The sequence below is a fragment of the Pelodiscus sinensis genome, chromosome 2 (assembly GCF_052426305.1).
Source record: "Pelodiscus sinensis isolate ZL-2025 chromosome 2, ASM5242630v1, whole genome shotgun sequence".
NCBI classification, from domain to species: domain Eukaryota; kingdom Metazoa; phylum Chordata; order Testudines; family Trionychidae; genus Pelodiscus; species Pelodiscus sinensis.
The window spans coordinates 47875444-47947532 of record NC_143053.1 but is presented as its reverse complement, the minus strand read 5'-3'; the positions used below and the strand labels follow the sequence as shown (position 1 = coordinate 47947532).

The 72089-nt window shown below is 42.4% G+C and overlaps 2 protein-coding genes across 3 annotated transcripts in view; both read left to right on the top strand.

The window, feature by feature from the left end:
- The first annotated feature begins 19859 nt into the window (after positions 1–19859).
- Positions 19860–45128, top strand: LOC102453552 (carbonic anhydrase 3). The gene is made up of 7 exons (XM_014581744.4): positions 19860–20290; positions 20832–21029; positions 26999–27117; positions 31550–31642; positions 32599–32664; positions 37485–37640; positions 42764–45128. The coding sequence occupies exons 1-7, from the start codon at positions 20248–20250 to the stop codon at positions 42881–42883; spliced, it is 795 nt and encodes a 264-aa protein (XP_014437230.2). The 5' UTR covers positions 19860–20247; the 3' UTR covers positions 42884–45128.
- A 15528-nt stretch (positions 45129–60656) lies between these two features.
- Positions 60657–72089, top strand: part of LOC102453298 (carbonic anhydrase 2) — a 25765-nt gene continuing 14332 nt past the window's right edge. Inside the window, exons 1-2 of one of the 2 annotated variants that reach the window (XM_075920441.1) lie at positions 60657–60923; positions 61817–62014. In XM_075920441.1, the coding sequence (XP_075776556.1) occupies positions 60890–60923; positions 61817–62014 (232 nt within the window). In that variant the 5' untranslated portion in view covers positions 60657–60889. Of the gene's footprint in view, positions 60924–61097; positions 61253–61816; positions 62015–72089 lie in introns of those variants that run through there. The other variant, XM_014581658.4, reaches the window with a different exon arrangement.

The window sequence follows — 72089 nt, the reverse complement described above, 5'->3', positions numbered from 1 at the left end:
ATAAGGAAATCAAATTTTGTGGGGTTCAGCATACCAGTCACTTTTTTATAGTACCAAACTTCGCTTGTTGAGGTTAACTTAAAAGTGCTCAACCTAGAATTTCCTTCTTCCCTGAAGTATAGTATCTCTTTTGTCATTTGGAAAGCTTTACTCTGCAGTATGTTTGCAATGCTCACAGTAGGACTTACCAATTACCAACATTTTTACTTGCACCTAAACACAGTCAAACTGAGACTGACTGTAAGCTTGTGACAAACTCTTGCAAGAAAGTAATCAAATTCATAGCAACAAGATCCACATCTGGATTTTGAAGCGGTACACTAGTTCATGTAACCTTTGTAGTGTCAAATTCCATACAATACTTTTCAATGTAAGCATAGGTGCTGGAATTAGGTATGCAGGGGGTGCTGTCGTGCCCCCAGCTGGAAGTGCTTTTCATTATGTACAGGGTTTACAGTTTGTTTCAAAGGCTCACTGCAACCCCACTATGCAAATTGTTGCAGCACCCCTGAATGTAGTTTCCATTCAGAACATCTTCTTGAACAACGATTATGACCATCGGAGTGTGCCAAGAACAAAAGCTTATGTACAGTTTTCAATATATTCAGTGTAGAGGAGGAAGGAGAGAATAGTTCACCGTAACATACATATAGATTTATCTTAAATACATATAAGCTAAATAATTTTGGGATAACACATCATCAACAAAAGCACTTTTTTAGAAAACGTGACTTTTTTATGTCACAGTAGAGCTAGACCTAGCCATCAGTAAGCACAGCATTTCTGAGTTTATAGCTAAACAAATGCTTCTGGCTCTAAAATAAATGGAGGATAATTGTTGATTTATTGCCCAACAGTGTGTGTAAGATCTATAATTGAAACACTGACTTCACAGCAGCTGTAGGAAAAGAAACAGAGAAGTGAATTCAGAAAGAATACTTTCCATACCTAATGTCTCAGCATACTTTGCTATAATATCTGCTGAGTAGCTATTAAAAAAGGCATTCAGTTAGGGTATGTCTACACTACAGAGTTAGTTCGAACTAACTTAGTTCGAATTAGTTAATTCGAACTAAGCTAATTCGAACTAACGCGTATAGAACTAAAAACTAGTTCGAATTAGCGTTTTGCTAATTCGAACTAGCATGTCCACATTAAGTGGACCCTGAACAGGGCTTAAGGATGACCGGAAGCAGTGCCGGCAGGGCATCAGAGGAGGACTTAGAGAGTGGAGATGCTGTCTCAGGCTAGCCGAGGGCTGCGCTTAAAGGGTCCCGACCCCCACCCCGGACAGACAGTTCTCAGGGGTGCCCCGCTTGCAAAGCAGTCCTGGCTTGGAGTGCCTTGAGTGCCCACACTGGGCACATCACAGCACTCAGCCATCAGACCGGCTGCACTTGCCGCAGGCTGCCATCTGGGGAGAGGGGGCAATTGGGGGGCTGCAGGAGAGCTTCCACCCCCAGAAGCCCGCAGAGCCAGCCCAGTCCTCCCCATCGGGGGCTCATACCCCATTCCTCCCTCACCTCCTTCCACTTAACCTTCCCTAGCCCCTTTTCTTGATGTACAAAATAAAGGACAATTGTGTTCAAAAATGGAATCTGTCTTTATTGAACAAAACTGGGGGAGACTGGGAAAAGGAGGTGGGAGAAGGGAAGAGAGAGGCTGGGAGAGGGGAGGGCAACTAAAATGATCAGGGGTTGGGAACAGGTCCCATATGAAGAGAGGCTAAAGAGACTGGGACTTCTCAGCTTAGAAAAGAGGAGACGGAGGGGGGACAGGATAGAGGTCTCTAAAAGCAGGAGTTGGGTGGAGAGGGTGCATACAGAAAAGTTCTTCATTAGTTCCCATAAAGAAGGACTAGAGGACACCAAAGGAAAGGAATGGGTAGCAGGCTTCAAACTAGTAACAGAAAGTTGTTCTTCACAAAGCAAAGAGTCAACCTGTGGAACTCCTTGCTGCAGGAGGCTATGAAGGCTAGAACTAGAACAGAGTTTAAAGGGAAGTGAGATCAAGTCATGGAGGCTGGGTCCATGGAGTGGTATTAGCCAAGAGGTAGGAGTGGTGTCTCTGCCCAAAGTTTGTGGAAGGCTGGAGAGGGATGGCACGAGACAAATGGCTTGGTCACTGTCTTCGGTCCATCCCCTCCAGGGTCCCTAGGGTTGGCCGCTGTCGGCAGACAGGCTACTGGGCTAGATGGACCTTTGGTCTGACCCAGTATGGCCATTGTAAGCTCAGGGCTCAGGGTCGGGGGTCTCAGTGGACCCCCTTGATTTTCATGCACACCTGCTCCTGGGTAGCCAGGCTGGCAGCTCTCCTGCCCAAGCCGGCCACTTTCCTGTGCCTAGTGCGGAGATTGTGGACAAGGTCCACGATGTCCGCACTAGCCCAGGCGGGTGCCCGCCTCTTGCGGTCCTGGGCAAGCTCCCGGGAGCCGCCATCCTGGTCCCGGGAAGAGGGGGAGGGCTGGGGGGCATCAGGTGGGTGGCTCGATCTGTGCCAGGTGCAGGGTCTGCTGGCTGGGTGCTGGCAGGCTTGCAGCTGGCACGGGCACCATAGCCAGCCCATGCCCCTTTAACGGGTCCGGGGCCGGGAGGGGGGCATAGAGTTTCCCTGGTGTTGGCCAGAGTGGCCACCAGGGAAACCTGGGGAGGGCTAGCCTCCCATTAATTCGAATTAAGGGTCTACACAGCCCTTAATTCGAACTAGCTAGTTCGAACTAGGCTTAATCCTCGTAAAATGAGGTTTACCTAGTTCGAACTAAGCGCTCCGCTAGTTCGAATTAAATTCGAACTAGTGGAGCGCTAGTGTAGCGCCTATTAAAGTTAGTTCGAACTAACGTCCGTTAGTTCGAACTAACTCTGTAGTGTAGACATACCCTTAGAGCCTATTCTGTATAAAACTGGGAGTATAGAAAATGCCCAATTAGAAGTGCCCAAATTAAAAATGCATGGTGAAGATAACTATGCAAAATCAAAGTCTAAGAAAGAAGACGTACCAGCATATATTTCAAAGGTTTCTGTAACATACAGCTTGTAAGTACAACATACAGCTTTTAACTACAAAAGTTTCCCCCTTGCTCTCACAAATAACTATTTTAAAATAAAGCATCCACACTACAAGGCACCATTGAAATAGTGCAGAATTACATCAAAACAGAGCATCCACACTGATTGGAGGCTGAATTGCATTTAAAGCCCCCTGGAAGCACTCTGGGCAGGGCATTGGGACAGCAGTCACTTCCTGTAGCTGCCTCCTGAGGCTATCTGAGATTCATGCTTAAAGGGGCTCCTCTCTACAGCCATGTCTCACACTCCTCTTCTTCAGAGCCTACCTCTTCAAGGGACAGAAAACTCACACCGCATGCTCTGGTTGCCCTCGTGGATGCCACAGCACTTCCACCCTGGAACCGGAGCTCCAGTTTATGCAGACCTGCCCACATGGTGCTGCAGGAGGATGACGACCAGCCTGGAATAGGGCACCTCCTCACCCAAGCCCAGGCTCTCCTCCTGCACCACATTCCCTTCCCTCCTCCCCTGCACACCGTTCCCATGCGCCAGTTCTGACTGGTGGGATAGCATTGTCATGCAGTGGTGAGATGATCAGCAGTGACTCCAGAACTTCTGCATGCAGAAGACCACCTTCCTGAGGCTCTGTGAGTGGCTCGGACCTGCTCTCCAGTGATGGGACACCTGCACGAGACCCACCATCTCCCTCAAGAAGCACTTTGGAAGCTTGCCATGCCGGACAGCTACTGCTCCGTTGGAAACCAGTTTGGTGTGCAGAGATTGACTGTCGTGGCTGTGCTCATACAGGTATGACTCTTTTACTATGTTACTAGGAAAGTGGTGAAGCACTGGAATGGGTTCCCTAGTGGGTGGGAGGTGGAATCTCCGTCCGTAGAGGTTTTTCAGTCCCAGCTTCACAAAGACCTGCTGGGGATGGTTTAGTTGAGGTTGGTCCTGCTTTGGGAAGGGGCTTGGACTCAGAGACCTCCTGAGGGCTTTTGTCACCCTATGATTCTATATTTTTATGATTCTGTAGGTGGTGAAGGCCATCAACACCATCCTGCTGTGGAGGATCATCACCCTGGGCGATGTCAACCCCATCATTGCTAGCTTTGCCACCGCGAGCTTTCCCAGCTGTGGGGGGGGGAGGCATTGATGGCACCCACATCCCCTCCATGGAGTCTGGAGTAAGGCAGGCCTGTGCAGGAGCCTTTTGAGAAGGAGCGAGGGGTTCCTTTGGGAGAGTGTCATGGGGCTGAGTGCTCCGGACTGGTGCTCCATGTGCACCCACATGCACAGGCTGCTGTGCAACCCCCAGGCCAAGAAGGCTGAGCGAGGGGCGTGCAGCCGCTCACCACCTGCCGCCAGGTGTGAGTAGGGAAAGTGATAGAACACATCTGAACTACCTTCCCCACTTCGTCCAAACCCTGGGAGACATTCTGGGAGCGGGGGTAGGGGACCAACTCCAGGCAGTTGACGACCTCCTGGCTTGTGGGCATCGTGTCCAGGCTGGCCTGCTCCTCCTTTTCCCCCTCATCGTCGTTGTCCTCCTCCTCCACAGCCCCACCCTTGTGGAGGAGGAAAACCAATTGAGAGTCACTGTCTGGGAAATATGTCAGGTCAAGTGGAACTAGTGCTGAAACTGTGGAGGATGCAGAAATTTAACACACTCCAGGGATCTAGAGCGTAGAGGCCTGGCTTCCCTTTCCAGCAGATATAATGGGTGGCCAGGACAGAGTGCTTGCTAGGATCTGTGACATGAGGATTTGAAGGTTTTCATTTTCATGTATTTTTTTGTTTCCCCTCTCCTATTTCTTGGTACATTATTCACTGCTGGTGGTTGGGCTTTTGAGAAGGCATGGGGTTATGCAACCAATCTCCTTATACTGCTGAAGTTTGCTTCCAAACTTCAGGTTATCTTTTTTGGTATAAGAGAGACAGTTGTTTTTCTCAGCTACAGTTTCATACTGGATGATACCCTAGCCTCATTTAAAGACAACAACAAAACTTCCAAACTTCAGTGGAGCTAAGATTTCAACATGTGACATTTAGGCTATATCTACACTGCAGTGCTCTTTGGGGCTATTTTGCATCTTTTGAGTGTGCCCATTATTTTGAAATATAACAAGCTCGATATTCCAACATTCGTGTAAACCTCATTCCATTAGGAGTAAGGGATGTTTCAGAATAGCAATTTATTTCGAAATAAGTGCTGTGTAGACTGCACCAAATTTCGCAATCAGGTATTTTGAAATTGACTCTAAATAAGCTAGGCAATTTACGTAACTCAAATTGTGAAGCTTATTTCAAGCTACAGGTACAGTGCAGATGCACCATAGTGTCTTCTCCATGTTCTTCTCGTCATTCTCAAGTAGTCTGCTTTTTAAAAAAGATGTGTCTGGTCACATTTATATTCTGAATGTTGAAAAAGGGAGTAGAATTAATATGCTCTTACTATTCTCACCTAATTTAGAGGGTTTTCCCCTTGCATTTACATTATCTCAGTCCAGTTGAAGCTTTAGCTATGTTTCAGGGAACAAATGCCCTTTTTATAGCAGAGGAAACCCAGGGGACCTCTCTGGTTCCTTATGAACTAAATAGTAGTGAATGTACCAAAATGGAATGTTCTTGGAAAAGGGCTTAATTTCACATGTGAGCTCATGATGATATGTCTCAAAAGTGGTGGATTTATAGTGGATGGTTTTCTCAAACGGGGCTTACAAACTGTCTGGATAATTCAAAGGAGGAGAATTTCTGGAGCTCCATTAAGGGCAAATATCTCAAGTGCATGCCTGGGGTGTCAGGAGCTGCATGGGGAAGAGACATCTCATAGACTGGAGGAATGTACGGCATGGAAGATTCTTATGGGGTGCTCATTGCAGGGCATTTGTCTCAGAGGGAGAATGTACTGGGAATGTATCTCCTAGAAGGAGCGGTTAGGAGATCATCACTGACTTGATTCTAGAGTGAATGGGAAGTCAGTCACCATCAGCCTCTCCTAAATTTCTTAAGCTGGTAGTTTGCATCACTTACTTGTTTCTTGTTTGGTTTGGGTTGTGATACACTGTGTAATTTACCTGGAGTTCATTTACCATCCTTTCACTAAGTTGTTTGGAAAAGGCAAAAGTTTCTAAACTCCTGTATGCTGCAAAGTAAGACTTTTCCCATATTTCAGTTTGCGTAATGTTATCCTCCGAGTGTTTTGATGGAAACTCTGATTCCGTATTTTTCCATTTTTCTGGCTTCACCTGAACGTTTTTATTGTTTGGTTTGAACTGTTCTCAGATATTAGTATACTCATGTCAGACTATAATAGTCAAGGTCAATGTAAGACATAACATTTTTCGTTAGTGGGAAAGAGCTGCCAATCTGCTGGAATTTCAGAACAGACACGTTAGGAGTTTATTACAGCAAACAGCTTAAGTCAGATTTTCATTCTTGGATTATTTGGAGTCAGGCTGTTCCAAACTGCACATGTAGATAGCTCAGCTTGGATTTTCATTCTTGAATGGCGATTTGGATTTCAGCACAAATATCATTCATTCAAATCCCTATGCAAAAACTATAGTAACATACTGCAGACTATGCAGCTCACTGCATCAAAACAGAAAGCTAACTTTAAATGGAGAAAAAGCTTTTACTGTAGAAGTCTCATGCATTAATTGTTTATTGATTCAATATATGCATTGATTCAGATCTACTTTATGTTCACCTTGTTAAGTTTCCACAGAGAAACTGCTTTATTTTGCCTCTTAGAGTATGTCTACACTGCAGAGAGTATCTACCTTCTGTTCTCATGAATGTGAATCTGTGCTTGCTTGCATGCTTGAGAATGTCCACACTGGCACTATTCTGACACACGTATAGTACTAGGATTTCTGGGGGTGTATCCCAAAGACCATAGTGCCTCAATTCCTGGCGTTGCTATAGGGCTTGGTTCATGGTACACTGTGGGAGAATGTATCTGTAATTTCCAAATCCTGTGCAGAAGCATTCTTAACCAACAAACTTACATGCAGGAGTCACTTCCTGCTAAGCACACTCCTTGTTTTTGTTTGTTGCAGCTAGTTTCAAGCCATGAATTTAACCAAGGTGGAAGGGCTTTTCTATCTTGCAGCTGCACTGTTAATGCAGGATATAGACAGGCTTAGTGAAGTGGAGCAGTGTGAGGAGCTTGCCTGAATTCTCCAGTCCTGAGACATGCATGAGACATGCAAAACCAGTCTAGAAGCAGGTTACTATTGCTTCAGGTCTGTGGCTGACCAGTTTGGTGTTGGCAAGTTAACTGTCAGAGTTCAACTCTGGTACTGGAGTTTTTAGGCATAGCTTGTCCCTGGGTGGCAACCATCATGAATGTGTCTGACATAATAGCTGGTTTGGAGAGGATAATCTTCTCAAACTGCACTGGGGCCATCGATGGCACTCTTGTGCCAGTAATTTGCCCACTGCAAAAAGCACATGAGTATATCAACCACAGGTTACTGCTATATCATTATGCAGGCCTCGGTCAACCGCTGAAGCAGGTTCATAATATATTAGCATGGGATATAGGAGAAAGGTGCACATTACCAGAGTTCTGAGTAAATCTGGCACTTACCTTTGTGGACAAACACTTTCCCTCCAAATGGCATGGTTTCAATAGGATAATCTGGGCCCACTGCTATTTTAAAGAACCGTCTCCTATCCTGGCTCATGAAACCATACTAGAAACCTCAGAGGGCGTGGCAAAAGAAGGTTTGATTACATGCTTAGCAGTTGCAAGAAAGTGGCAGAGTGCATTTGGTGTGCTTAAGGCAGGATGATGAAGCCAACAAGGCCAATGTGGTCGCTATTATTGTGTGCCTTCTACAATGTCTGTGAAGCTAAGGACAAGTAATTTCGCATGGAGTGGACACTGCTGGTTTGCAGGCTGGTATGGGCAACTAGAAAGTGCACCTGTTATCACTGGGGCTCAGCCCAGGCAAACAAGAGAAATCAGATGTTCATGTGTTCACATCCTAATTTTGTAGGGTAAATGGAGAATACTTGCCATTAATAATGGTGCTTTGACCAAGCAAAAGTTATGCAAAGTAGCTACATTCCTGGAAAACTTGGAAAATTTTAGCTCTACTCCTCCAAAGGGAGGGAGAAGAGGAGAGCAGTGGAAAGTTACCCAAACTCCAGAAAAAAAGGATGCCAGAGGCATTTAAATAGTGAGCCACACAGGAGCAGAAGGACAAGAAGTTGTTGTACTGGACCTTTTGAATTATCAGGACCATATCAGGTGGTGGAGTGGGCTTACCACTTGGTGCTTCTGCCCTTGATGGCCAACTACTCCATCACAATGCTTTTCTTATGGACAAATGAGAGGCAATTTAATCCTTTCCACAGTCATCTATTCCATTAATTTCAGACTATCTACTGTCATTAAAACAACTGGTCCTGTCATGTAGCTCAATTAAATAAAAGTCTGATACCTAGAAGTTGAGAATGGAAGATTAAACATCCTGAAGGATTTGCAGTGACTTACTAACCTGCATTTGAGGAAAGTGAAAGGTAAAGAATCGCTCAAGAGTGATATGCTGGTAACCTCTCTTCTCTAGGTAATTGACACGTTGGGTTTATGGAAATGTACTACATGAGTAGAGAATTGCATGTGTGTATTTTTAGATGCATGTTATCTGCTGATAGATAGATAGATAGATAGATAGATAGATAGATAGATAGATAGATAGATAGATAGATAGATAGATAGATAGATAGATAGATAGATGAGTTAATTTGTTTTTCTTTAATGGAATAATGTAGAGCAGTGTTTCTCAAAGTGATACATGAAACCACTTTGAGAAACATGCTAACTGGCGGCACCAATTTGTTTACCTACCAGCAACGTGGACACCAACCTTCACAGCCCCATTGGCTCCAGTTGGCCATTTGCAGCCAAGGGGAGCTGTGGGAAGCGGCATGGGCCAAGACACCACTTCCTGCTACGCCTCTTGACTGCAAACTGTGAACTGGAGCCAATGGGAGCCACGAGGCTCCGTGGCTGCGGCACCAGTAAGTAAACAAACCAGGGCGGCCAGTTAATATGTTTCTCAAAGTGGTTTCACGGGCCACTTTGAGAAACACTGATGTACAGCCATGTTTGTAGAAGATTATAATTTAGAGACGCTCCCTCATACAGAACAGTATTATAAATACAGAAACGTGCCCTCAAGGCAGGAGTTGGGAACACTGTACTATGTAGCAGCTCGCTATAGAAGCTCTCCAGTTTGTTTTATTAAATTTGTGTTCCTTTTTTCTTCACTGGTTTGTTATTTAATGAGCTCCAAGATCATGCAGATTCCATCCCCATAGCTCAGAGACTCTTCATGGGAGTCTGGACAGTGAAGAAACTGAGCAGTGAGTAGCAGCATATCACTGTGCTGTTTATTACTTTGGAGGAAAATGTGAGGGTCTGAAAGGCCCTACTGGGCACTATTGATAGAACTTCCAAACTCCTGTGCAGAGGAGGGTGAGTGCACCTCCAGTGGGATCCACACTCACAGGACTTCTTGAACAGTTACTATAAGGTAAACAGCTGTTCTTTTCCTATGTCATGTCACCTGTATTTGGAGAATTTTGCTGAATTCAGTCTTTACCTAAAAAATGAAGTGCAAATGTATTGACTTGTTAACTCATGTTTTCATTTAGTCATCAGTATGCTGACAAATCTACTGTAATTTTGCAACAATGGGTTATAAGACGTGAAATATTCAGCATACAGTTTATTGACTGTGTTCAGTGGACACTCTGGGTTTTTTTTATCTAACCAACATTCTTTATATGTAAACAGCAACAATGCTGATGAAATTTGTTCTTCTTGGCTCAGTTTGATTACTTTTATGCATTTCCTCTTCTAGTTCCACTTCCCTGCTTGCTGCCAATTCTGCAATCTTTGCAAATTTGATCTTTCTGATGAAACAAATGTTTATCTGTTATCAAAGTCCATCTGTTACAGTGCTATTATTCAATGTACTGCATGCAGATATGTTCCTAGGGGAGTGAGCACAGCTTTCTGATTTAGACACTACCCTGGGACTCAGGAGATTTGAGATTGGTGGGGGTTCTAGAACAATGTGTATAGTGGGGGATGCTGAAAGCCATTGAAGTGAACTACAAACCCTGTGTATGCTGGAAACCATTTCAAGACAGGGAGTGCAGAAGCACCCCTCATACTCCTAGTTCCAGCTCCTTAGGGGATTAATTCCCATTTCTACATAGGCCCCTGCGTAACCATGGGCAAATCATGGAAAGTGGGATTTTCAAAAGCATGCAGATCCCATTAGATGCATCTGAAAATCTTACTCTTAAACTTGCTGATAGATTCCCAAAGGACTTCTGGGGTGGCGATGCTCATTATTATTATGCCTTGCTTTTGATGCCAATAACATCATGGGAGTCACAACGCCCAAATTAGACACTTAGGCTCGCTATACAGTGAATGAAAAGAGAAAGACACTAATGGTTGGGGTGTGCTCAGAAACTGCCCTATAGGTTGGGAGAAGAAGTTCAAATATGCAAATACAGTAAAAGCTTTTTTTATCTTTCATGTTGGGAGAAAGGAACGTGATAGTAAATCAAACATTCCAGTTAACTAAGAGGGAGGGAGTTTGGGTGGGGGTGGGTTGCAGGTCTAGGATTGGGGCATAGGAGGGATGTCAGGGTGCCAGATTTGGGATGTGCTCATCATAGGGACCTGCTGTTTCGAGGCAGAGGTGCAGTTAGGTGGCTCTGAATACAAACCCTACCCCATCCCATTCTAAGTGCTGCCTCCACAACTCCCATTGACCAGGAGCTGCAGCCAATGAGAGCTGTGGGGGTCGCGCCTGCAGGTGGAGTGAAGCATCTAACAGCACCTCTGCCTAGGAACAACAGGACCAGGTCACTACTTGTGGGGAGCCATGAGAGGTAAGACCCCTGAATCTGACATCCCAAAACCCTTCATGCACCCCAATCCGTGCTTCAAGCCAACTCCTGCACCCAAACTATTTTTATACCACCTTCCACATCTCAATCCCCAGTCCTACACCCCAAATCCCTCATGGCTGTTCATCCATCTAAGAGCAACAGGGATATGTCGGGATGCCACCTCCAAGGAGTCATAGAGAGCTAGGTAGGGAGCCTGCTAGCCCCATGCCAACTGAACTATAAACCAGACTTTCAATGAAAATTAGAAATGTCAGTTTATATAGCTTTCCAGGTGGTACAGTGCCACATAACACTGCTTTTAGTGTACTTCGACATTTTTAAGTCACTGGACAATGAGCCAAACTGAATTTGTTATGCTGTTTTTCTCTCTTCTGGAAACTGCCCTGTTGGATAGTGCATTGAATTAAATATCAGAGAGGTTTAACACAATAAATAATTTGCAACACAGCTGCAAATTGTGAGGTATTTATCCTCTGCTTAATCTTTCATATTTGGTCACTTCTTAAACAATCAATAATAACTGCTGGAGTAGCTTAATTTCTTGACTTGGAGCAAATGTTTGCCCCATGAAAAAATGGAAGTAGACATGTTAGTTCTTCGGTGAACAAATAAGCCATAACAAGTTTCTGGGTTGAAAAAGTCCTTTACTGACAACATTTGAAGAAGGGATTTTAGGAATACAGCCAAAAACGTTTTATGATTATTTTTCAGTTCAGTTAAAGGTATTGAATCTTTTACTTTTCCATGTAATTTCATGATGAAAAGGAAAGGCACCAGCTGGGGCTCGTCTAGACTACATCCCTCTTTCGAAAAAAGGGATGTAAATGAGCCCAATCGAAAGTGCAAATGAAGCGGGGATTTAAATATCCTGCACTTCATTTGCATAATCGCGTCCCAGCGGTCTTTCGAAAAAGGGTATTTCAAAAGTGAAACTGCAGCCTAGACGCGGTTCTTTAAAAAAAAACCCTTTTTCGAAAGATCCCGTACTCCTCATTTTTTCAGGAAAGACCGCTGGGACATGATTATGCAAATAAAGAACAGGATATTTAAATCCTTGCTTCATTTGCACTTTCGAAGTGCTTTATTTACATCCCTCTTTCGAAAGAGGGATGTAATGTAGACACAGAACAGGGTGCTTAAAATGAGAGCCATATAAAGCAAGATAGCTTGTTGATTTGTGACTGAATCCACATAATACTTTTACTGATCCAACATTTGTCACTTAGCTGTGATCCTACTTTGTTCAATGAAATCAGGTGTAGTTCATTGGAAAGCTAAAATCTTGAAAGTTCTCCTGTGGAATAGTTCTTAATGGAATAGATTGCTCAAACCTTCATCTTAAAAAATATAATGAAAGAAAATCAATGGGTTTTTTTATTTCAGTGAAAAAAATCCTTTACTTAAATAAATGGTTCAATAAGGGTTCTTTTTCTGTATGAAGCATATTAAAAGTCCCGTTAAGCTTCTGCTAAGCAAGACGATTAAAGATGTCTGTTTATAATAACTAAAAAACAATGAGCAGCTCCAAATGGAATTTGATCTCATCAATATTGCTGTCTCTCAGAAGGTAAAGAAGAAACTATTTCTGAGAGATTAATGTCTGTGCTAAGATTTATGAATTAGAATTTCAACAGGTCAATTTTATACGCAAGTGCTAAAAAACAAAAATGAGAATGCATTAAATGCTGGCATGTAATAAAGGGTAAGCTGATATGAGTGATTCTCCTTTCTCAAACAGAAAAGATGTATTTCTCAGTTTTAGTGCTGAGTTTTTGACATCATTGCCTTATTTCTTCTTAATCTTATTCTGCTGAAGGAACACAAGAGGACTGAGATTCTTCAGGCCATGTCTACACTACAGAGAGGATCGAAGCAGCCGCAGTTGATCTTCTGGGGTTCGAATTAGTGGGTCTAGTGAAGTCATGCTAATTCGAACTGGGAGGGGCACTCTGGTTAATGCTGGTAGTCCTGCTTCCACGAGGAATAAGGGAAGTCAAAGAGAGAGTGCCAAAGGTCAAATTAAGATACTTCGGCTTAAGCTAACCAATTAGAATAGCTAAAGTTGCATATCTTAATTAAAATGTATCCTCTAGAGTAGACCATGGACCAGAAAACACTCTTAGGGTATGTCTACACTAGCCCCCTAGTTCAAACTAGGGAGGCTAATGTAGGCATTCGAACTTGCAAATGAAGCCTGGGATTTAAATATCCCAGGCTTTATTTGCATGTTCCCGTCCAGCCACCGTTTTTAAATGCCACTAGTCTGGACTAACTGCCCATGGCTACACGCAGCAGTTAAACGGTAATTTGAACTAAGTCCTTAGTGGAATGAGGTGTAACAGGTAATTCGAACTAAGGACTTAGTTTGAATTACTGTTTAACCGCCACGTGTAGCCGCGGGCAGTTAGTCCAGACTAGTGGCATTTAAAAATTGTGGCCAGATGGGAACATTCAAATAAAGCCCAGGATATTTAAATCCCAGGCTTCATTTGCAAGTTTGAATGCCTACATTAGCCTCCCTAGTTCGAACTGAAAGTGAGTGAAACTTTCTAGCAGTCAGTGGTGCCTTGAGCTGAGGCTTCTTAAATTTGTGCCTAAATCATATGACATTTTTATAATAGGAATCATGAAAACAATATAAAATCTGAGAAAACAATCAAACCCAATAATGTGAAATGTATAATGTCATGGTAATAATTAATTTATATAGAAAGACATTTATCCTTTACTTTTGAATAAAATATGAGGACTCCAAGGTTTTTGCATATGCATAATCTGTGTGAGAACTGGGATGAATTTTATACAGTTATGCTATTTTATGTTAAAAATCTCCACAGGATGCAATTTGACCCTCAAACCTGGCTGAACAATGGTTTTTATAGTCTCTTACTCATGGTCTCAGTCAAGCATTTTGTGTGGGAAGCTTCTGAGGCCAGAGATGAAAGGGTCTGAGCAACTGTTCTGCTAGGGCTCATGTCTGATCCCTGTGAAGAATTGTAACTTGGACTATTAGATGCATCTTTGTGCTCTGTAAGTTCAACATAACTTCCATATACTGCATTGTTTGTTTTGGCAGATGTGTGACAGATCTGACTATGAATAGGGCTTCCATGTCTATGCTGCTGCCAAATATAATCATTGTTAAACTCATACTTGTGAACATATGTGGGTTTCCAATTAGACATTTGAATGTCTCCCCTGTATCTTGCTTTAGCTGGCCAATCCAGGATGAGCTTCCTGGCTCTTTTCTTCATTGGTTCTAACATAGTCCTCAGATGAACAGTAGTTAGCATTACACAAGGTTTAAGAAAGATAACTGTCCAAAACTCTAGAGTCCAAACAGTCTATGTCTGAGAAGGAAACTGGCCTTTCCTAGCTGACATTATGCCTTGCCCTTTTGCATTGAAAGTGTTATTGTATTATTAGATTGCTGTCTCCTAGGTTAGGAAACTTGTCATTTATATGTCTGTAAAATGAGGTGTTATTTATGGTAATGATGTTAGGATATTTGAATAATGGAGAGTGAGAAAATACAAAAGTCTGCTAATCAATCAATGACTTAGTGTTAATTCCTAGCCCCCAGAACAAAGTCTGAGCTAAGGGATTTATCCAAAGGAGCTATGTAAGAGGTGATAGGAATAGGACACTCCTTCTATTCTCTGTTTGTGGTCTGTGAAATATAAGCACACTCACCAGCGGCTGTATGGATTATATCAGTCACCATCCCCACTGATGCCATCACCAATAACAACAACACAGAGGTTTTGGCCAGTGGATCCTCAGAGTTTCAATTCCACTCTCCTGGGAGTGGATTCCCTCAGTGTAGCTTCTTTACAAACTGTCCTTTCACTCCCTGTTCAGCAGAACCATGTCAGCTGCTCTCATACATTTTGGTTACTATGCACCTACAAAAGATAGGCAGGGAGCAGGATTTGGTCTATAGTACTGAAAGAACATGAATAAAAAATATATTTGCATACAAGCAGCTATTCCCACAATCCATTCTAGTAAAAAGATGTCATTCCTCAAATGCTTAAGCACACTCATCACAACAAAAATTAAGAGATTGAAATATTGTGAGTTGTGACCCTTATTAAGATTTACAAAGGGAGGTTTTTTTCATTAGTTTCAGCTTTCACATGTATGTATTTTGGTATTTAGCATTTTGGCAAATCCATTAGCACTAATGAGCAGTAAAGAATACTTACTTTTTTATAATCTGAAGCCTTTTTCCAATCTTCTCAGAGCCCCTGTACTTTTTTGTTCCCAGATGACTGACTGTGCACCTAAGATTGTACAATTCAAGGTCAGCCTGAGACTTAAATGTGTACCTTCATAGAGAAGAGGTGCCAATCTGTTGGAATTTTAAAGCAGACATGTCCACAGTTTATAAAAGCAAACAGCTTAGGTCAGATTTTCATTCTTGGATTATGCTAAATCAGACTCTGCCAAAGTGTATAAAGGCAGATAGCTCATATTTTCATTCTTGAATTGAGACATGGATTTAACTGTGCATGCCATGAGAGTGAATCCCAATGACAAAACTGTAACAGTCATCTAGTTAGTAAGATTAAGGTGTTCTTTGTGTCATATTTCCATGTTGTTGTGTTAGAAGGACGGAACTTGTCCTGTAATGTTTTTGAACTGATGGTATGACTGCTTGAACTTCATACTTTAATTCTGTTAAGTGAAATATTTAAACTTTGCATACCAAATCCTGATGTTTTGTATTGTCTCCTCACATCCTCAGTTTCTGCTACTATCTACAGCTGGGGTAGGCAATAATTGTTGGTGGAGGAGATGTCAGGTCCAGCATGGGTACACAGAAGAGTGCACGGGCTAAGGGACTGGGATGCAGGAGACTGTGTGAGGTCTGTTTGTGAAGGAGGGGGTTGTGATACAGGGTCTGGGAGGGAGTGCAGGAGAGGATTCTGGCCTGGCGGGAGAGGTGTAGGAGGGGGTACAGGGTCTGGGAGGGAGTTGAGACCTGGAGTAGGGAGGTACAAAGGGTTTGGATGGTGACCTGGGGGTGGGAGTTCGTGTGTGAGAGGGGCAGTGGTGCCAGAGACAGGCTCTGGCTGAGAGGTGCTCAACTAAGCATCTTCTGGACAGCAGCACCCCCAAGGCAGGCTGGGCTCCCTGCCTGCTGCAGCCCCATATCACTTAGGGTATGTCTACACTAGCCCCCTAGTTCAAACTAGGGAGGCTAATGTAGGCATTCGAACTTGCAAATGAAGCCCAGGATTTAAATATCCCAGGCTTTATTTGCATGTTCCCGTCCAGTCACCATGTTTAAATGCCACTAGTCCGGACTAACTGCCCGCGGCTACACGCCAGGAGGAGTAACAGGTAATTCAAACTAAGGACTTAGTTCAAATTACTGTTTAACTGCCGCATGTAGCCGCGGGCAGTTAATCCGGACTAGTGGCATTTAAAAATGGCGACTGGACAGGAACATGCAAATAAAGCCTGGGATATTTAAATCCTGGGCTTCATTTGCAAGTTCGAATGCCTACATTAGCCCCCTAGTTCGAACTAGGGGGCTAGTGTAGACATACCCTTAGAGCTGCAGGTTTGTTCTCTCCATGTGGCTCTCAGCCCTGGGAGGGGAAAGAGGCTTGTGCTGCCTCTATCCCCCAGGCCAATCTCTTGGCTCCTATTGGCTGGTTGTTTCCATCCCCCCCAGGCCAATTGCTCAGCTCCTATGGGCTGGAAGCAACCAGCCAGAGCAGACCAGAGAGCTGTTTGACTGAACTTTAAAGCCACAGGAGCTGGAAGCCTGAGGGTCCCAGCAGGGTGGTCCACGGGCTGGAGCCGATGGGTTGGCAGGCCGGATCTGGCCCCCCGGGCCGTATTTTGCCCAGCCCTGACCTACAGTAGAAAGAGAAAGTTGAGTGTTTATAGCAAAGGGCTAGGAACCACCAAGCAAGACTGGAACTAATCTCTTAACTTCTCTATCCCATCAGGAAAGTGGGATAATAACATTTATCCACTTTTGTGATGCTGTTTGGAAAGGCAATGTGGTCCAGTGATAAAGGGGTAGTAAACTGAAGATCTGAATTGTATTCCCAGATGGCCCAACCACTTTATAACCTTGGATAAGTCCCGTGTCTTTGATTCCCCTCTAATTCTTTGTCAATCTTGTCTATTTAGAATTTAAGTCTTTGGGGAAGGGATTGTTTCTTAGTATGTGTTTGTGTCTGGCATAATTGGATCTGATTTTATTTGGAGTCTTTAAGTCCTACTGAAACACAAAATAAATAATTCTGGAAAGAAACATGCCATTCAAGTATAAGATGTTGATGTTTTGTTTTATAAAAATACATAATTCTTTAATCAAACATAGTCTCATACAATATGGCTCTTACATGTCCCTATTGTATAGTTCATGGGGTTAAAATGAATTGATTTAAATCAAGGCAATTGAAATCACTAAGTGGAAAGTGTTGATTTAAATAACTGATTTTAATCTACTTTTCCATTTGGACTTCAGTTCCTTTCTAAAGACAAGTACACTCTCATGGGTTGATATAGGCATTAAAACATGAGTCCGAATTTAGAGGGGAGCAAAGTCGTAGGCAAGCATTCTTCTCCTTCTCTTCCTCTCTTTTCTCTACTCAAGGAGCAGCAACTACCAGAAGCAGCATCCTACAACCCACCACCATTACTCTAATCCTGGACTGGTGCGGAAGGGAGATAAATCCTGGGGCCAAATCTGAGTGCTATGTCTATGTGCCTCAGGTCACGGCTCCAGGAATGGGGAGCCAGGCACTGCCCAGTGGTACAGGAGCCACCACTAGGGGGTAAATGTGGATTGGGCTCACATTCCTACCCCACTCTGCCCATCTAATACCTTCCAACAACTCATGGATGGCCACAACCTATCATTTGGGAGACTGTTCTAGGCCACTCAGATAGTCTTGAAAAAATTACCTGATGTCTCTTTCTGTTGTTCTCTACTCTTACCTTATTTCTTGCTGCAACTTATGGTTTCCTGAGTATTCATGTCAAGTTCCCTTTCCATTCCTTAACAAATGGGAAACCTCACCTGTTCTGTGAAGCTTTCTGGCTGTAAAAACCATCCATCACTTTTTGTTTCTCTCCCCCCCCCCCTTGTGTTAGTGGTTTTTGATTGGAAAATCTTTGAGGAAATGTTTTGATCATTAAGTAAGCATCATTCCTCTGTCATAAAGCACAGTGGAACTGCACACTATTGCATAAATATGCTTTGAATTTGACATACCTAGCTCTTTCTGAGATGTACATACTCTGCCCCATATGTAACTCTATGTAAAATAACAGTCATGCACAGATAGAGAGCATATGTGAAATACTATCAATAAGACATTGTTCCAGTGCTCATTGTCAGGCCATATTACATGCTAAGGCACTGTTAATAATTCTATCATACAAAAATCACCTGGCCCTTAAAAGTAGGAGTAAATATTTAAAGTGGCAAGTAATACTTTCTATTCAAGGTATCATTAAATAGTGGAACATTCTTCCCCACAATTCAATTGATCCAATAACTTAGTTAGATTTTTAAATGGACTAGACTGGAGTAGGCAATAATTTTTGATAGGGGGACACTTTCATATTTTGGTAAAAGTTCAAGGGCTTCACTTTTCTATGAAGAAGATGTGGGATCTGGATAGTGATGGTGATTGGGTGCAGAAAGGAGCTTGGGATTCAGGTTTGGGGTGAAGGAAACAGTGTGGGGTCTGAGAGAGAGTTTGGGTGAAGGAGAGGTTTGTGAATTGGGATAGGGGATTAGGGTGAAAGGCCTACCACTGCAGGGGGTCAATCCCTGCTGCCAGTCCCAGGCCCCACATTTAATCCCCTGGGTCACCCTGGGCATCACTGGCTAACCTCACTATTGGGGACTGGCCTGTCCACAGGACACTTGGGGTGGCCACTGAAAGACTCTGCAGAGCCTGGCACCCGGGGTGGTGTCCCCAAACTGTCCTATGGCCAGGACGGTCCTGCCTGCTGATGAAGCCTTCAGGTTTCAGTCCTGGGCAATGGGGCTTAGGATTCAGGCATGGCCCCAGCAAGTGTAAGCCACTTCTGGTGAACTCATTAAAACAGGGTCACTCACAAACCCTTGGCTAGAGCCATTCCTGCGCCCTGGGCAGCAGGCACATGACGCATGCACGGCTCCGTCCCCGGACTCACGGCACATGCGTGGCCTGCCCTCTCGGCATACTGTGCACCTTACAGCTGCAATCGGGCATGCAGTGCCTGATGGAGGCTCTGAGGGGCACCGTGTGGCCTCCAGCCCCAGGCGCGCGGCACCTGATGGCAGCTCTAAGGCCGGGTGCGCAGTGCCCCTTACAGCTGCTATCAGGTGCCCCGCATAGGTTGGCACGCGGGGCAGCTGCCTGGCTAGCCCCTCCCCCCTTAATCCAGCCCTGACCTTAATAGTACAAGTCTTAAACACTTACATGGGTTCTGTATTGCCACAGATGCACTTACTCAATTTATGTGCATTATATGTGAAAACTGATTTGGAATAACTGAAGTGCAAAGGAAGAAAGTTACACTTTGAGTTTGAAATAAGCCACAGTCCAGCCGCACTCTTAGCTGTTTATTCCTGCTTGTAATGCATTACCCGCTTCTTGTTTTTAATGCTACTGACATGTTGTGATCACCCTCCACTGCAAGGGAGAGTCAAATAGTTCAATACAAGCTAGTCTCCCTTCCCTTCCGCACACAGCTCTGTGCAGTGATTTGTGTAGCTCCCGTGGAAAATTCCACGTAAAGAATTGATCCCACGAGGTCGCTCAGCGGGCTCCTTGATTTCCCAGCCCGGGGCAGCCCGGAGAGGGGTGGGTGAAACGTAGATGCCGCCGACTGAGCATCAGTTGTGTCCCCCGCCTCCCTTCCCCGTTCCCATCTGTGTTCAATTACAAATACAAATGATCGATCCCTTTGGGCTGCGGGCTCCCCGGAGCCAGGGCAGACGACGCAGCCGCAAACGGGGACACACCTGCCAGGTGCGACCCAGACGGGCAGGGACGCGGGGCAGCACGAGCTCTCCCGGGCTGGCGAGCGGGGCCCTGGCTGCAGACAGACACGTGCCTGCTCTGATCCCCCGGCTGTTGCTGGGCCGGTGCCAAGCAGGGGAGTCCCGGGGTCACTCTCTCCGCCCCCTGAGCCCAGCGTCCCCTCTCCACCTCTGCCGGCCTCCCGGGGGGCATGGAGCTGGCAGGAGCCTATAAAAGCCCCAGCCGGAGCCGGCGCCACAGCGCTGCAGCCCGGGCACGAAGCGCTGAGACCCCGCGCCGCGAGCATGGCCCAGCAATCCTGCCAGTGGGGCTACGACACTGACAACGGTGGGTGAGGTCGGGGCAGGGCGAGTCGCGCCGCGGCCGCTCCCCTCAGCTCCAGGCCGGGAGCTGCAGCGCCGCGCCCAAGCGCGCTTGGTGCTGTCACACACGTGCCCGGCCCGCTGCTCTGGCGGGCGCTGCCGGGAGTCAGGCGGGTGGGGGATGGGTGAGGCCGGTTCCTGCCTCCTGCAGCGTCTGCTGCCCTGGGAATAAACCGGGGCAGGGCTTTACGGGCAGCTCGGCCCCCGGTCCCAGCCAGATTTCCGCCCCGCGCGGCGCAGGGAGCGCGGCAGCCCGGGCGAGGAGCAGGGGCAGGGCCAGCGCAGCCCTAGGGCTGAGCCCGCATTCATCGCCTGTGCGGGGGGGCAGTTCCTTCTGGCTGGCATCACGGCCAGCGCCGCGAATGCCGCAGGCGGGAAAAACCCACCCGGGAGCGAATAGCACAGCGGTGAGGCGGGGTGTAAATGCAGGAGAACTGCGTGTCACTCAGTGGCTTTGTGTTGAGCAGATGTCAGCTTTCCAAGACATTCCTTTGCATTTTTTCTAGGACCCGAGCACTGGCACAAATATTATCCTATTGCCAAAGGACAGAATCAGTCACCTATTGAAATCAATTCCAAAGAGGTCCATTATGAGCCCTCTCTTCTGCCTTGGTTTGTGGGGTATGATCCTGTCGGAGCTAGGACCATACTGAACAACGGGAGAACCTGCAAAGTTGTGTTTGATGACACCTTTGATAGATCAGGTTAGTCTGGGTTTTAACTGAAGACATTCTACAGATATATGTTTGTGAAGTTCTTGGAGGACAGAATGTGCCCTGTATGCTAATATGCGATCTGCAAAAAGTGTCTCTGCACTGGCCCTGAATATCAACTCAAAAGGCCATCCTGGGGGTGATCCAAAAACTGCAATAACTGCACAGGGAGTTTTTGATTGCTGTATAGCATCCCCTACCTACAGTCTCAGGTTGGAAGTTGAGAGAGGCTGCACAGCAGCCACAGAAGGTTGCTCCTGGTTGGAAGGTGGATTTCACATCCCCAGGAGCACTGCACTCCATTCACATGGAGCCTTAGTCCTCGGGCAAGCTGCGGGGAGCACATTTTACCTGAAAGGTTTTGAGCTCTGTTGCTGGAAAACCTGTGTAAATGCAAGGTATTATTTTTTTAAAAGTCTGAGCATACTATTTTTTGAAGAAAAAATATGTACAATGTTAGTCTCCAAATCCTACCGTGTTTGCACTGGCGAGACTCCTGTTGATGGTAGTGACATTCTTTTTTGCCTGAGGAAAGCCTTTAGGAAAGATTAGGTCTTTAGTATTTCTGCTAAATGAGTCCTCAAGTACAAAAGAAAAGGGAGGAGAAACTTCAATTTGAAATGAACTCCCTTGAAGCAAACATTAACACTCTCAAAGTATCATCACTCTTAATAATCTTCTCACCCACAAATTCTTTACAGTGTCATGCAAAGTGCTGCACATATCATATGTGGCTTTTCAGGGTTAACACAGCTTTGAAAAGACATGCTGATACTTTTAAACAAATACTAGCAGCATTTAGCATCTCTGAAAAAAACTGGGATTTCACACTGATATTGCTGGCTGTACTTCATAGGAAAGTTTCTATCAAGAAAATCAAATGATTCAAAAATTGCTTCCATCTTTGTAGAGCTTTTTAGTGATTATTTCTGAATACAGAATAAGGATGTTAAAGACTAGTCAACTATCTGATAAGCCTTTGCGATCAACTGTGCAGCGGGCTGCCCCTTTAAAACACCCCCTCTGCGTGATTCAAAGGGGCAGCCCTGGAGGCCAGGGTCAGCTGGGGATTCCCAGCTGATCCCTGGCTCCCCGCAGCATTTCCCCAGATCTAGGGATCAGCTGGGGAGTCCCCAGCTGAGCCCAGGCTCCCCTGCCTCCTCTCTGAATCTCGGAGGCAGCAGTTTCATTGGGGCAGCCGCCACACAGATGATCAGCTGTGTGGCCACTGCCCCTTTGAATCTGCTGCCTCCCTGTGATTCAAAGAGGCAGGGGAGCTCATAGCATGGAACCTGGGGTCAGTGGGGGACTGTTAGTCCCCCCTGCTCCCAGCCTCCATGGCTTTGAAATGCTTTGAAGAGCCCCCACTGGGATTCCATCGTCTAGTCGACTAGTTAATCGCATTTTAACATCCTTAATACAGACTAGCAGACAGCCATAATTTCTGTTCACAAAGTATCTTGTTGTTGTGCCAATGCATCTCAGGAAGTTTTAGAAAAGATATCTACTACTTGGAGTAGAGCTGATAGGAAAATTGTAGTCAAACCAGTTTTTTGTTAGAAAAACTTGTTTTGGTGGAAGAACCTGAAATGTTTTCATGACATAATATCTGATATATTATGAAATAATGTAAAAATAATATTAAAACGCAAAATTTCATACAGTAAAATTGGAATAAAGTTACACAATTCCAACACAAAATTTTGATACTCTGAAATTAACATTTTTCAAAATTGACTTTTTTCTAAGATTATTGTCTATATTCTGAGCTCAGGGGTATTTCCCCTGCTCATGTCCATGTACACTCGAACTGGCTCTCATTTTGTTAGCTCAAGTATAAATACCAGTGTAGCTGTGGTGCCAGGGGTAGTGATAGAGGAGTTATGGCTTAGCTGTGCCAAGTAAATGCCAAAAGGTTTCAGGTGAGTTTGTATTTGTCATGGCTTGGCAGTGCCTCTGCTGCTGTTGTCCATGCTACCCATGGCTTCATTGCTACTCTACCTTGTACTATAGATTACCATTTCATTCAATTTTGGAAAGAAAACATTTCAAAAGAAAAACAAATTTTAAATGCTGAAATTTCCCACAAATCTAATTTTTTTACCAGCTCCAATTTGAACCCCATGCAGCAGTACTTATGCTTGTATGTAAGGTCTGCAGAATGTACCATTTATTTGTAATACTGTACGTGAAATATGAAGCTAAAAAAGGGGAAAAGAAATTATTGTCCATTTATGTTACAGAGTGAAAGACTAGCCTCTTTTGGAACAATGTAAGATGTTATTTTCAAACTGCACTGTAAACTTCAACTATTTTGCTATTAATGGCAATTTTAATTAGTATGAAAGAATTTGCTAATAGATTCAATGCTCTTCAATATTTAAGTGTGTATGCATATTCTCTTTGTTTTTTTTAATTACATTAATGGATTCATGAAAACAAATCTATAGTCAAAATGAATACAAGATGAATTATCCAATAAAATAAAAAAACAGAAGCACACAACAGACTGGGAATAGTTATGGGACTTTGATTAGTTCTCTAGCAAAAACAAAAATCTCTTTCATGGAAATCGCTTAGCATTTTTTCCTACTGTGTAATTATTTTCTTTATTAGTTTAATGTTGGTGGCATTTGCAATGGAATTCTGTCATTAATGAGCTACATCAAACTACATCATTAATGAAATGTAACGGCAGTGTACTAAAGACCTCCATAATCACTGCTAATTATGCTCCCTGGGGCCTTCTCATTGTTTCTCCCACCATCTGTTTGTTGCATCCACCTGTAGTCTCTCATTGCATACTTGGATTGTAAGCTCTTCAGGGACCATAAAGAGCATTTATGATGGAGCTCTGATGATGACTGCAGCCCCTAAGCACTACTCTCAAGCAAATAAATAATAATAAAAATAGTCTTATGTAAATTATGAGGTGCGTAACCAGAAGAATTTACAGAAATGCCTAGCATCTACAGACCACACTCACTGTTAGGTTAACAGTGACAGGTTGGACTTAGTATTGCAGTTATCATGGATAGGAAAAGTTTTACTTTAACTATCCGGGATCATGTATCAGAGCAGTTCAGTGAAGAAAAAGGACATCTCCAGTGCTGTGGCTGGGATAGTTATACTCAAGCTAAGAAAGAAGGAGATCAAAAGGATGTAATATCCAGCCTGTAAGATAATTTTCAACCTTCACTTGTGTGCTGCATGTCAAAGCATCCGTGCCAATCTAGACGCGCTTTTCCGCAAAAAAGCCCCGATTGCCATTTTCGCGATCGGGGCTTTTTTGTGGAAAACAAATCTGAGCTGTCTACACTGGCCCTTTTGCACAAAAGCTTTGCGCAAAAGGGACTTTTTCCTGAACGGAAGCAGAATAGTATTTCCACAAGAAGTACTGATTTCTTACAGTAGGAAGTCAGTGCTTTTGCAGAAATTCAGCCAGTGTAGACAGCTGGCAAGTTTTTCCGAAAAGCTGCTGATTTTCCAGAAAAACTGGCCATTCTAGACACAGCCTCTTAGCCTCTGTTCCTATGTACTATGCCAGGCTGTTGTTGTTTTTCACATGGAAGTGAGCTTTAATCCTTTCATTACTTGCAGTACAGGAACAGAACAGTTTTAAAGAATTTGGTTCCTCAAGCTGAAACAAAATAAAGGGTCCCTTTTCCTACGGGACACAAGCTGGGAATTCCCAGCTGATTCCCAGCTCGTGCTCAGTCCCAGATTCTGCACCTCTGCTTTTTAAATGAGGTGCCTGGCGCCTCTGCCTCTCTGGCCCCACTTTTAAGCCAGCTCCCCCTAGCACCGGCTCCTGCTCTCCACACACTTTCCTCTCTGTGATAGAGGCAGCAAGAGTGGGGGAAGCGACTGGTCAAGTCACTACTTGACTACCCGATAATCAAGTTGACTAGTCATTTATATCCCTAAATGAACCCCCCCCCCAAAAAAAGAGAGAGAAACTCTTTTTTTCCATCAGACATGTTTCTTTGATTTTTTGGTGAAGTTCTGTGGCCTGTGTTGTACTGGAAATCAGATTAGATGATCACAGTGTCCCTTCTTGACTTGGAACCTATGAATTAAAGTTAAGCCTTAGTCTTTAATGTCCTTATGCCTGGATCAAAATCAGTTAGGCACAAATTAATCCCTATTTAAAGGAGACAGAAACGCTTCTTTGAGGCATGAAACTTTTAGTTTCTCCTGGTGCCAGATTTAAAATGACCAGCGATAGCTCATAAGAAAAAATACTGTGTTATTTCCCCTCAAACAGGATTACTTGGTTTTACAAGTCTGTTTTAATCAATGACAATCAATGACCTTGACAGTTGCTACTTATTCCATTGAAAAACTGTCTACAGTATTTCATTGTCTGGGAGAACACATAGAAGGAAGATGGCCTCCTTCCATATCCTTTAGATGCTTTATTTCTAGGACTTTTCAGAAAAGAGCTGAGCATGAACTTATTTGCTATCTTTTCATATGTAGAAATGTAATTGTCCTTACATAACGTATATAGACCCAATCCTATGAGGTGCCAAATCCTTTATAGAAGTTTTTGAACATCTTTAACTTCCATGAAAGTTAGTGAGTATTGAGGATGATCAGAGCCTCAAGGGTCACACCTAACCTATTAGCTGGAAAGTATGGGTGTGTCTAGACTAAATGGCTCCGTTGACGGAGCCATGTAGATGAATTTACTAGACATAACAAAATGAAGCAGCGATTTAAATAATCGCTGCTTCATTTACATCAAAATGGCTGCCGCGCTGTGCTGATCAGCTGATTGTCGGCACAGCGCGGTAGTCTAGACAGGGATCAGCCGACCCCAGAACCTTTTGTCGTCAGATCCTTTATGCCTCGTGAAACACTTCATTTTGCTATGTCTAGTAAACTCATCTACATGGCTCTGTCGATGGCGCCATGTAGTCTAGAACATGTATGGATTCTTGACTAGTCACTGTGATAATATTGTCAAATGGCATTTACCTTGTTCTTAGTGGTCTATATACAAAATCTTCCTATTGTTTGGAATAATGCCTCATTAATTTATTGTGCCATATTGCAATGGGAATGACATTTACTGAACTTCTGTAGGGAAAAAGTTTGCCTGAATGCTCAGTAGTCACTGCTCTAACTCATCTATTTTTACTTTTTCTTTTGCCCTTTCTTTAGGAAATAGACTTCTCCCAGAGGCAACTGATTATGCTGACTAACTTCATTGCAGGAGAAATACCAGCTAATTCAAGTTAGGCCTTTATTTTGGAATCCCGTTTCACTGCCGCATGTAGACGCAGGCAGTTACTTCGGGCTAGTCAATTTCTAAAATGGCGACCGGCCGAGAACATGCAAATCAAGCACGGGATATTTAAATCCCGCGCTTCATCTGCAATTTCGGTCGCCCTCATTAGCCTCCCTAGATTGATCTAGGGGGCTAGTGTAGACATATCCTGATTGTAATATATTAATTCAAAAAGCTTTGGCAAGGCTGGTAGTACTTCATGACACTTTTACAACACCTGTAGTACTGCATGACTATTCAAGGGCAAGTTTCACAAGAGAGATTCCCATCAAATGCTCAGCATAGTTGTGTTAATTCCTCAGCAGTATATTTGCTAGAGGACAGTGGGCCATTCTTAGCATGTTTCATCCCCAAACTGCAATATATGTTGCTGTGACTTGAAAGGAACATGTTCTATAACTGGCATCACATTTTGTGGTTTGACCTCTTGTCTATACCTATGTAATCAAATAGTCCTATGTATCCTCGCTATAGGAGGATATAGACCGAGTGATGCAAGGTGCTGAGTTCCTTCATCTCCCACTGAAATCATTTGAATTTGCAGAAGGCATTCAGTACCTTCCAAGTGTTGACTCCTTTTTGGTAAATACATGCACCTTTCTTTTGAAGCAAAGCTTTCTGAAAAAATTCTGAGCCAAATAGTGATGTGAATTATCAATTACAGTGCTGAGAAGTGGACCACTCCCAGGTACCTACAGACTGCGTCAACTTCACTTTCATTGGGGTTCTTCTAATGACCATGGCTCTGAGCACAATGTGGATGGAGTGAAATATGCAGCAGAGGTAGGACCCATTTTTTATGTATCAGTATATGGCACAAACTGAAATTTGGAATTATTGTGCAACAGGACAACACGAACAAGTATTTATTTATATTTATTGGTACATGTATGGAACCTATTATTTCAGTCACTCGTCAAAAATGTGAACCTCTGTGAATCATTTCTGATGATAAACACAGCTCTTTGCATCAAAAATACAAACCCCTGCCCCTGGGGTAAAATTGTAATTTTTTATAAATATGCCCGTGCCTGAAATTCACCATTTTGCAGCGAACACAGCTTTTTGTGGCAAAGTGTTTTGTTTTTGTCAAACTTGTAAAATTATCATGTCTTACTAGTTTTATTTATATAGTATCATTAATAGATTCTGGCATTGGCCTAAATACACTCAAAATTATAGTCCCATAATGTATTTTCACTGATGAAGCTTGTTAAGGGCCATTTATATCATCTGAAGTCCAAAACTGTATGTACTTTAAAACTGATGCATTGTGGTGGAGAATAACTTCCAATTCTAAATATCTGAGTTTTTAAATCTATCAGTCTGTTGTCAAAAATAGATTTTACTGTATTATGGACTAAACAAGTTAATGGCTTGATTTGACTCTGAGTGTATTCTGAGTGCCTAAGTTCTTCCTAATACAGGTTGGACCTTCCTGACTGGTCCTGAAGAAGGGAGTTTGCTGGACCAGAGGAGGTCAATTCCAGCCACTCTGCTACCAGCTTCCAGGCTCTCCTGGGGCTCTGCCAGCCTCCTGGCCAGGCTCACCTCCTGGAAGCTGACTCCACTGCTAGATTCAGCCACTGGACTCCATTCCTGCAGGCTGCTGGTCAGGCTCCCCCTTCTGGCAGCTGACCTGGCTCTGCTGCCAGCCCCGACCACCGGCCCAACTCTGCTGCTAGCCCTGTCTACCAGCCCAGCTCTGCTGCTGGCCCCGGCTGCTGGCCTGGCTCTGCTGCTTGTCCCAACCACTGGGCTCCCTGCTGCCAAGCCACTAGGCTCCCTGTCCCCAGGCTGACAGCAGGGCTCCATTGCTGGCCCCAGCTGCCAGGCTTGCTTCCTCTGGGTTGCTGGCCAGGCTCCCTTCCTGGCCGCCAATCAGGTTCTGTGGCCACCCTCCGGCTTCCAGGCTCCCTGTCCCTGGACCACCAGCAAAGTTGTACTGCAGGCCTTGGCCATCAGGCCCCCTGTCACAGGCCCTCCAGCTGCCTGACTCCCAGCCAGACTGCTCTCCCAGCCACCAGGGTTCTCTGGTCCAGCAACATCTGTGGTCCTGCCAGACCATGGATACTGCTGGACCAGAGAGGTTCAACCTATACTCAAATACCAATTAATAACATCTATCCACATCTCACTTGGGAATTCAAGGTTCAAACTACTATGGAAATACCATGTTTTCTCTGTATGAGAAGCTTTGCTGCAGCCTCCAAGTATTCCCACTTTGAAACCTCTATACATGCCATGGTAGCGAGTTTATGGTGGTTCTGAACTGCTTGCCATATGGAGAAATGTTGGCAGACCAGATGCATAGAATAGATCCACTGGCCCAAAACCTTGTGGTAGGGATCATGAATGGATTTTTCTGTCCTCCCTATGTTGAGTAATACCTCCCATGATCAAACTGCACGGGTATGCTACTTCGTAGTTGCAGGCTAAATGGGCAAATTCTATCTCTTCAAACTCCTGGTGTGTTCCACCAAGCAAGGGGCTTTTCCGTTTCCTTTTGTTTTCAGGACTAAGATTTGACTACTAGGTCTTCGTAAAGGTTGGACCTCCTTGATCCGGCATCCTCAGAATCTGGCTGGTCCTGAATGAGGGAATTTGCCAGACCAGGGGAGGTCCCCTGCCACTGCCTCCCCACCCCAGCCAACTGCCCCTCCCTACTGCTGGCCCTAACTGGACCTTCTGCTGCACTGCCTTGGCCCCAGCTCTCCAGCCAGGCTCCCGTGGCCTTAGGTCACCTGCCAGGCTGTTGTGGTCTCAGCCCCAGCTCCGCTACTGAGGTTCCACTGCTGGGGCTCCAACCCAGGCCCAGCCCTGCTGCTGCCAGCCCTGTCAGGCTCCCAGTCTAGGAGGGCTCCCAGCTGCTAGCTCTCCTGCTACTGGGCTCCTGGCCAGACCAGACCACAGATATTGCTGAACCAGAGGGTCATGATTTTGGGATGTTCAACCTGTACGAAGTAGAAGAACATACGTAGTGAAAGATGCTTTGTGAGAGTTCAGTTGAAGGCCTTGGTCTGTGCTGCTTTTATAATAACGTGATGCACCAACAGAAACGTAAACTAAGCAATCTACTATATCCACATTCAGGGAGAGCGATTCATTGATTCATAGATTCCAATGTCAGAAGGGACCATTGTGATCATGTAGTGAAGTCAGACCCATTGTTTAATAAAAGCCAGAGAATTTCCAAAAATAATTCCTGTGTGAACCTCATCATATCTTTTAGAAAACGAGTCCAATCTTATTTTTAAAATTGTCAATAACAGAGAATCCACCATGACCCTAGGTAAATTGAATAGTGTTTTTTGGTATTCTTTGTTAATATAAAAATCACAATGTTAAATTTAATCAGATTATTGGATTGCAATGATACCATATATATTTTATATGAAGTTTAGAGCTGAGTGAACTTGTTTGGATGAATAATTTCAACCAAAGATGAAGCTTCAAGTGACATGAAACTATTTATAAATTTAACACAAATACTTTTGATCAATCACAGAATGGCAAAAAGAAGGTGGGTGGTAGTGTGTGTTTACTTTGCCTCTATAACCATTAGCCCAGCATAGAATCATAGAATCATAGCGCTGAAAGAGACCCCTAGAGGTCATCTAGTCCTAAAGCAGGACCAATCCCAACTAAATCATCCCAGCCAGGGCTTTGTCATGCTGGGACTTAAAAACCTCTAGGGATGGAGATTCCATCATCTCTCTAGGTAACTCATTCCAGGGCTTTCCCACCCTCCTAGTTAAATAGTTTTTCCTAATATCCAACCTAGACCTCCCATGCTGCAACTTGAGACCATTGCTCCTTATTCTGCCATCCATCACTACCAAGAACAGCCTCTTTCCATCTTCTTTGGAACCTCCCTTCAGGAAGTTGAAGGCTGCTATCAAATCCCCCCTCACTCTTCTCTTCTGCAGACTAAATAAACCCAAATCCATCAGCATTTCCTCATTAGTCATGTGCTCCAGTCCTCTAATCATTTTGGTTGCCCTCCGCTGGACCCTCTCCAATGCGTCCACATTCTTTCAGTAGTGGGGGACCCAAAGCTGGATGCAATACTCCAGATGGTGCCTCACCAGTGCCTAATAAAGGGGAATAATAACTTCTCTAGGTCTGCTGGAAATGCTCCTCCTAATGCACCCCAATATGCCATTAGCCTTCTTGGTTACAAGGGCACACCATTGACTAATATCCAGCTTCTCATCCATTGTAATCCCCAGGTCTTTTTCTTCTGAACTGCAACTTAACCAGTCAGTCCCCAGCCTATAACAATGCTTGGGATTCTTCTGTCCCAAGTGCAGGACTCTGCACTTGTTCTTGTTGATCCTCATCAACCTTTTGGCCCAATCCTCTAATCTATCTAGGTCGCTCTGGACCCTATCTCTGCCCTCCAACATATCTACCTCTCCCCTCAGCAGTTAGGGAACTTTCTTGGGTTATGGAAGACCTGGCTGTAAATCCCTGCTTTAGAACAGACCAAAACACACTCTTTTAATTAACCTAAAATTCACATTTGGTTTGACTCAAATCAGTTTTAAAAAAATACTTTTTGGAGTTGCTCCCGAGCTGCAAAATCAGTTACTTATCCAGCTTTCGTAAAGATGTGTCCCAATACCACAGTGATATTAGGAATTATATAGGTAGTCTGGAGTCCTCTGGAAGGATAAATAAATGTTGAAACAAATCCTGAAAATATAGTATTGTAGAAAGTAGAACTGGGAAATAATTATGGGCTCACCTTGTCCATTCCCTGCTACTGCAGGCTTGGGAGTAGAACAGACAGCTACAGACTAATAATTTATAAAGCACAAATGAAATAGTAATCTTCTTTTAGAATTTCATTAACCTGAGAATCCAGTTGAGATTAAATAAATCAGTGGCTACCTCATGTATTGTACATATGCATATTTATATGTATGGTTAAGCATCTCCTCTATTATATGATCTGATTAATTATGAGTGAGTTTTCCAATATTTTGTGCAGTCTCCCTATTTTAATTTTTACACTTTATTTAAAACCAAAATAGCTGACAAGCAATTGCTACAAAAAGCACACGCACGTGGCAGAGCTGTGGGAGGTTCAGGACATATTAATACACCCAAACATCTTTCAATAGGATGCAGAAAGAATGCAGGTTTAGGCCCTTGGTGGCTGGTTATTGCAGAATAGTATTTATTAACATTTAATTTTGTTTGGTTGCAGCTTCATTTGGTACATTGGTATTCAAAATACAGTAATTATGCTGAAGCTTTGAGAAATTATGATGGTGTGGCTATTTTGGGCATTTTTCTGCAAGTAAGTAGATGTTTTTGTTCTGTCTTTGGACTATTTCCTCCTGGGGGCATTCTGTATCAAAACATTAAAAATTCTGTGCACAATCTTATAAAATTCTGCAAATTTTATTTGTCAAAATAACACCACATTATCATGTCAGTTTCGGTTACATTGGTAATTTATTTCAGAATACCTCTGAGAACACATGTCTGTACAAATACAGACATACACAACAATTCCCACAGGAGTAGAGATTCAAGAAAACCCTATTACAGCCAAGTTTCTGTTTCTCTGGCCCCCTTTCTCTCCCCAGAGCACAGCCTGGCAGCTAGACACCTACAATCTCTCTGCACCCAGAGCCTAGATATGGCCCCCAATAGCCCAGACACCCACTCTCCTTCCTTCCCCTGAGCCCAGGGTTACAGAGGAAGAAACAACCTGATGCTTATCTCAAGAGTTTCCTGCAAGCTGTCCTCTTCTTTCCTCAGAGTATGTTGGGAACTGCAGCTATCAGAAAACCTCTAGCTCCCTCACCCTCCCCTTTAAAAAACTATACATTTTCTTTTTGTTATAAGTAAAAATTATGTGTGTTGTGAAACTAATTTACTGCTAATTTGGAGAAATTCTTCTTTTGCATCAAATTATAGTCAATACTGTAAGCCCACCGTGCACCCACTTAAATAAATGGGAGTCATACAAGCCACTTCATGGAGCATGATTGAGCCTTGTATGTTGTTTTAGCAAATACTACTATAATCAAAAATCGAGCAATTACTTGATTCTTACATTGTTCAGGGTGTTTCTTCCCAACAGGTGCAACATTTTGTTGTTATTCAATAAAAGATGCTTTGAGAATATTGCTAATTAAACTGACAGATGGGATGGGTGAAGTTCAATTTTTCATGCATTTGTAACCTATAATGATGAAAAAAGTAGCCGTCGTTACTACTGTTCAACTCTTGTTTCCTGTATTACAGGTAGGAGAAACTCCCAAGCCAGAGATGAAAAGAATTCTTGAAGAAATAAATGGTATTAAAACAAAGGTAACAGAACAGTTTTTATTCTGATAGACTGAGTAGCTGCAGACCTGCAATAGTGAAAACCAGATTCAATAGTTTGCTCTGGCTGCTTTGCACTGTTCCAATAAAACAGAGGAGCCAGAGCACACTGGTGTCTATAGCCTGAAATATCTTTATTTTTCTCCCCTCACTTCCCTGAGAGTCCCCCCGCCCCACGGACTTCCGTGGGCTTTAGATCAATTAATTGCCTGGCAGATCTCATTCAAATCAAAGTTTATGTACAACTGTCTCTGCCACTCTGTGCACTGCTCTATGATGTTTCTTTGTGAAAATCTGGTCTATACATCCTCTTCCCTTGCGAAATCCGGCTTGTTCTTTCCTCAGAGACTTGTCAACAGCATCTGAGATCCACTGGATGATGACCTTGGCTAGGATCTTGCTGGGTACGGATAGAAGGGTCCCACACCAATTGTTGCAATGGCTGAGGGCTTCTTTCTTAGGAATCTTGATGATGACTTGTTTGGTCCTGTCCTTGGTTATCCGTTGTCCTTCCTAAATTGCTACAAACAGTGGTTGGAGAATGGTGGCTGCAAGTTCTGGGTCTGCTTTAAAAAACTCTGCGTCCAGGTTGTCAGGTCCTGGAGCTTTGCCATTTTTCAGGGAGCTGATGGCTGCACTGATTTCTTCTTTCTCTGGTGGATCAATATTAATATCAAGGTCCTCTTCAGCTTCCTGGATGTCCACTTCTTCTTCAGATGGTGGTCTATTCAGAACCTCTCTGAAATGTTCTGTGCAGTGTGCTTCTTGCTTTTTATCTGTTGACAAACTGCCCTTGTTTGTCTTTAATGAGAGCGCTTGTCCTGCCATGATACCTGCCACAAACAAGCGTAGTGACTCTGTGCATGTTTCCTTGCTCCCCTTGATTAGCTGCATCTTCAGCTTTTGTTGAAAGGTCCTCCATGAAAACTTGTTTGTCTACCCTCACTAACTTCTTTACTTTTCGATTTGCCTCTCTGTAATTCTGCTTGTATCTTTCTTGAATTCTGGCTGATTTGGCGTCTGCCAGTCTCTTCTTTATGTTCCATCTCTCTTTGATGGCTTTCCATGCATCAGGCTTAATCCATTCTTTCCTCTTCTTCCTATCCTTGAAACCCAGACAGGCCTTGCTGCTCTTTGTGTAGACAGATGCAATCTGTTCCCATGCCATGTTGATTTTATCTGATACTGGTATATACGTCATCTCTTAAATCTTGCAGATCTTGGAATCTGTTCCTCAGTTGAATGGTGAAGGCAGTCTTTGCGCTGACATATCGTAGCTTTTCAACACTGAAGTGTCTTTGTATGGATATCTCAATACCTGTTCTTTGCAGCTTAAGTTTCACAAGTGCCATCACTAAGTGGTGATCACTACCAACATCTGCTCCTCTCCTCACTTTCATATCTTGCAAGCAGCATCTCCATGTACCGTTGATCATCAGATGGTCAATCTGGTTCTTGTCTCTGCCATTTGGTGAAAACTAAGTCAGCTTGTGAATGTTGCGATGTGGGAAGAGAGTCCCTCCAATGACCAGATTGTTGATGGAACAAAACCCTACAAGTCTCTCACCATCATCATTCATGGTGCTACACCCATGTCTGCCTATGGCCCTGTTATAGTGTGTGTTGTCATTTCCCACGTAGGCATTCAGATCACCCATGATGATGGTAAGATCATGGAGTGGTGTAGACTCCACTTCTTCCTGAAGCTGCTCATAAAAGATGTCTTTAATTTCTTCACCATTGTCATTGGTTGGAGCATAAACCTGGATCAAGGTGATGTTCGCTTGTCTTCCTTTCAGTCTGACCCTCATCAATCTGCTGTGGACAGGTTTCCACTGTAGCAAACATTTCTCAATCCCCTTCTTAAGGATGATGGCCACTCCCTCATGATGCTGGTCATCATCTGTTCCAGAGTAAAGCACTGTTTCTCCTGCAGAAGTCTTCAGTCTCCCTGATTCTGTCCATCTATTCTCACTAACACCAAGGACGTGTAGATTGTATCGTCTCATTTCAGAGACTATTTGTGCTAACTTGCCAATATCGTACATGGTTTGTACATTTCAGAATCCAGTTCTGGTCTTTGTCTTGGTGCCCATCATTGTGGCAGTAGCTTCCTCACGTCTTTCACTACGGTCAGTCATACAGGTCCCCAGAGAGGACATTGCACAAAGTTGTAGGAGAATTCTTCGTTGCTGTTTCCATAACAATTTTTTTTCTAGGTCAGGGTTATTAGCCCGAGCTGAACCCCCAACCTGGAGGACCAGTGAATCACACTTAGTCTGGTCTGTATCCTTCTACCTGTCCAGCATGGGTGATCCTACCAGGAGCAAGAGGCCCCCGCCGACATATCTCTAGGGGTAACTGAGACACACAAGCCCCCCAAGCATGACAAGGTAGTGATCCATTGGGGGGAATCCATTTCACAAGGGAAGAGGATGTATAGATCAGATTTTCACCCTGAGAAACATCATAGAGCAGTGCACAGAGTGTCAGAGACAATTGTACATAAACTTTGTTGACTTTGAGAAGGCTTTAGACAGCATACAGAGAGAGCCTTTGACACATTCTGAGAGCCTACGGAATCCCTCTACAAGTGGTCCAGCTCATTAAGAGTTTTTACACCAATTTCACATGTAGCGTGGGATACTGCAATCTGTCTTTCGAAGTTAAGACCGGGGTTAGATAGGGATGCGTCATGTCTCCACTATGGTGATTGACTGGGTGATGTGGAGAACAACAGCAGATGCATCAATGGGTATCAGATGGACACCTTTTTCCGCATTGGAAGACACTGACTTTGCAGACAACCTTGCATTGCTTTCCCATACCCATCAACACATGCAGGAAAAGACACAATGTCTATGCACCTTTGGATACCAGATTGGACTAAGAGTTAGCCAGAATAAAACAGAGATTATGATTCTCAATATAGATTCACCAGCACCAATCAAGATACATGATGCAGACTTACCCAGCACAGACAGCTTTACATACTTAGGCAGCATCATCCGCCATGATGGAGGCACCAAGAAAGACATCCAGAGCAGACTTAAGTAAGGCCAGAGATGTCCTTGGGAGTATAAACAATGTATGGAAATCTACACAATACAGTGTCCACATCAAGCTTAAGCTGTACCAGAGCTGTGTCATATCAACACTACTATATGGCTCAGAGTGCTGGCGGATGACAGAGTGCGACCATGCCAAGCTTTCATCCTTTCATACCACCAGCCTTCGTAAGATACTTCACATCTTTTGGCCGAAAACAATCTCTAACCACGACATGCTCCTGAGATGCCACCAAGAGGACATGACCACTATCGTTATGAGAAGACGCTGGAGATGGATAGGGCACATGATGAGAAGGGAGGCAGACGCCACTTCACTGGACGCCTGAAGGATGACAGAAATGTGGGAGGCCCAAGACAACATGGCGGCATACTGTTGAGGCAGACATGAAGAGAATGAATTACAACTGGGACAAACTAGAGAAAGTGGTTAAAGACAAACAAAAATGGAGAACCTTCATTGCTGCCCTACATGCCAGTGGGCGTAGTAGGCATTAACTAGCTCTTATTCATATCAGCAACCACAATCATTGCAAAATCTAAATCTATTTATTTAAATAATTAATGATCTAAGGGCCTTGTCCTATACTTGTCCCATTATATATTTAGAATTCCCACAGAAGATAGTTCAGTTCATGAGGAGTTACGGTAGTTCGGATTAGGAAGCCTAGTCCGAACTACCTAGTCCGTGCCGCGTGTAGCCGCGCAGCACGGAGTCCGCACTAGCGGACATTTAAAAATGGAGGCGCCCGGCGAGATGCAAATGAAGCCCGGGAAATTCAAATCCCAGGCTTCATTTACAACTCCGGTTGCCTACATTACCACCCTAGTTCGAACTAGGGTGGTAGTGTAGACATACCCTAAGTGAAGAGATTGAACACTGAAAAATATTATGTTTAAAAAGACAACAGTGACAGAATCCCCATTTCGTGGCAATTGAGACTGCCTATCAGTGTTCCCTGTAAAACTGAGCACTTGGGTGGCCACCTAGGAAATATTCAAGTGCTACCCAGCTGATGAGCAGAGTGCCCACAGTCAGCAGTATGTGTTTCTACTGGTGGTGCACATCTGCACATGCCTTGGTACAACTAACAAAATTTACTCTGCAAATGGATGGAAAAAATTAGAGGGGACATTGCTGCCTATCACATTTTAAATCTTGTTTTAGTAACAATGGAAATATAAATGTTCAATTTTGGATAGTGGAATCCACTGTGATATATATCACAATAGTCCCAAACTGGGCCATAACTATATTGAAACAGAAACGGTTTAAGAAAATCAGAGAAAACATGAGCTAAGGAATCAAAATAAATGCACAGCATCTTGAATTTTATTTATTATACTTATTTTTCTTGGCAAAGTATAAATCTAAACAAAGCTATCTACATATGTAATTATAGGATGGGCTAGTACGTTTGACATGAATATTTTGTGCATAGTCACAATTGTTAGGTAACAGTGCATTATAGCGACATGAGTTTATGAGAAGTTACAACACTTAATTATATCAGTGAGCACTTTGATAAAGAGCATCTTATTTTATTTTGGGGGGAAATTTCAGCCTTGGGCTAGAGGTCATTTCTGGAAAAGTAAGTTAAATGTTTGAAAGGATAAAATCCACCTCTTTCATGTTGTTGGACATTTCATTCTTCCACGCAAATGTGACTCTCTATTTAATTAAGATTGGTGTCTTCACTAGTGTTGTTAAAGAGATTTCTGTTTTATTTATTTAAGGGGAAAGAGGCTCCCTTTTCAAACTTTGATCCATCAATTCTTTTCCCTAAATCTTGGGACTATTGGACCTACCATGGCTCCTTCACTGAACCTCCTTGTGATGAGTGTGTTACCTGGATTCTTTTGAGGGAACCTATTATTGTCAGCCCAGACCAGGTAAACTTCAGTTGGATGTTAATTTCCTCATTGTCACAGTTCTCTCATAGTTTTGGATTATTTACTCATATGCCATGTCCCAACATTACCCTTTCTATAAGGAAAAATCCCACTGGAGTCCATGGGAAACTGCATGAGTAAAGACTGTTAAAATAGAATAAAAACTGAACTTCAGGATCGGGCCCTTCAGTTAATAACCTTGTCAGTTGGCATCAGTAGAAACACTATTGGGCCCCTTAAAAGGACTGCACATGACTCTACACCTCTGAGGATGAGCCTACATGGCAGTGGGAAGTGAATCTCCCAGCCCTGAAGATAGGGCTCACAGGGCTCACACTAGCAGGCTAACAAGAGCTGTGCAAATGCTTTAACACTGGCAGAGCCTCAGACTTGGACTCAGGGGTTAGGGTGGGTCTGAACTTGGGTGGCCTGCTCAAGCCTCCACTCGTGCCACAGTGTCCACACAGCTGTGAGTCTACCTATCCAGGTGGGAGAGACACTCCCAGCTGCAGTGTAGATATACCCTGTGAACCTAGCCACTCATGCTAGTTCCTCTCCACCAGTGTCCCCTGAAAGCTGCAATTGTGTGGCTGCTCAGGAGAGATTCACATGCTGCCCAGTTGATTAGCAGAGCCCCCACAGCTAGGTTTTTTGTTTCTACTGGTGGTGCACATTCACACATGCCTTGGTGCACATAAAACATTTATTCTGCACATGGATGGAAAAATATCCACACATGGCTAGAAAAGATTAGTGACAACATTACTCTCCACATCTGGAAAATTGTTGATTCTGGCTCCTAACTTCTTAGACCATGTCACTGGGCAGGGTCAGGTCACCAGTGGCCATGTAGAGCATAAATCAGTGAGATTCTAACAGGCTGGGAAAGTATAGAAGGGGACACAGGGAAGCAGGAGGTGATCAGAGAGTAAAAGAAAGGGGTTTGTGGCTACCAATGTGGAAGGGACTGATTGTAATCATCGCTATTGTAGATTGAAACAGGAGCAGTATTTCTCACACACCAGCTGAAGAAAAGGGGTAGTTTTCCCTCAATTTTCCTTTTTCTCTCCTCTCCCCTTTACTTTAACCCCACCTTGTAGGAGATAATAGAGCTGGAGGTGGCTCACACAAGTTATTGTCATAGGTTCTTGCAAAACCTAAAGCTTGCACTTCCCAAACACCAACCTAATTAAAGTTTAGTAGTCTACTGTCTCATTCATTACACATTAGGGCTATGTCTTCACTGGCAGGTTCTTGCACAAGAATGGCCATTCTTCCACAGAACATCCACAGTGCCCGCCCGCTCTTGCGCAAGATTTACAGTAAAGCATGGGAAGAGAGGGCTTCTTGCGCAAGAGCTACGCTCTTCTAATAAGTGTAAATTAAATGGCCATCAGAGTTTTCTTGCACAAGAGAGCGTCCACACTGCCATGGGTGCTCTTGCGCAAAAACACATGGCAGTGTAGATGTGTTCTTGTGCAAGAGTTCTTGCACAATAACCCGCTAGTGTAGACATAGGCTATGTGTGTTACAGGGCGTGTTAGTTGTTTCAGCAAAAACAACAAGGAGTCCACTGGCACTTTAAAGACTAATACATTTATTAGGGTATTAGAGCATAAGCTTTCATGAGCTACAACTCACTGCCTCAGGATATAGAAATGGGATTGTGACATCAGTGCTAAATAAATCAGAATGAATGTGGCTCATCTCCAACAGTAGTGAGAAGTTGAGAGTACCTGAATGGGAATTTACCTATTGAAATGAGAACCACTCATGTGGTCATCTAAGTAGAAACTGTTTGTAATGCAACCCCAGTTTTGGCATTTCCAAACTTTTGAGGGGGTCATTTTACAGCCATAAAGTTATTTTAATATAGAATAATGTTCCTTTTATTTAATATTTCAAAAGATTACTCCCTAAAATCCATAGTACATATATTTTAACAGCTGAAATAGTTTTTTAAAAAATGGTATCCATAAAATAACACCACCCATTGTAAGTGGCAGCCAGTAGCAAAGAAATTAATGCAAATTTTGTAATTCTTTTGAACACATTTCTGGAAATATTCATGGCTAAATTTGAATAAACAAAAGCAACAACTTCAGGGAACCTCCATTTCTCCAATCCGAAGGCCTCAGGTTTAACATGTCATTCTCATACCAGAAATAAACATTTTTGTAAATTTCCTCACCCTACAATACACCCATAAGGGCGCTTACATAATTGAAATTGGACAAAAATGACCAATGACCCCTTTGATGATCTCAGATGTAAAGGTCAGTTTTGTAATTTAGACTTGTTCTTGTGCTCAGCCGTCTACACTGAATGAATGTCACAAATTACAGTACAAGACTCAGGGGAAACATGAAAATTATTTGAGTCAAACAACAAGTAAGTGATATGTTATGTGTGTACATATTAGAGACATGTAAACATATTTTCTTGTCCTAGGATTTTAAGGTGTTTTATGACTACAGTACAAATAAGACAAAATAGGCATCGTCAAAACTCCATATAGATCCTGACTGGCATCAGTATATCATGCAGCACTTTATTTTCAATCATTATGTCCCAATACTTTTTTGCCTGCCTAGTTTATAAAAAATAATTGAATAAGTGGAGTATGGGGAGCTCACCAGAACTCAGGTCTGACTTGAACCTTAATCCTAAAGATAAAAGCTGACACAAGCTCCTGTATGACTCTGTTTTACATTGCTCATTCAAATGCAGAGTTGGCCTGGAGGTGACTTTCTTATTTTTCCTTGTTTGTATGAAAATATAAAGGTACTAGATGTTTGGAAGGTTATCCTTGCATGCAAAATGCAAATTGGCTCTGTCAGCTTTTCTAGCTCAACAAGAAGTCTGTTTAGAGCCTCATTTCTGACTCAGGTGTTTACATTGCAGAGGATCATGGAAGGGTTTATTTGGAACTGAAGTGTAGGCATAGCTATTAGGGAACAGCTCTGTGTTGCATCAACAATAAAACATCAACTTCCTCTTCTCCCCTCCTTTAATGGGTGAAATTCTTAGTGTGACATTCATTTAGAATGCAACAGCTATGTGTTGAATCATTGATCCAACTTCATCTGATGCGTTTCTGACCACTGCTATGTTCAGGCAATGCTCTTTTTTTCTAAATACTGTCAGTAACAAGTTTTGGGAATTAATTGTTCTCTGAGCAGCCATCAGGAAGCTCCCCCCTTCCCCCCCTCCCGATCTGCTCGTTAAGACATTGACCATTTCTACAAAATGGATACATAGTATGTGTGGTGCTTTGTCATTCTGCTTTACAGACAGAATTATTATGAGTGGTAACTTAAGAAAAAACAACAAGTAGTCCTGTGGAGACTAACAAAAATATATGCATAGTATCATGAGCTTTCATGAGCACAACCCACCTCTTCAGATGAGATGATCTTGAGTGACACAGGACTATTTGGTTTTTTTAACTACTTGCTGTGTCTTTTCCTTTTATACTGCACTAGCCAGATTTCACATGGAACAGGAGACACATGACTGTGTTCTCTAAAATAGAATTGTGTTCCTACTTCGGAAGTGCTAGCAACAAACCCTTGCTAAACCACTCTTGCTTCTTCCCCATGCCAAGGGTCGTACTGAACAGCCGAGACAAAGGAAGTGGGTGATGGTAGGACTGGGGGAGGCAAAACCCCAGACACACCTCCATCCCCACCCTTTCTGCCCACCCCCCATGGGATCCAATCTGTCTCCCTGGCCCCAGCGCAAGAGGAGGGTGGGTGGAGCACTGCCCCAGAACATGGGGAGGGCAGGTAGAGCGCTTCCCCCACCCTCCCTGGCTCTCCAGAGTTCGGGGAGGGAAGAGGGTGCGATGCCCCAGCTTCTCTGGCCCCAGAGCACAGGGAGGGCAGGTGCTCAGGGGCAGCAATACTCCATCCCCAGTATGCCTACATTAGGTGTTCTGAGGGTAGAGCGTGGGCGGGGAGGCAGTACCTTCCTCTGTCTAGCATACCTGCTGCCCATGAGCTGGGAAATAATTAATCTCCCCCCTCTCCTCCAACCACATTGGTAGAGATTTGGGGGAGTAGGTGGTTCAGAGTTTGCCTTCTTTTTCAGCATGGCATATGATTGTCATGATGGGATCATTGGTGCATATCTTACCTAATCTATTCCCTGCCACTGCAACAGCATTGGGGACATCTTGAGCTTTCCTTTTCTCTGCTTGTGGCACATGATTTAGTCTCTAAGGCTTCGTCTACACTGCCGGTTTTGCCAGCAGTGAGTATGCAAATGCCTCAAGGAGAGGCATAAGGAGCTTGCGGAAAACAGGGTTTTTGTGCAAAAAACCCCCTGTCCACACTACTTTTTTTTCTGCAAAAACCCTTTGCGCAAAAACTGCAAATAAGGTGTGGTGATATGTTAATCCATGCCTCATTTGCATACTCACTGCCGGCAAAACTGGCAGTGTAGACGAACCTTAAAGGACTAAAATGCTTTAGTCTTTGGGCTTTTATATTGGATCGTGGTAAAATCTAATAGCTTGTAATATACAAGAAGTCAAACAAGGTGATCTAGTGCATCCTTCTGGCCTTAAGTTCTGTGAAAAATGTGAAAGTCACAAAGAGTGAGCCTTCAGGTTCATGATGAAATTGTCACTGTGTTTCAGATTCATAATATACAATTGATACACTTTTTAAAATATAAACTAACTATTTTGAAGATCAGGTGTCACTGTGACTCATGTTACCCTGTGTACTCTTCCCCTTGCATCCTTGATCTGGAGGGCAACCTCACAGCAAAAGAATTTTACTGAAGTTCCACAGTGCAAGGGGCAGGCCAGGGCTGCTACCAATAGTGCATGACAGAACTCCTTAGGCTGAGGACTTGTAGGGAATGGACATGAGTAGGCCAAAGAAGCCATGCAATACTGATGAATCTATTACTGCACAAATCTACTATGTAAGGATGCAAAAGGGACTATTCCAGCTATTTGATTGCAGAAGACTCTATGCAGTGGCTCCTGTGACTATATAGGAAGATTCCTCCCCAACCTCTGGTGCCTGAGCAGGTCTGGTAGCTAGTCCATTAGGCCCTGGATTTGCCCCAAGTTAATTCCATATTGAAGTTGCTATTTTGCTTCTTTGCAGATAGCAAAGCTCCGTAGCCTTTCCGTGAATGGTGAGACACAGCCTTTTCGCCCCTTGGTGGATAACTGGCGCCCTCCTCAACCTCGGCATTTCAGGATGGTGAGAGCTTCGTTCCAATAAACTCTGTGCCGAAAGTGGGTGTCTTTGAGTGAGGCAGTGCCTACATCCCAGTGCCTAGTTAGCTTTGTGCCCTCTACTGCTCTTCCTCTGGATGCAGATCTGCATTTAACAGTCCATAACTCTGAATAATGAGATGTGATGGATCACCAACTCTAATTCTGAGGGGTCAAAAATTACTTGAGGCAAATTCTAATCTTGACATGAAAATGTAGCGTCTGTGTTTGGATCTCAATAACAGCTATATGAGCTTTAACAGTAGCATTTACATGGTTATTTCTAAGGTAGAAAAATGGAATTGTTACTAATGGCTAGAAAAGGCATTTTTCCATTATCCTTATGATCTTTAGTGTTTGCCTTTTTCCACACTGTAAAGTTTCCCAGTTAACAGAAACAATCAGTATTTGAATGTAAAATGGGCAACATGTCAAATTCTGTGGTCAGTTGTACTGCATAATCCAATAGAGAATACCAGGTGTAACAGAGGACAGCGTTTACTCCGTTGTATTCATATTGGAAAATGGAGACTCACTAAATTCCCATTGATAATTAAGAATGTGAAGATTTTAACGAACTGAGAGTTTAATATTGTACAATTTTATTTTGAAAACTGAAATCAAGATGTCAGATCAAATTAAAGAGATAGTATAAAAAGTACCTATTTTAATTATTGTAACTACTGGCTTATTCTTGTTAGAAGGTCATCTTTAATTTTAAGTCTAAAGTAACTGAAATGAAATTAATTTAGAGAAATCCCAGGATTTTCTTTAATTTCCTGCATTTGTAGGTGTTATCAGAAATAGTGAATGAAAGTGGATAGATTCTGTTATAATCCCGTTGCATTCTCAGAGATATTTAGTCCCCGTTTTTTCTGCTGTACCTTTATCTTTCCATTTCTCAATACTTGCACAATTGATCCTAATGTCAGTGAGATTTGTATGCAACCATCTCTGTTGGACTTACCTTATGGAAGCAAGAGCAATAAAAAATGATTGTATGACTCCACTTGAAGTAACAGCATTTTAGCCTTGAGAGATGCAACATTAATAAAAACTCTTTTGTAAGAAATGTTGTTTGGGGCTTTACATCTAATTTTGGGTGAAAGAAAAAAAACATAGACAAAAATACTTGTCAGTGTCCTCCTAATACATCTCTGTATAAATTAGGGATGGATAAAAACTGTGTTACCTAACCCTGGCCATTTATGTGTACTGCAAGATACTGTTGTGGTTTTTTTGTGATTCCAAGGACATAGCATTTCTAAAATATGATAGATATTTCATCACCGCATCTGCTAATTGGCACTTGTCCCAACTCTGATGTTACTTGCGGACCTCTGCGTCAAGAAAATCCTCATTCCTAATAGCCTTTCCTTCTCATTTGGTCATGTACTACCCTTGATCCTACCAAAACTCATATGTTCAGGTATTCTGCTCCAACTTTTCTGAACTGATCTGACTTAGCTCTAATAATGCCATTTCACCTTAAATTGCACATGAACTCTAGTTTCCTACAAGAAAACAGATGATAGAATTAGATGAGCTGTTGGCTCACTCTGAATTTTCAATTTAACCTCTGCTTCACCTCCACTTTATAACACATAAGCCTGACCTTTTAAAAATGGAATTAATAGCTTCTTTGCCCTGATGACATAGAATGATTTTCAGCTGGTCAAAACTGTTAGGTCTAAATAAAATGAGGTAATAAATTCTAAGGAAGCGAGAGTAAAGTCAGGTAACTGATTCTTCTGAGCCTGGAGAAAACCCAGTTGGATCAATTCTAATTAAGTCTCCAGGAGCCAATTGAGCCAGAATTTCTCTGATTAGTCCTATGGCAAAATGCATTCTTCTGCCCTGACACCCCACACCTTGAGAAATACTAGATTATGCAGGATATGTCATCACATTATTAGCCAAGAATTTATCTGTGTGTGTGAACGATTCAGTATAAAATGTTAATGTGAAACACAAGCCAAGGATCTATTTTAAGAATAACATGAGCCTGTCCTTATTCCATTCATGATATTAGGAAAAAAAAAATTCTTTAACTCTGCATTGCCTAGTAGCTTGCATGACAACCTTAATAATATATTTTAAACATGTTATTATATTTAATATATATCATGTTTTTCTTCAAAGAGTAATGCTTATGAAAATTATAAAATGTGTACTAAGCATACAGAGTTTGCACATTTCTGAGTTTAATATCCCAGGACCAGATCATTCCTTTGCTTACTAAATTCAGTAAAAGGGGGAATCTCACTTGTTATTTACCATGAGGTTGAGTACAGTGTTTGTCCCTCACATCTGCCTCTCACTTACAAGATGATAGCAGAAGAGAGATGATGCATCTGATGCTGTTGTAGTCATGGATCTGGTCCCAAACATGAATCATTTGCCATCACAAATCAAGTCTCTCTGTGCATTTTGTGGTACTGCCAACTCAAAAATCATGAGTCAGACCCTCAAAATCATGAGAATTGTTTTCAAAGATTAAATTGGGATGGACCCTTGAATTTTTAACATCCCCTGCCCACGTTCAACCCCTGTGTGTGTCAGCAGCGATTTGTGTTGCCCATTCTCCCAAATGTTTTGGAAAAGGTGCTTTTGCTGCCAGCTGTAGGAACCTCACCTCCTGTAGAGCAATTAATTCTGCCCTTAATCTCCAAATCAATACAGTCTTCCCATCAGGTCAGTCCCTTTCAAACTCCTTCATCCAGTCCTTTATCCACCCCTCCCATTCAACCCATCTACCCCTAGTTCAGCCTGTCCCAGAACCCCAACCCATTCCAACAAGCCCCCCCCCCACAATTTCAGCCAGCCTCCCTGCCCCCACATGCCCCTCAGTTCAGCCTGTTCCCCCCCTTAGTTTATCCCATTCTGCATCTCCCTCTTAACTGTAGTCACAACTGCCTACTTGCCTCGTGCATAGGCCCACCAGGTAGTGTTGCCAGGTGTCCGGTTTTGAACTGGACAGTTCTGTATTTGAGCTTTCTGTTCGGGAAACACATTGAGAAAATATAAATGAGAAAATATAAGTGTCCAGTATTTTCTGAATAAGATGTAATGTAGATTGTGATGTCATGTCAAGTGTGTCCGGTATTTGTTGAAACCATTTGGCAACCCTACCACCAGGGGGAAGTAAAGGGGAAAGCTGCCCTGAGGCCTGACAATTAAAAAGCGACCGGGGTGCCTGGCCACTGCTACAGCAACAATGTCAGCAGCTGGAATCTCAGGTCCTTCAAATTGCTGCTGGAGCCCCATGAAATGGGTGGGGCTGTAGAGCTGGCTGTTGGAGTCCCTGCCCCTTCCATCTGAGGTCTCGCCCCTTCCAAGGGTCCAGAGACAGCCCCACACACCTTGCCCAGCCTAGAAAGTCTGTCAGCCACCCTGTCCATGCATCAAAAAGTGAGGATTAAAATCTACAAATGCCCTTCCACCAAATCTTATTTGGCTTTCCTTGTATGACTCTTGAAATAACTGTTAACTACTAATGCTAATCAATCCATTGTGCCTTGTATTTAGTTGTGACACTCAGTACATTTTCCAGACCTGAAGAAGAGCACTGTGTAAGATCTAAAGCTTGTCTCTCACACCAGCAGAAGTTGTTCCAATGAAAGATGGTTGTCCCAATGAAAGGGACATCTGCCTTTTCCCTCTAATAGCCTAGGACCAGTGCAGCTACAACAATATTACATAAAATACTTGTACATGTGAGAATTGTTTGTCTTAGAACAAGTTTTAAAGGATCACTCTGTTTCAAGTGTCATTCTTCTGTGCAATTTAATATGTAATAGAATCATATAGGATATAGCCCAGAGTCTGATGGCAGGTACCAAAGTGGTTGTGCAGGGGAAAAGAAAGAGAGATTATAAAATGTTGTATCCCCACACATATTATTTTCCCATATTGGTCTGTAGATGGCAGCAAAAGTACAAGAACAGAACTAATGTCTTGCCTTCACTGAAGTTTAAAGGGAAATGCTGATTGGCATCAGTGGTGCAGGATCAGTCACTAAATTATCCTGGCAGCAGAGAACCCTTTGTATGAGTTAAAATTATAGAAAAATTCTCTCTGTGTCCCATGTTTAACAGCAGTGGTGTTTATTTCAGGCTGGCACTGGGTTTCCATCTCAAAAAGGTACAGTAGACATTGCACTGCCATCCACAAAAAGAAGGCAAGGATCTTCCCCATATTAGATCAGATAGTTTACCTGACAATAGTGTTTGCATTGCAAGACATTGCATAGTGGCACACGTCAATTACTATAAAGCATTTTAATTTACGATTAAATTGAATCATTCTTAGCAATGATGTTTGCAAATAGGAAATGTAGATATTTCATGCAGACGTATATTGTATATGCTATAGTTCAGTGTTTTTATTATTTATTATATTACCCAAACAGCGCCATCCTGTAAAATGTGCATTACACCCCACAAAACTCATAGTTATTGAGTTTGATATCAGTAACCCAAGTGTAAATCAGGAGTTGACATACAGAAGATGAATTCCTGGCCACATTAAAGTTAATAGCAGTTTTGCCACTGACTTCATTAAATGGGGCCAGAATCTAACCCAGAAGCTGTAAAACATGTGTAGGTAAAATTTGAATCAGCTCCATTGTTTAGATAAATTAAAATCTAAATTGCGTTGGTAGATCTGAACAATGAAATGCTGTGAGATGAGGGGTGTGAAGTAGCAAGAGATTTAAATTTGATGTCTCAATGCTGGTCAACAGAAAGGATGAATCCATCATTGCACCAGGTCAATATATTTTCTGTTGCAAAGGCTGACATGCCAATAAAAATAACAATTCAGATGTCTATAGAAGGCCTCTGCACAGCCAGCTACGCCGAGCTTCCATGCCCAGCAGATCTATGGTGCACAGTACTTTTTGCTGTATTTTGACACTTTAAAAAATGCGAAGAAACAACTCGTGTGTCAAATCATCGGCATTCTTCTAAACCAGAAAATGCCAAGAGCATCAAATGGAATCAAGATGAAGCCTAAAGTGGTGTACAAATTCTTTCTTTAAGACAAATAATATTTACTATAGCCTCTGTATCCTGACTGAGTTTATCAGCTCTCGGTAATAAAAGTGAAAACGTTTGTGCATGATGGATTGACCTAAATTTGGTCTAAACTGAAGGAAGTCCCTTTTAACAAGATGAGAAATATGTTCACTCCACATTGCTCATTAGCAACCTCTTCACTAATATTTAAGACAATCAAAGAGCTTGTCCTTATATTACCCTAGTGCAGCCAGTGGGAAAATGTTCAACTGCTCGTTTCATTCGATTGTGTCTCTCAGGCAGAAAGAATATGAGTGAAGGTTAGATTGCAGCCTGAGGTTAGTTGTTTTCATGTAATGAGAAAAAAAAATCTGTGTAGCTATGAAACTTTGGGGTGGGGGCTCTGTACCTATTCTCTTCAGTGTATTGAATGTTTCTCTTTGTATAACAGGAGGATTTTGGGGGCAATTTTGCCGCTCCATTCTTTCTTTCCCTCCCCCAGAATTCATTCTTTCCACTTCACTAAGATAGGCTGACTTTCCACTATCCTTTATTTTTCCAGTCTTTGTCTATGCAGGAGCCAAATTCTGCACTGATTTATACCCCGTGTCACTTTTTTGGGCAGATTCGTATTAGATCATTGTAAAACCAGGGTGGTCCAGTTTAATTCAGAGCAACACCATTGATTTGATTGTGCTCTTACTCAGCCTTGGATTAATCTAGTGGATTCAGCCCCTGAATTTGGAAGGGGCAAATAGACAATGATGATCCAAGGATAAATGTTGGGGTCAGTGTGCAGGATGGAGAGCAGGTGGTAGCACTGTCAGAGCAACGAGTCAGGAGTACATGGCAGGAGCATTTTAAGAAGGCAGATGGGGTTTTATGATTTGCTGAGAAGACAGATGATCAGACTGGATCCATAATCCACCAGAGCCCTCGCTTACCCTGGTGTTATATCAGAGTAGTTCCATTGGGTTTGGAACGTCCTTGCACTAGTTTTACACCAATGTAATTCCACCAATCTTATCAGTTATTCCTGATTTACACTGACATAAAGGAGAAAAGAATAAGGTGCAGTATTTAAGACCTATAATTTTAAAGGGTTTGTTTGCCTTTCTTTGGAATGTCTAAACCTGGGTATAATGGAAGTGAAAGCAAGATTAGCACTTGTGAAGAGTGAATATATTTGCTTTTCCTGACTGATAAAGAAGCCCCAGACTTTTTGGGATTTTAGAAGCCAGCCGGTGTTTGTGGCTCATTTTTCCCTTTACATTTTAAAAATCCCTTCCCAGCTTCAAACACACTTCTAGTAATGATGAGGTAAAGAAGCTGGGAAGTTTTGATGAGAACTAAAGCCAAGAGTGTTGTAAGAAAAAAGTCCAAGTTGGTGTTAATTGAGGGTTCTAAAAAAAAAGTTTGTGATAGAGGGAGAACACTAAGACAAAGGGGCTATAGGGATTATCCACTAGTGGTGGGGGAAGATTTCTTAAAGTAAGAAGACAATAATGGAACTTGGAGAGAATTCAGAGATATGACTTGATTCCTGCTGTGGAGCTACCTCTGTTCTTGAGAAGGCCTACTCTGGATTATAGCATGAAGAGAGGACAGGAAATCCAGAAAGCCTGGGCTGATGGGCCACCTGGAAATGAGAATGGGACTGAGACAGAAACCAACAAGCTGCAGGAAAGGCTTGGTTACTTTGCTTCAGAAAAGACTTAGGGTAACTAAAGCACAGGAGCAGGCGACCTAGAGAGAGAGATGATTTGGGAGAGCAGGTGATTGGGAAGTGTAAGAGAACTTTAAGCTAATTCATGGTTAGGAAAAATCCAGAAAGTGTTGGTCACTGAGAAATTAACAGGACTATAGTTTGGAGCGAGAAATAAGATGTATAATCTAATGTGTGATTGTTGCTACCTTAATAATCTGTACCTATTTTTGTAACAGCTATGTCTACATTACAGTTAAAATTGAAGCAGCCGCAGTTGATCTTCTGGGGTTTGAATGAGCAGATCTAGTGAAGACACGCTAATTCAAACTGAGAGGCCACCCCCATCGATACCAGTAGTCCTGATTCTACAAGGAGTAAGGGAAGTCAAAGGGAGAGTGTGCTCCCTTCAACTTCCCACAGTGTGGACAGTGCCAAAATTCAAGTTAAGATACTTCAACTTAAGCTACACAATTAATGTAGCTGGAGTTTCATATCTTAATTTGAATTTATCCCTTAGTGTAGACCATGGGTAAATGATTATATCTAATTGACCTAGCTGAGTGCAAAGGAATAGTATACATATACAAATAGTAATAAAAAGGAAGTGTTGACAGATAGATACTCTGTCAACAAAGTGATGTTCCATCTCTGATGTTAAATCTGTCTAGGCTATTAGAAGTACAATAACCAATGTTTTGTTTGTTACAAAGTCAAATCCCATACAATGGAGTTTATTTATGAAAAGATTAAACATAAGTGATACTTTGTCTTGTGTTTGTTTTTCATTACGGACAGTTGATTCTTCCTTAATTAGATTAGTGAAATCATGTTCTATTTTTGCACTGTAAACTTTTCTTCATATAACAATGGAGTGCAGAGAAAAGATTGTTTAAGATGCTTGTATGGTAAGGCACCCCTGTATTGACATCCTACACATAATTGCAATAATCGTACAAAATATGTCTTGTGAGGTATCATTTGAAAACTAATTCACTGATCAGTAATAGCATGATGAAATGTGTATAGCAGCATCATATAAAGTTATGAGTTCCCTCTGATGTTGATAGCACATGTTTAAATCCATGTAGCCCTGATTAAGCAGGACTGATCAAGAAGGTCCTAAACAAAGCAATGTGTGCTTACCTCAATGTATATATAATTGGTAAACATGGTCCTCAGAAAGGGAAGACGGGTGACTAGGAAAATCTACATTTTAGCAAAGCGAGATGGCAACAAATCTGCATTCTCTTTCACTATCAGACACCATCTAATTGACCTAGCTGAGTCCAAAGGAATAGTATACATATACAAATAGTAATAAAAAAGAAGTGTTTGTTTACTGTTTGAATGAACTTTTAGTTAGTTATGACCCTTGGGAAAATGTATTTCAAAGGTTAACTGAAATGTAAAAGTGAGGGGCAAAACCACCCCAAATTCTCTCTCACCACCACCCCTCCCCAACACACACACACATCTCACTCTTTTCTACCTAAGAGGCCAAAAGAAACAGCCTGTGGACTTGGGAACTTTCCTGGCCTAAAACTTGGTCAGCACTGATACTGGGAACCTGTGGTAAATTACTTCACCTTGAACCAACTCTAGTTTGTTAAGTTTAGAAATATTTTTATCTTTATTTCTCTTGTAACCATTTCTAAATTCAATGCCTTATACTTATTTATGATGTATCTGTAGTTAAATAAACGTGTTTTATTCTTTAATTAAAACTAACCCAGTGTTGTGAATTGTTTGGATTACTCCATTTAAAGTAGTAGACTGTTGTATATTAATCCTTTTAGAGCAGCGGTTCTTAAAGTAAGGTCTGCAGACCACTAGTGATCCATGACCATTTTGCAGGTGGGCTGCAGGCTCACCCCCATCCCTACAAAATTGGCTTCCCTCTGTAGTGGGGTGAGCTTGAAGCCTCGCAGACTGGATCTGGCTTGTGAGGGAAGAAAGCAGCTCCATGTGCTGCCACTCCCCCTCCGGTCAGCTGGGAAAAAAGCAGCGCAAGAAACTGTCCGCCCTGAGGCTTCCCCTGCAGGTCCCATTAGCCAGAATCCCAGCCAGACCCCGCCCCCAGGCGGCTCCTGCACCCTACCTCCCAGTCAGAACCCCCACCCTCCTCCTGCTCCTGCACCCGACCTCCTGACCAGACCTCCCACCTTCAGCCTGCTCCTGCACCCCACCTGCTAAAGTACTGCAGTAGAAAGGGGATTAAAGAATTGCTACATGGTGTTATTCCAAAAAAGGACACAGGTAATACTCTAGAAGATGTTTTTGCTAAGGTAAGCAAAGGAGACCATTTGCCAAAGAGTTTGTTAGGAAAAGGCACAAAATAATAGTTAACGTTAAATGGTGATCTATCAGAAAGCTCAAAGGAGTTTTAATCTTGAATCCAGGCCCACTGACCTGGCTCCAGGACAGAACAGTCAATGGGCCCTCATGGACACACAAGTTGTGCCCACATGGACACAGTCTGTCTTGTATGTGGGTGGTACTGCGCAGTGTTCCCTGACAGCTGAGTGCTTGGGTGACCACCCAGGAGAGAGTCAAGATCAGCAGAGCACCGACTGTGCCCACAGCCGGCAGCATGTGTTTATATTAGTGGTGCACAGATGCATATGGCTTGGTTCACATAACATTTATTCTTCACATGAACGGAAAAGGTTAGAAGGAACGCTGGTGCTGTACCTTTGGTGTCTGGTGAGCTGCTGTCTGCATTGCTGGGCATGCTCTTCTAGCTCAGCTAGGATTTCCACATGCCCACCCAGCAGCCTTCACTGTCACGGTACCACCCCACATGAGCCTAGAAGCCCTGCAGTCTGCTTGGGTGATTTAAAAGGGCCCAGGGCTCCCAGCCACCACTACTGTTGCAGCATTGGTAGTTAGATTCCCCTTCCCCACCCACCCTCCGCTGCTCTTTTAAATTGCTCAGGCCCCTGGGCAAATGCCCCTTTACCCCTCCTATCTCTGGGCCTGTTTGAATCTCATTTTAAATTTAGATCTACAACTTTACAGTTAGTTTTAAATCTAGATTTTAAAATGTATTTAGCACTATTCAGGTCTTGGAATGTGGCAGTATCTATATATCCTTTCTCTTGCATACTATTAAACCTATGAAATCACATGTGCATTCATCATTATTTATTTTTATTTGTTAAACACTGGTAATGTGTTCATTGCTGAACCAGTGAACATGATCTCTGCCTAGATTAGCTTGAGATTTCAATAGTAGCAGAAAAAGAAGTAGTTCTGAAGTCTTGGGATTGTACAATAAGCCCTGGACGACATACAACTCATTCCCAAGGATTTTGTCAGTTACATTTCCTTGTTGCTGTTGTTATTATTAATACTACTACTAATAATAATAATAATGATTGTGTTTATTATGGTAAGGCCCCAGAGTCAACTGAGAAGGTGTGCTAATTATAGTACAAACATAGGATAACAGACAGTTTCTACCCTGAAGAGTATACTGTCCTAACAGACACAAGGTGGGGGCAAGGGCAGAACACGTAAGCAGCATGAACAAAATCTTGGTGGCAAACATCATGTTAGTACCTTGATATTTTATTTTTTTACTGTTGGGTTGGTTGGTCTAGTTAGATGGGGTAAGTTACATGGAAAGAGAAGGAGGTCAGGACAGGAGGAAAGAAGGTAACGGAGTAATTTAGAAGGACGCTGAGATGAAAAGACTGTAGTGGACCCACTTGTTTAAGTAGCATGCTAATATTATAATGACTCAATTTGCACAGAGGATCACAGTGACCTGACATTCTAAATTCAATATGAATTCCATTCACATAAGCAGTGCAGGTCTCCAGATCTGCTGGGAGGCAGTTTTAGCCCAAACAGTCCATTTTAGAAGAAAGTTAAGAACATAAAGAAGAAAGTAATTTTCTGCATGTTCTGATCCAAAAGGGGTGGCAGCTGCACATGAGTTAGCTTCATTTGTTATCTGGCATTGCAAGCAATTTTGTGCACAATGTACACAATGTATGTTTTGCAGGTCTTTTTGCAATGATCTGTCACTGTTCTCAGATCAGTTAAATATACAAAGCCTGAGATAATAGTAATCTTTTCAGAATCTTTAAGAGGATTGAGGGATGCTAATACTTATTAAATAGCAATTCTTTGAGCTCCATATGTGAGAAATATCTCTGAACACCATGTAATAGATGAAAACAATAGATGTATCTGAGCCAAAAATCTGGATAAAAAAGGCTCTGGATTATATTGGGAGAAATGTCAAAACTTGCATCCAGATACTACAGTGATGCGTGTATTAGAAGTATGCAAATTAGATCAGGTTATCTTTAGAGTCTGCTTTAAATTAGATTCAATTAGATCAACTCAGATCAACATAGCTCTAATGTTATCTATCTATGATGAGCCAAATCCTCAGCTCCACTCTGTTCAGCTTGTATTGGATAGTGTATTCCGAGGAGTAGCCCTCCTAACCCTGGGGGTATCACAGATAGATTTCTCACTTGTTCTTCAGTTGCAGATTAAGTATTGTTGTAAAGAAAACCTTGAAAACATAGAACAAGTGTAATAAGTATGATGTCTGCCTCAGTTTGCAGAGAGCCTGCAACAACAGCAAATTATCCCATTCACTTCAAAATGTGAAGTTGACTTAGGTGCCAATTATGGTACTTTAATAATGTTGATGTTTAGTTGTTTCACTATTCATCAAAGCATGTGAACAAATAGAAAGTATATCATGAAGATCTGTAGCAGTTATCTGCAGTGGAAGAAGATGTGAAGGATTAGGTTAAAGAGAAGTGGAGTGGAGTGGAGTGGAGGAAACATTGGGTCTTTAACATCACATGATGAGACTGTAGAGAAGGCAGCACATGATTTGTTTAATTTTCCTTAAAGTGGACTTAGCTTTCAAAAGTATGGGAAAATTTGGCATCAGAGAAGGGCAGAAAGCTGACATACATAGTTCTACATTGTGTCTCCTGCAACCCCTACCAGCAATCTCCTAGGGTAGAGGACATTCTTGGAGATATAATAAGGTACAAATGGAAGTTTCTCAAGCAACTTAAGCTCCAAAAATCCTGGGTTGACAAAATGGCCTCTAGACCATTATAAATTACACAGTTTAGAGCAGTACTGAGACTGCTCTAATTTGTATCAGGAGTTGAACAAGGAATCAGCTGCTGCCAAGGTTAGGGAATCACAAAGCTGTCTCCACTCATCATGGTCTGTACTAAAAATTTGGCCAGATCTAAAGCTTTCTTAAAATCCAGATACCCATTAAAGTGTTTGTGTTCTGAAACTTGTGTGCAGTTTCTTTAAAGGGGCATCTCCAATTTAGGGGTAAAACTTTGGCTACATAAATATAAAGTGTTAACTAAATCAAACATTACTAGTCAAGCTTCCTTTTAAAATTGTCTGTAGATTCAATTTATTTTAAAAATAATACTATGTGGTGCCACCTAAATGCTGAAAGTGAAAGTAGGCAGGACAATGAGAAAATGACACTGGTGATCCTATTTTCATTGTCTATGTGGAAGGCAGCACTGAAAAAAACAGAAGCCAGCAATGTAAAAAAAAATTAAATTCACTTGACTAATTAAAATGTGATAGGTGAGGAAGGGGCAAAGGAAAGAGATCTAAACAAAAAAAGAAAACTAACCTGACATGGTTACTCCACCATTCAGGTGCACTGATAATTGGGGCCTCCCATCCCCTTACATTTATGCTTTCCCTTTTTGATTGCATTCTCTTTGAAGCAGGTGCCTTGGCTTCTTTTCTGTGTATAATGCACCTGACACAATGTTGACACTATGCAAATAATAGTGATATGTTGTTGTGTAGCAGTGAGGGTATGTCTACACTACCCTGCTAGTTTGAACTAGCAGGGTAATGTAGGCATACCGCACTTGCAAATGAAGCCCGGGATTTGAATTTCCCGGGCTTCATTTGCATAAGCGGGGCGCCGCCATTTTTAAAACCCCGCTGGTTCGAACCCCGTGCAGCGCGGCTACACGGGGCACGAACTAGGTAGGGGTTCGAACCAGCGGGGTTTTAAAAATGGTGGCTCCCCGCTTATGCAAATGAAGCCCGGGAAATTCAAATCCCGGGCTTCATTTGCAAGTGCGGTATGCATACATTACCCTCCTAATTCAAACTATGAGGGTAGTGTAGACATACCCTGAGAGACAACAGACAACAAAAATAGGAAAGAGAGTGTGAGGGTATGTCTACACTACCCTCCTAGTTCGAACTAGGAGGGTAATGTAGGCATACCGCACTTGCAAATGTAGCCCGGGATTTGAATTTCCCGGGCTTCATTTGCATAAGCGGGGAGCCGCCATTTTTAAAACCCCGCTGGTTCGAACCCCGTGCAGCGCGGCTACACGGGGCTCGAACTAGGTAGTTCGAACTAGGCTTCCTCATAGGTGTACTGGTAGTTTGGAATAGGAAGCCTAGTTAGAACTACCTAGTTTGAGCCCCGTGTAGCCGCGCTGCACGGGGTTCGAACCAGCGGGGTTTTAAAAATGGCGGCTCCCCGCTTATGCAAATGAAGCCCGGGAAATTCAAATCCCGGGCTTCATTTGCAAGTGCGGTATGCCTACATTACCCCACTAGTTCGAACTAGCGGGGTAGTGTAGACATACCCTGAGAGATTAGTCGGTAAAGAAAGCTCATGACTATATATATATATATATATATATATATATATTAGTCTCTTAGGGTAAGTCTACACTGCATCCCTAGTTCGAACTAGGGATGCAAATGGAGACAATCGAACTAGTTAATGAAGCGGGGATTTAAATATCCCGCGCTCCATTAACATGATCTCGCCGGCGCGCTAGTTCAAATCACAGCTGATTCGAACCAGGAAGTGCGCGCCGGGATGTGTTAGTTCGGACTAAAGCCCTTAGTCCGAACTAATGTTACTCCTCATTTTTGGAGGAGTAACATTAGTTCGGACTAAGGGCTTTAGTCCAAACTAACACATCCCGGCGCGCACTTCCTGGTTCGAATCAGCTGTGATTCGAACTAGCGCGCCGGCGAGATCATGTTAATGGAGCGCGGGATATTTAAATCCCCGCTTCATTAACTAGTTCGATTGTCTCCATTTGCATCCCTAGTTCGAACTAGGGATGCAGTGTAGACATACCCTAAGGCTGTGTCTACACTACCAGGTTATTCATACATAAATTGTTTTGAAATAATAACTCCTGAAATAACTATTTTGAAATAAGATTATTCCTCTTCACAAGCAGAAGTTATTATTTCAAAATAACAAGCCCTGTATTTCAAAACAACAGGCTTGATAATGTGGATGTCCGCCTTATTATTTCGACATGCCTTGAGATCCGCAGGCCTACTTGTTGTTTTTAAAATTACAGACTACCCTTCTGAGACTTCTGAACTCCCCAGTTTTATTTTAAAGCTCCTTGAGAACTTTATTTTTAAACAGCTGGATCCTTCTGCCACATCTGGGCATGAAATCTGAGGAAATACTCAGATTCTTTTGGAGCTGGAGACAAACAGTAAACCAATAGCTAGACTTTTAAAAAGGCCTAGGCTGTCAGTTTTCTGTCCAAAAGGGAATTTTCCAGACACTGCCTGTATGCCATTCTACCTATTCCCCTATGCCAGAGCATTAAAGAGAGGCTTGAGGCATGGCTAATGGCAGAAATAAGTATAGATAGAATGAATCAGTCATGCTGGTATAATTTAGAGCAACTATTAGACATCTCTAAGTTGTTTTAGGCTCTTGTTCAGCACTTGGTTGGTTCCTACTTGGATCAGAGGAGCTGTAAGGTGACACAGAGCATAGTTGGGCTGGATTATATTGCAAATCAGGCTTCTGCATCCTGGGTCAGACACAGGACTCTCTGTGGAGCTCTGGTCCCAAATTCAAAATCTTGCTTTGCATCATAACATGAATTATAGTGTCTTCATTTGTTGTTACCTTTGTTCACCTGAGTTTGGCTTTGGGTTTGTCTCATGTAAGGAACTTGTTTGTACTTCCAGTGAAATCAGTGTCAATTTTGAAATTGACTAATATGGGAGCTGGATGGGTACTAGACTTAAAGTATTTCTATAAACTACCATGTATGATTATGAGACTGATGGAATATTCAACATTTAGAATAATGTAGGGAAAACAACTGGGCACTTATGAAACTACAACCATGCAGGGAAAAAACCATTCCTGTGCAGAGACCAGCAACAAGGCCTGTGTTGGCTGTAAGTCTTCAATATAGGGCGTAAATGAGAAATAAGGGATGTGAAACCCTTGTGCTGGCTCTTGGCACTGGAGTGAATTTCACCTGATGTGAAAGGACAGTTTGCTCCTACTGAATCCATCTGTTGTTCTTGATGAGGCTTGTATCTGTATTTGTATTGATGCAATCAAACCCAGCAGTATTTATTGGCAAAACCCAAAGAAATGGAAACACATGCATAGACAAAAACATCTAATTACATAACTTAACTAAGACCTTTATTACAATAGCTGGGGGATGCTCTACTAAAAAGAACAAATGTATGTTATAATTTTTGTGCACTCTTGCCAGCAATGACAAAAAATTGAAAAATATGTTTATACTGATGCTATTTTCACTCCTAAATCTATTGCAACTTCTATTGGAAACATTAAAGTTGGAGCTGTGAGTCATCACATGACTACATTCCTTTTACTATCTAATCTACTGACTTATATTGTCGCCATCTCCGCAGTGTCTAAGAACCTACTGCACACGGTACACATGCAAGTAGGCCTTAGGCATGTGCATCTCTCTAGTGACTTCAGTAGAATTACTCATGAGTGAAATTCACTAGACCCAGAAAGAGCCTGAGAGTTCAGGTTTTATGCAGCTGGAGTGCAGGTCAATTGGGGATATGGAATCTACATCCATGCCCTGCAAAGGCAGAGCCATTGGGCTATTCATAGTCTGAAGTAGCCACTACATAGGAGGTCATAATCATGCAAGATGACGCAGAGCACTCTGATGCTTTACTTTGCAAGAAATACGGATCCTCTGTGTGTGTGTGCACATACCTGATATAAGGTAGCAATAACCTTCTGATGAATTACAGAACAGGATGATAAAGGAAATAATAAAGTCTAGTCCCCTGGTACTGCTACTGACTGAATCATTTCATTTGCCCTGACAGGACTCCCAAACAGATCCTTAAGGAAGCTTGCCATGCCCAACATTATTATAGTATTGGTACTGAGCTGGTACTTGTTTTGGATATGCAACTCCTTCTGAAATCAATAGAAACTTTCATGTGAAAAAATGCAGGATCAGCCTCCAATTTCTTTTTAAACTCTGAGTAATGAAAGAAGCCATATGGCATATCTAGACATTATAGTCTTGCCTTGTTCAGCAAGACTAGAGCATAAAGTGAATGCCTTTCTGTTATTTTTTGAATGGTTGGTGCATGCATACACATGTTTCTGTGTGTCTATATATATGTGTCCATGTGCAAATAAGCACATTTAAGTGAGAGAGTGTCAATAAACATGGAAAGAAAAAATACTAGGCCACAAAAAGTGTGTACAAAGGGGGAGGAGGGGCTTTAATGAATAACTGAGGGATTTCCCAGTGGATTTGTGCCCTGGAAATTTCCAGTTGTATTGTACATAACATATATTACAGCCACTTGCAAATTACTGCTACATGTATTGCTTTGCTTTCCCATTTGTGTTTTGGGGGTCTCTACTTCTACTTAAATGCAACCAGACAAGTGTAAAAGAACATGCATACTTTGTTAATCAGTTGTAATCTTTCAAATATTTTCTGATAATCCTCCAAGAAGGGTAAGAAATGTCTGTATTTCTTCCAAGCAAAGTAAGTACTATATGCACACCCTTTTCCCATTTTCCACAGAAAGACTGCATGGGACAAATGTGTTATGTTCAATATAATTCATATCATTCTAGTGTTATGGAGTGTTACAGTGGAGAAATTAACAACAGATTTTGGTCCATGTTGCTTAGTCAGACAGAACAAAATTACTACTCTTCCTTGCATGTTGGTTTATAACTTATTTGATTATGAAATTGGGATAGCATAGCAGTGCCCTTTTGATGCAAAGTTGTCCAAACCAACAAGACATTAAAATTATTCATATTGGGCCCTGTCTTTCAAATCCATATGAACATAATTACTTTAAACACACAAGTAGCTTCACTACTTTCATGTACAATGGGACCACTCATGTGAGTAAACCTGTTCATTTCTCTTGGTTTGCAGGATTGTGTCCTTCAGGCCCAGCAATTAACTACTGTGGTGCAGAGCTATGTAGAGAAACCCACCATAAGTATTTTTTTCTACGGCTTTAGGTTTATTTTCACACACTCATTGGGTTAGTTTACCAGTCCTGTGCTGTTATTTTAGGCTGGTCAGTCATTTATTCACCCAAAGTAGATATACCACATTTTAATTAATTTTAACTGTGTCCATACAAACAGGAGATGTTGTAAACTTGCACAGTGTAGACCCACTTCAGGAAAAGTCACAGTCCATCATGCTCTGGATGCGACCAAATAATGATGAAGTAGTGTCTTTACTCAGAAGGGCCCTTCCCCCTCCCTTCTTCAATGTTACAATTGTTTCCCTCTAATAAATTGGTTGAGACTATTATAAATCCCCCTCCAAATCCCCAGTAATTGCTTTCAAATGTTGGCACCTCCGGAAAACTCTGAGCCTGGGAGGATTAAATGTCTCTCTCCAGAAATAAATGCCCTGATTGCAGCACCTTTCCCTTCAGCTCCCAACAGGGAGCAGCAGCAACTTCACATCCCTCCCCCCCGCCTTTCCCCATTTCCCCAGGCTGCCGCTCCAGCTCCAGCTCCTCGCCCGCCCTGCCGCAGCGCAGCTCGCCCCGCGCGCACGTCCCAAGGTCACCGCGGGGCTGAGCCGAGGGCAGCGGGCAGGGCATCTGGCGCACCCGCGCTGCAGGTGAGGGGCCGCCCCGGAGCAGGGGGGGGAGGGGGAGAGAGGCTCCCGGTCCATCCCCAGCGCGCGCGAGGGCAGCCCGCTGGCTCCAGCATCCCGGCCGGCCGCCCAGCAGGGGGATGGGCGGCTGCTGCGGTGGTGCCGGTGCCGGTCTGCCGGTGGCGGCGGCGGCGGCGGCAGGTTATAAAGGGCTCCTGCCTCTCCCCGCCCCCTGCGCGGGCTGAGCCGGAGCAGGAGTCGCCCTCCCCCTCCCCCCGCCGGCCGCACACGGGGGCATGGAGTTGGCGGGAGCCTATAAAAGCCCCTGACGCTCGGCGCGCCGGGGCCACCGTCCTGCAGCCGCCAGCGAGACCATGTCCCATCACTGGGGCTACGCCAGCCACAACGGTGAGCGCCGCGCGGGAGGCGCCGGCTCCCTCTGCCCGCTCCGCCGCACCTGCCGCAGCCAGCGCGGGCCCCGCTGCTCTTTGCCCCGGCGGCGCCGCTGGGCTGGCGGGGGCACGTCCTGCCCCGAGCGGGAGCGCTCGGCTGCCGCAGGAGCCGCGGAGGGGAGAGACCGGCCCCAGCGCGATCTACCCCGCGGCAGCCCAAGGGCAGCTGCTCCGCGCGTACCCGGGCCGGGGGCTGCGAGGGGAGCCCCGACCGCTCTACCTGGGCGTGGGGAAGGGGACGCGCAGTCCCTGGCTCCGGGGAGATGCAGCCGCAGTGCCGCGCAGGTGTGCGGCCCCGGCCTTTCCGCATTCCTCCAGCCCCGGGGTGCGTGCCCGGACCGCTGCGGGATTCAGCCCAGGGTGGCTCTGCCATCCGGGAGGAAGTTTCTCTACGAGACCGGGACTAGGGAGGGGGAGGCTGGAGCCGCCGCTGGTTTCTAGGCTGCTTCACAACTCGTGACAGCATCCCATGGCCGGCGGCGGGAGAGGTCAGACCTCTGTGCCCTGCACATCCCATCCCCTGCTCCATGCTGTGCGGGGCCGGATGGGCAATCAGTGCAGGATTTCTCCCCTCCGTCCGCACCGCAGCAGCCTTTCACGACTCCTATAATGCCCTAGAAACAGAGAATCCATAAGGCCAGTCCTCAGGATCTTTCTACCCTTGATTTATGTGGCAAGGACTGGAGCTGGCGGAGATAGGTGCATCGTTAAATATCAATGCAAGAGTTAAAAGCTGCAGACCCACTTCTAGCATTAACTACTCTATCGCATTTGTGATAAATGATTCCCACCCTCAGTGCCTTGCCTGCATCTTTTTCACATTGGATCTGTCCGTGTTTTCTCTTGTAGGACCTGCTCACTGGCATGAGGATTTCCCCATTGCCAATGGGGAGTATCAATCCCCCATTGATATTGACACCACGTCCGCCCAGTACGACTCTTCTCTGAAGCCTTTGCATTTCAATTATGACCCCTCCACAGCTAGGAACATCGTCAATAATGGGCACTCTTTCAATGTGGAGTTTGACGACTCTTCCGACAAATCAGGTGAGTCCTCACTTGTACTGGCTCCTTTAAGGGACTGAAAATGGCATAGATTGGACATTACTAGGAGAAAGAAGGGAAGAGGGAATTTAACACTCTTTCTCCCTTACCTTCTGCTAAAACTATGTAGTGAAATCCTGGTCCCAGTGAAGTCAGGGGCAGTTTTTACCTTACTGTGGTCAGGATTCAACCCAGGAATATTTATATCCATTCATTTAGGCATCCTTTGCTCTAATTAAAAGAAGTTGAGGTTTTCTGTATTGTCTTGACCTGGCCTGATCCAAAGACCATTGAAGTCAAAGGGAATTTTTTAAGTGAATTCAGTAGGATTTGGATCATGCATCAAATGAGCAATAGACTGAAGTAAGGTAATTGATCAGGGATGACAAAGTGTATTTCTCATCAGAAAAAGGCTAGCTTTCAGTGGTATCTGTCAAATGGTCCCAATAAAAGGCAGGATTTGCTCAGGAAGAGAAGAACAACAGAATAGTAAAAGAACTAAAATTAGCAACTTGAAATTATGTGGAAATAGCTTCTTTAGTTTTATATTTTTGCTGCCAGCAATATAAAGCAGAAAAGGGGGGAGCATCTCCCTAGGTCAATATTGAAACAGAGGGCTGGCTAGGAAATGTCAGTTTGATATTCTCTAATTTAAATCAGCATCAGCCCTGGCATTCCCTGACTCTTGGCTTCCTAGATAAAGATAGAGATACATGGAAAACATTCCCACACAGTTCACAAAGAGCTAGCTATTCTGTGGTATTTCAGGAACCTCTTCATTGTACTGTCCTGACAAGGGCTGCTCCTGCAATCCTCTGTTCACATGATCAGTCCTTACTCACAGGAGCAGTCCCATAGTGAATGGGAGTATTTGCATGAGTCAGGACTACTTGTATGAGCAAGGGTTTTGCCGGCTTGCTTCCTCACTGTAATTTATCAGCTGGCTGCATTTGCAGAAATCACCACCCTGCTACAATGAATGTGCCTCTATTTTTAATTTTAAAAAGGGGGAAACAATCCTCTGTAGAGACAGTAGCTGCCTTTTCTAGACACTGCCTGATTTAACTTGCTTGAGCAAGTGCCCTGTTTTTCCTAAGCAGTTCTTTGGCAATGTCATTTAGGGGATGGCGCTGAAAACAAATCATGAATGCCTGTAGAAAGTGTGTGTGTATTCATACCCAGGCAGTATTGTAGCTGCTCAAAACTATCATGAAAAATCACAGACATATTTCCTACCTGCTTTTAAAGTAAATGGGACTAAAGGGATAGGTAAATATTTCACAGGAGTATAGGCAAGGATATACAATTCGGTCAGAGCTTCCCCATAGTACAGATATCTGTTTTGCTTTGAAAGGTGATTCTGATTCAGTTTTCTAGGTGCTCAGTTCTCTGCTGAGAACTCTTAAGACCTGTTAAAGTTGATTGAAGTTGACAGTGCTCAGCACCATGTAGATTCAGATCTTTAGTGAATTTTAATTATGTAATGAGAAGTAGGAAATATGATAAATTATAAAAAGTAGATTTGCTATCCAATGGTTCAGGAGGGCCCTATTCTTCTCAGGTTAAAGTCAGATGAAGCAAGATCAGGCCCTTGCTAGGTAATTAAACCATTACGTGCTATACATATTAGTCCTGATTTTCATGTGTTGATTAGCCACAACTCCTATCGAAGTCAATGAGAGGGGCCACAACTCCTATTGAAGTCAATGAGGAGAGGGGCAGGTATTTAGGACCTCTGAAAATCAGGTGTAAGAGAGAGTGTGTTTGTGTGTGCTTGTGTGTAAAAAAGATACCGTTTTGAGAAATTTCATTTAAATTCAGTAACGCAGAGACAGTAAACTGCCAGGACATATAAATATCCTTTGGAAGAAAAACTTCTAATGAAAAAATTAGCACAGAAATGAAATATCTCCATTCTGTGAGAGTGATTCACACACAGCTACAGCTTGTAGGAGGAGTGGGGGCAGAAGGGGATGAGAATGAAAATACAGTAGCTCTACAAATCATTAAGCACTGGACTAGAAAAAAAAGAAAACATTATACAGATATCTGTATAAATTCACCTGAGGGTAGATTCTGCAATCTCTGATAGTCCTTTGAAAATCAGCATACATAAAATCTAGCTGGCTGCACACTTAATTGCTTCATTTGTATGCATTTAACTAGTTAGTTTAATTTTACAACACAATATAAAGCTTCTGCTTGGTTACATTTCCTGCATTTCCTTTATATAGCATTCTGATGCTGAGCAGTATTTTTTTACTAGTTCCCAGTTAAATATAATGTAGCAAGCCTGAGAAAAAATATAAGAATGTATTTTATCTGCTGTCCTTTTTTATGTTAAAAATTAAGGACCTGATCCTGCAAATATTTAAGGGTGTAGTGCTCATTTCCATGAGAAGTCCCATTTATGTTTGTGGGACCTCATATAATAAAACACCATAAAGTAATATGTAAGGCCCTGATTTGTGACTAATTTTACACACACAAAATTAATTTTATGCAAAGAAGTAGTCCCACTGTCCTGGATCCTACAAACACCTAAGAATGTGCATAACTTGACTCTTGTCACTGATCTCATTGAAGTCAACAGCAATACTCTTGTGACTGAAGTTTGCATGTACTTACAGTTTACATGATCATGTCCAAGAAATTAAAGGTGCAGATTTTAATGTCTTAGTAAAAATAGGCGCAATAGCAAAAAGTGCCATATTTTTGGATACAAACTTTTGGAATTGCATCCCTGTGATCATTATATATTTCTCTGATTTAGACAATATTTAATGTGGTCATTATTAATAAAATCATTAAAATAAATAGAAACTAGAGATCACAATATGCAGATACTTGATATAAAGCATAACTCTTGGAGGGTTCCATATATGTGAGAAGTCCCATTTATGTTTATGGGACTTCGTATAGTAAGCACACCATGATTTGTTATATAATGCATTGAATGTGTTTTCTGCTCAACTTGCCAAGTGCCTAAATGTGAATACAACAAAATATTCTCCTTTCCCCTTGCTGGAAGATGCAGGTATTGTGCAGCATAACAAAGGTGCAAAATAAATGATCAAGGTCTGTTTTCATTATTAAAATATCTCAAGCATGTTCAATACTCTAATAAAACTCCTTTGTATCATAATGACTTAAGATTTCTAAACTAATGATAAAGTTTTGTGAAAATCAGCTTTAGAAATTTAAATTTTAGAAACTACTAAATATTGAGAGTAATCTTTAAAAAAAAAGTTTTATAAAAGCTTTCAGCCAGTTCTGCAGCCCTGACTCACAAGTGTAGTTCTGAAATTTTTGGGATTACTGGAATGAATCCGATGGGCAGGATTTGTCTCTGGACTTTAAGTGTGTCCACAGTATTTTACTGTATCTGTGGATACATAGTATTTTACTGTTACTAGTTCAGTCTTAGAAATGCTGTAAATAATGAAATGCCCACATTTATTTTACCGAAAAGTTTTTTTCTATTTTAAAAAGCCATGATCATCCTTTAGTATGGACATTTTATGTATAATCTTTGTTAGCAATTTTACAGAAAGCTTTCCAAGACTGATTGTACCAACAAGGATACAAAATCCCTCTTTGGTTATTTTTATTTTCTCTTCATTCATTTTAATTCTTGTAGTGGAGCATTTCAATTGGCTTCTTTGTGTCTGCATATAATTTTGGAAGAAGTAGTGAGTATCCTAGCCTGGGTCAACAGACTTGTGTAGCAGGGCTCCTGCTAGCACTCTAAAAATAGCTATGTGGCCACTGTGTGAAGTTGTGGCTTGGGATAGTGAGAGAGAGACTCTGAAGTGCTCTCCTTTCCTAAGCTTTACAGCTTGCACCACAATTTCAAAGCCCTGTCTTTACAGCTATATAGTATTCATGTGAGCCCTGCTATCCTGAATATGTCTATCTAGGTGCAGAGGTTCACTCCAAAATCCTATTTAGGCATACTCTGGTCTTTTAGTAATAGTGAAAGTATATGTATTTTCTAGCAATGGGATTTAAAATATCTGGCACATTAAATAAAGGCAAATAGTCTCTTTCCTACAGATACCATAGAGACTACTTTAAAGACTACAGTGTATCCATTCTGATGTCTCAGAAACCCAGCTGCATCAATGCAACTTCTCATGGTACTAAGTGTTGTATGCAGTATTTAGGATTTTCAGGATCAGGTCCTGAAATATCATAATGAGTGCACCTTATTCTTGGGATTTTCCCTATTGTTAAAGAAGATATTTGCACCTATTTAAAGTTACAGACACTTTAAATCCTTTCGTAAGGAAATAGTTATACTTTCACTATTACTAAATGGCAGCAAGAAACTGGTGAACCAAAGTTGAGAACTGACTTAGAACAGCTAAATAGAAGTGACAAGAAAACCTGGAATCTGCTTATCATCTGCTTTATATAAGCGTTCCTCAGAAATGTTTGCACAGTATGCATAGAGTCTTAATTTCAATGGCACTGCTCACAGTCATGATCACTATACCTTGTAGAAAATCTCAGGCTTATTAAGCGGATAGAAGCAAAGATCATATCAGTTATGAATTTGTTTTATAATCATAATGTAAACTAATATTTTTTCTATAAATATGGTATAATTTAATTGGAAAGTCTCACTTAAAATTCTGTAGCAAATAGTAAATAGACTGGTAATTTTTCATTATGGCCGGCTCTTTGATAGCTATATTTTCTTCTTTTTATATATGATTGCTTTTAAGATAGAGAAAATATTCTAAGCCAAGCTACATACTCATGTAAATCGAACATTTTTATGAAAATACAATCAAAATTATACCTTAAAGTTTCTCTGCCATTCCTAGGAGGTCAAAATATTGGGCCAACTTTGATACTAGTACAGCATAGAAGAATCTCATACATAATTTTAAGCACATTTTTTCAGGTGATGCTTTCTATAAAAAAAAAATAATGAAGCAGTGAGGGGCACCATTCACACATATTTATTTCTTTATGACTCAGTATAAATAAACCAAAAACTATTTATTATCCTAGGAGAGAGTGTCCAGGCACTGCTTGGTTTGCAGTGAATTACACTGAAAGTTGTGTCACTGTTGGGTTTTTCCATTTCCCGCTACAGTGAGGTTCGGTATAAGAAGGAAACGTACAGGTCTGCAGTCTTTAAGATAAGATGTTCTGAACACTGCCATCAACACATGAGGTCTATTTTTAGGTCTACAAACACTGATTGTATAACATTAGCTATTGCCCAATGTTACATGTCACCATTATATGTCCAGAATCTTCACATTCAAAATGTTGGCTTGGACATATAGTAATCACAAGGGGGAACTGACTGTATAGCACTCTTGTGGCTAAAGAAATGGAGAGGATACTGACGTACCTATGCAAATCAGAACTTCCTCAGTGCTCTCCTAGCTGTAGGTAGTCCTTATATTATTCCTTTTAGTTATGTTTTAAACTAAATCTTTTGGCCAGAAATCAATTCTGGTATGGGCACATATAGTGCAAGGAAACTCTCCTCACTTCATTCAGCTCCCTTCTTTAGAGTTGCTTCTACTATGACAGTGGAAGAAATTAGCCAACGTATAAGAGCTAAGTTGAGCAGCCCAATATTCTGTTGGGATGATTTTTTCTTTTCCTTCATCTTCTCCTCCTCCTCCTCCTCCGTGTAATCTTTAAAGTTTGTCTTTCTCACCAACAGAAGTTGGTCCAGTAAAAAAGTTATTACCTCCTATTAGGACGAATGTGGCTCCAACAAAACTACATACAGTCATCCCCATGTCTACTCTGTTTGTCTGACATATATATCCCTTTCCTCACCCTCTTTCATATGTTCATTTACTGACAGGTGTAAAAGACTTATAAGCTCTTTGGGGCAAGGGACCCTGCCTTCCTATGGTTCAGTTCATCATCTGTTAGATGTCAGAGGAAAATAAACACCTGTTGGTACTATCGTAATACTTTGCAGTGCACTTTTTTAGTGACAGTTGCTAGGATTGTTCCATAGATACAGCTGCCAGGATACAGGGCAGCATATTGTTACCACAATATAAGTTGAAATAATCTTCATGCTTATAATATGGCAATTATCAATGTAAGAACATCTCATACAGGAGGAAATTCACCCCAGTGCAGAGGATGCATACAGGATCTGACAATTTAAAACCTATATAAAGTCCTTGCTCAGGGATAATGTAGGAGTTAAGTGCTGCACTGGGCTTTGCCTTGGTGAACTTTACCCATAGAGGCCTGGTATTCTCAATTTGTTACTCTCCTGTGTTAACAGCAATGCACTTTACTGACATTTTTCTTAATGATTTTTAAGGATTTCTGAGTGTTTAACATGTACAAGTGGTATCTGCAAATGGTTTCACTGTAAGGAAATGTGTTTAACTGTACCCCTTGAAAACAGAAGCCTCTTTTGGCTACTGTACTGCTAAAAAAGTCAGTTTTGATTGGACATATTCCTGGAGATTTGATCAGATGACATAATCTTTAATGAAACATAAATTTTTAATTCCTGAAGACTCCAGGGCAGTCCTGGTGTGTTGGCAACTCTAGTTAGAAGCTGTTTGGGGAGCCTGATAGATTAGAAGGGGTGTTTTTGGTAGATAAGATAAATGAAAAACTATGACTCACCTGGACTGAACTTTTCAGTATGGTCTATGCATAAGCTAGGGAGAACCCATCCCTGCTTAAGGACAAAACTCTATTGGGTGAAACTGTTCTTCAGATTTCTTCTCATGCCATGAGTCCATTGTGTATGTGTGAATTATTGTTTTATTTATATATAATTAAAACACATAGAGATGTGTGTGTACATGTATAAGCATGGATGTATATATGTATTTACACATGACTGTCTCCTCTGCCTCCCCACATATATGTAACTGCATTAGCTACTAATGGCACGAGGAGTACGCTGGTCATGATGTTCTGGGAGTAGCCTTATATCCTTAAACAGGGTGAGCTATCCTTAGCTGACACTCAGACCATATCAAAGAGTTCAGTCAGGGTGAGTCACGATCACTGTCACGCTGCCAGTGTGCAGTCTGTGCAAATGTGGCACATATTGGGAGTGTTTAATTTCTTTAATGTTATCTCCTCGAAACACCTTCCACCATCTCAGGCTTCCCAAATGGCTTCTATCTGAGTCAGATGAGGCTGTTTATCAGCAGTAACGGTCACACGTTTTTCTTTTGGTGAAATGTATTGTGGAAGTTTCCCACAACAGCCTTGCAACACAAGGCTAATTCATCCATTCAGAACCATTGGGCCTGCCTTACTCTCTGCTTATTGTGATATATTCTCTTAGGAGGGATGTTTGGGAGAGATAAAATAAAAGGTGCAACGTCTCCCCAAATGTGACATTCTAGCCTGTATATTGGCAGCCTTAGGCTATGTCTTCACGGTAGTCCTCGTCTACACAACAAGCAATTATTTCGGCATAATGTCAAAATAATGTCGAGCTGGAGGACTTCTTACTCCAATTCCTATAACCCTCATTTCATGAGGAGTAAGAAAAGTCAGAGGAAGAGTGCTCCCTCTCAGACTTGCTGCTGCATAGACAATGCCAAAATAAGCTATTTTGGCTTAAGCTATGCAATTGACGTCGTTTAAATTGTGTGGCTTATTTCGGCTTTAGCCCTGCTGTGTAGACATGCCCTTCAAGGGATTATGACTCACCCTGGCTGAACTCTTCAGTATATCAGCTGGGGAAGCTTCTTCTCCTACATATGTACTCAGAACCCGTGAACATGCTATTTAGTGTACTTCTCATCCGTTATAGTACAATATGGCATGTTTTAAGTAATATTTAATATATTTTATCTCCTCAGCCTTTTTTCCTATCATAAATACACTTGTCTATATGGCAGTGTATATATACTGTGTTTATATTTACATATTATAGCTAAACAATAAACAATGTGTGTCTCTATCTCCTATACCGACATGATATAAAATCAACAGCTTTCAATAGGAAAAAGCAGATTGTGTGGGGGAGAGTTATCTGAAAAGGCTAAATAAAACTGGTATTCTGTTACTGCTGGGGTTTTTATGTGAAAAGACTGACTTAAATACTAAATTCCATAGACTTTTGAGCAGTGTACTTTCATTTTGCTTGGATGACTCTATTGTTTCATATGTAGGAAAATGTTTCATTTTTACCCATTTCCATTTGAGCAGTATTTCCTGCTTCTGCATATATTCAGATGAACAAGCCTTAGAATACTTTATCTCCTACCAGTTTGATTTGTATAAGTGGAGGATTTCTTACAATGTCTGAATTATTTCATGATGGAATCTTGCAGTGTAGCTTTTTGGATTCTTTCCAAGAAAAGCTTTTCCCTGAATGAGACAAATTAGGGCTTTGCTCTTTATAATGAGAAGATCCCCTCAATGTTTGAAATCCTGGCAGTACTGCCACAGTATTCCTACAAAGCTTCACATCAAGGACCCAACTCTTCTCTAAATAACATCCATTTTACCCACAGACTGGCATGATTTTGCGGAAATACTTTTAATGGAAAAGTTTTTCTGTTAAAAGTATTTCCACAAAAGAGCATCTAGATTGGCAAGGATGCTTTTGCGCAAAAAGTGCTTTTGCGCAAAAGGCATCCGTGGCCAGTCTAGACGCGATTTTGCACAAGAAAACCCCGACTGCCATTTTAGCCATCGGGTTTTTTTGCACAAAACAATTCTTCCCTGTCTACACTGGCCCTCTTGAGCAAGTATTCTTGCGCAAGAGGGCTTTTCCCCCATCGGGAGCGTGAAAGTATTTGCGTAAGAAGCACTGATTTTGTACATTACAAAGTCAGTGCTCTTGCGCAAATTCAAGCGGTCAGTGTAGACAGCTGGCAAGTTTTTGTGCAAAAGCAGTTGCTTTTGCGCAAAATCTTGCCAGTCTAGTCGCACCCACACAGTTTAGGCCAAAGTTGCTAATGCTCTGAAGTCAATATGGGAGAGGGAACTTCTGAATAAAACTTGTTTTTCTTACAGTAGAATGGCCTGGCCCTTGTAACCTTTGACTGTGTCTCCTAAATCAACAAAATCTCTTATTTCTACACACTCTACAATCTTACCAGGAAATGTGTTAGGCCAAATCCAGTTTTAATGTATTCATGCAAGGAATCCCAGCGGCATCAATGGGTCTTTTTACATGAGTAAAATGAGTAGGATTTAATCATTAAAGTCAACGCACTTTTATTGTTTTCTTAAAGTGCTTTGAGATCTTCTAATGCTAACTTCTATGTAGTTGCTTGGAGGTATTCATCATCATTATCACCATTATTATTACTGCTGTCTTTCAACTCTGCTCAACATTGTCTCAAAACCGAAAACACACAGTACTCACTTCAAAATGTAAATGAAGTGCCCCAAAATGTACATTAATATTTCTCATGTTGTCATCAAATAGAAAAAAATCACATTTGTAGCCCATCATCTGTCACATGAGCCTTGGGCACAATAGGAGTGTGGAATATGTGACTTTGAGAAAGGAACATGTGACCAAGATTGGCTGTTCCCTTTTACATCTCACATCCAGCTAGCAATGTTCTCCTGCTCACACGTACTTGAGTTTATGTTGTGCACCCATAGAGGGGCTGCAGGTTGATATTCAGTGGGGAGGTATTGTTCTTGCACAGTCACTCTTCCCTTCTGTTTGCCACAGCTACTTCCTATAATTTGGCCACAGACCAGGAGACATACATACTTGGGTATTATGTACATAGATTTTAAATAAAATCAGTTTCAAAAAGAGATGGGTTAAAGCCAGGAAATTCAGAACTGGATCTAAACTTTCCTAGCATTCAGCAAAGGAGTCAAGAAGATTGGACTTCAGAATGTTTCTAGTTGCAAATGAAAAGGATGAAACAAGAAAATTCATAGTGTAAACGCTCTTGCACTTCTTCCGGCAGCTGTTACATTGTGGGAACACTGACATTTATTAAGGATTTAAAAAGGGAATTGCTGATTAGAAATGAATTTCTGACATATGTTTCACATGTCAGATTAGTTTTAAACTTTAGTTCTTTGGCGGGCATCACTGATAAGTGGTAACAAACATTAATAACTGTTTAATATA

What these genes read in the sequence shown, in the direction of transcription:
- LOC102453552 (XM_014581744.4), top strand. Translation starts at nt 20,248, where the DNA reads ATGGCCCAGCAATCCTGCCAGTGGGGCTACGACACTGACAACG. An exon ending in GGGCTACGACACTGACAACG is followed by an intron (nt 20,291 to 20,831) that starts GTGGGTGAGGTC and finishes CATTTTTTCTAG; the next exon opens with GACCCGAGCACTGGCACAAA. An exon ending in TGACACCTTTGATAGATCAG is followed by an intron (nt 21,030 to 26,998) that starts GTTAGTCTGGGT and finishes TATCAATTACAG; the next exon opens with TGCTGAGAAGTGGACCACTC.